The 72,089-nt window shown below is 45.9% G+C and overlaps 2 protein-coding genes, 1 long non-coding RNA gene and 2 pseudogenes across 3 annotated transcripts; 3 read left to right on the top strand and 2 right to left on the bottom strand.

Annotated features, from left to right (window-relative positions):
- Window positions 1-19,759: 19,759 nt before the first annotated feature.
- Window positions 19,760-22,011, bottom strand: LOC123121628 (uncharacterized). Its single transcript, XR_006459805.1, has 3 exons — window positions 21,686-22,011; window positions 20,450-20,694; window positions 19,760-20,023 (listed from the first exon to the last, which is right to left on the bottom strand). It is a non-coding gene; the product is annotated as an uncharacterized lncRNA (long non-coding RNA).
- A 3,142-nt stretch (window positions 22,012-25,153) lies between these two features.
- On the bottom strand, window positions 25,154-37,667 carry LOC123121627 (transcription factor IIIB 60 kDa subunit-like; annotated as a pseudogene).
- A 939-nt stretch (window positions 37,668-38,606) lies between these two features.
- LOC123121625 (probable E3 ubiquitin-protein ligase ARI10) lies at window positions 38,607-42,388 on the top strand (annotated as a pseudogene).
- Window positions 42,389-46,546: 4,158 nt separating this feature from the next.
- On the top strand, window positions 46,547-48,764 carry LOC123124859 (E3 ubiquitin-protein ligase RNF19B). Its single transcript, XM_044545407.1, has 2 exons — window positions 46,547-47,695; window positions 47,799-48,764. Exons 1-2 carry the CDS (start codon window positions 46,617-46,619, stop codon window positions 47,875-47,877), a joined length of 1,158 nt encoding a protein of 385 aa, XP_044401342.1. The 5' UTR covers window positions 46,547-46,616; the 3' UTR covers window positions 47,878-48,764.
- Window positions 48,765-65,661: 16,897 nt separating this feature from the next.
- On the top strand, window positions 65,662-67,249 carry LOC123124857 (E3 ubiquitin-protein ligase RNF144A-like). Its single transcript, XM_044545405.1, has 2 exons — window positions 65,662-66,742; window positions 66,853-67,249. The coding sequence occupies exons 1-2, from the start codon at window positions 65,703-65,705 to the stop codon at window positions 66,935-66,937; spliced, it is 1,125 nt and encodes a 374-aa protein (XP_044401340.1). The 5' UTR covers window positions 65,662-65,702; the 3' UTR covers window positions 66,938-67,249.
- Window positions 67,250-72,089: the final 4,840 nt, after the last annotated feature.

The following is a 72,089-nucleotide window of genomic DNA, read 5'->3' as shown; positions in this document are numbered from 1 at the left end:
AGAATATTAAATCGCATACCTCAAAGCCTGTTAGCAGGCTGGTAAAAGCTTCGTTCAGCCCGCTTTTTGCAGACTGAACCTTCTCAACCACTGTACCCATTAGGGTACGGTGCTCTCCCACGACGGAAGCACGTTGAAGTGCTTCCCTCAATGTATCCGGCGCCTCCGGATTGATGGAGGTCGTCGCCGGAGTCGGAGCTCCCCCTCCTTCAAAGGGGGCTGCCCACTCGATTTCGCAACCACATGGGTCTCCGGAGTCGTATTCGGCTGAGGGTCGGACTGGTCCGGGCCCCCGTCATCAGTTTCCATGGGGGTTGTGCCCCCCCCCCATGTTTTCGGCAGCCGAGGCATTACCCTCTGGCGCCGTTTCTGCGGCCTTCCGCACCTCTCCCTGGCCCGGAGAGGTCCTCTAGGACAACACCTCGGTGTCGTACGCAGCATGAGGCAGAGAGGCTCGCGGAGGCGTTTCACTCTCCATCATCTCCGGCGCCAAAGAATTCCCCGAAGACGATGATTGTTGGGGGAGATCACGGGCCGGACTGAAACACATAGATAATATGTCATCCTACAATTTATAAAAAACCGGATATAGGTATCTTTGAATACTTACGACTCGACCTGGGGTGCCACTCAGGGACGGCTTCGGCGTCCGATTCCGAATCGTCCGAAGGGGAGATCTTCCCCTTCTTGGACGTCTCCGCCTCTAGGTCCACGGAAGCCCCCCTTTTCTTCTTTCCCCCCTAAGGGGAGAATTGCTCTCCTCCTCTTCCTCTTCATCTTCATCTCTCGTGGGAGGAGAGAGCTTCGGTATCTTTGGACCCTATGTCCGAAGTACCTTTACAGCGAAGGCCACTTCTGGCCTTCTTGCCCTTCTTCTTGGCCTTCTTCTCCGGCGCCTGGTACGGCGCCGGAACCAGCATCTTCGTCAGAAGAGGAATAGCTGGGTCTTCGGGCAGTGGAGCCGGACACTTGATCCGCTTCGCCTTCTTCGTCCAGCCCTGAAGGATGAGGGGAAGGCTTAGCATACTCCTTGGATCTACAAGTTGAGGATATGTTTGGAAATCTGAAAAACTTACTGGAGTAGCCGGATGAGCGCATCGAGGCCGAGGTCTTCGGTCGTTTTCGGCCACGACTTCTGGGCCTTGAAAAGCAGCTTCCAATATCTTCGTGCGTTGTGCCAAAGAACCGCTGCAAGGTCCGGGGATTGGCCGGATCAAACTCCCACATATGGAGAGTCTGGCGTTGGCAGGGGAGAATCCGGCGAAAAAGCATCACCTGGATCACGTTGGCAAGACTGGTGTTCTTCTCCATCATGCTCTTAACGCGCTTCTGCAGCGTCATCACCTCGTCGGACGACGCCCAATCCAGGCCCTTGTTAATCCATGATGCAAGCCGCATTGGAGGACCGGATTTGAACTCGGGAGTGGCGGCCCATGTGGCATCACGGGGTTTCGTGATGTAGAACCACTCCTGTTGCCATCCCTTCACGGTTTCTACGAAGGTCCCCTTAGGCCAGGTGACATTGGGGAGCTTGCTCACCATGGCGCCGCCACACTCCGCGTGTTGACCCTCGACCGCTTTCGGCTTCACGTTGAAGACCTTGAGCCATAAGCCGAAGTGGGGGAATGCGGAGGAATGCCTCACACACGACGATGAACACGGAGATGTTGAGGAAGGAATTTGGGGCTAGATCGTGGAAATCTAGCTCGTAATAGAACATGACCCCGTGAACGAAGGGGTGGAGGGGAAACCCTAGTCCGCGAAGGAAGTGGGGGATGAACACTACCCTCTCATTAGGCTCTGGGGTGGGAATGATCTGCTTTTTGGCAGGGAGCCGGTGGGCGATTTCTGCGGCTAAGTACCCCACTTCCCGGAGTTCCTTGATGTTCCCCTCCGTGACGAAGGAGGCCATCCACTTGCCCTGCACTCCAGATCCGGACATGGCTGGAGTGTTTGCTAGGACGGAAAGGATTGAAACTTGTGCGCTGGAGCTTGAGGGTGGATGGGCTGAGGAGGAAGAAGGCGTGGGGTAAACAGATGGATCCTTATCTTCTTATAAAGGCAGTGAATATCGAGCGTCCCCCCATGAGCCTTAAAACTCGCCTATTCCCAAGGGGTCATGCAAACGGCACGGTTGGATTACTCAAACCCGTATTGATGAGAATCCCGCAATAAGAGGACACGATCTCTGCTTTGACAAGACGTGTCAATGAAGACTGCGCCTCGAAACGTGAAGCGGGAGGCTGAAAAACGGTTCGAAATAATAATAATAAGGCCAGGACATAACGTCTCGCCGGAAAAGCTGTCAATAGATGTGACTTGTTTTGTTTAACTATTTTGCCCTTGTGGTTCAGGGTTATAACTAGGAATAATTAGATTTATGCCCCTAGTTGTGTCCCACTCGTCTGTTTTACCCCTAATTTCCAAAAGTCACCGGTTCTGTCCAAGTCACTTTGCTCCTCTTATGCTTTTGCCCTTTGACCGTTTGACCTTCAGTTTGAAAACTTCATAACTAATTCATACTAAATCAGAAAAATGCAAATAAGATACCAAAATGTTCAGAAAAACATCACCTATATGCCAGTGTCATTTGCATTCATGAAAAAAGTGTTGGAAAATGCACATCCGAGTTTTAGCTCTTTTGATACCACCATGAATAGTAAAATCTAAAAAAATCAAAAAAATTCAAAAAAATAGGAGGGCAAAGAACAACAAATTTTCTAAGTGCTTGCCAAGTTTCATCAGGGAATGGCATTCATGGAAGTCGTGGCAAAAAAATAATCTATTTTGGAGTGCTGGTTGTTTTTTTTTGCCGCGGCACCCACGAATGTTCTTCCCTGATGAAACTTGGTAGGCACTTAGAACATTTGTCTTTCTTTGCCCTCCTATTTTTTTTATTTTTTTTGAAATTTTTTAGATTTTACTATTCATGGTGGTATCAAAAGAGCTAAAACTCGGATGTACATTTTCCAACACTTTTTTCATGAATGCAAATGACACTGGCATATAGGTGATGTTTTTCCGAACATTTTGGTATCTTATTTGCATTTTTCTGATTTAGTATGAATTAGTTATGAATTTTTCAAACTGACGGTCAAACGGTCAAAGGGCAAAAGCATAAGAAGAGCAAAGTGACTTGGACAGAACTGGTGACTTTTGGGAATTAGGGGTAAAACAGACGAGTGGGACACAACTAGGGGCATAAATCTAATTATCCCTTATAACTATTATACAGAGCCGGATATAGTTCTTTTGATCAACTACTTTGAAGTATTCAGAGGAGGAATCTGCCTTGCAATGCCGAAGACAATCTGCACGCCGGACACATTGTCATTGAAGCCTGGTTCAGGGGCTACTGAGGGAGTCCTGGATTAGGGGGGCCCCAGGCGTCCAGGATGTGTGCTATGGGCCGGACTGATGGGCTGCGAAGATACAAGATAGAAGGCCTTCTCCCGTGTCCGGATGGGACTCTCCTTTGCATGGATGGCAAGCTTGGCGTTCGGATGTGAAGATTCCTTTCTCTGTAAACTGAATCTGTACAACCTTAGGCCCCTCCGGTGTCTATATAAACAGAAGGGTTTAGTCCGTAGAGGCAATCACAATCATACAGGCTAGACATCTAGGGTTTAGCCATTACGATCTCGGGGTAGATCAACTCTTGTAACCCCTATACTCATCAAAGTCAGTCAAGCAGGAAGTAGGGTATTACCTCCATTAAGAGGGCCCAAACCTGGGTAAACATCGTGTCCCCTGCCTCCTGTTACCCTTGATCCTCAGACGCACAGTTCGGGACCCCCTACCCGAGATCGGCCGGTTTTGACACCGACAACCATCTTTGATTACCGAGCTAGTCTAGTAGAGGCTTACTAGGGACACTGTGTTTTGTCTATGTATCCACACATGTATCAAGTTTCCGGTTAATACAATTCTAGCATGAATAATAGACATTTATCATGATATAAGGAAATATAAATAACAGCTTTATTATTGCCTCTAGGGAATATTTCCTTCAGTGCATCCGTTGCATGGCAATCCCTACTCACTTGCACCAATATCAATTGATGGGCATCTCCATAGCCTATTAATTTACCTAGTTGGTGTGAGAATTTATTTCTCCTTTTTTGTCTACTACCACCTTCTATTCCATCCATAGTGCTATAGCCATGGCTCATGCTCATGTATTGCGTGAAGGCTGAAAAAGCTTTAGAACATCAAAAGTATGAAACAATTGCTTGGCTTGTCATTAGGCTTGTGCATGATAAATACTTTGTGTGATGAGGATAGAGCATGACAAGACTATATGATTTTGTAGGGATAACTTTCTTTAGCCATGACATATTGAATAGCCATGATTGCTTTATTAGTATGCTTGAAGAATTATTGTTTTTATGTCAATATTAAACTTTTGTTTTGAATCTTATGGATCTGAATATTCATACCACAATAAGAAAGATTACTAGATAAACATGTTAGGCAGCATTCCACATCGAAAATTTTATTTTTATCATTTACCTACTCGAGGACGAGCAGTAATTAAGCTTGGGGATGCTTGATACATCTCCAATGTATCTATAATTTTTTTATTATTCCATGCTATTATATTATCCATCTTGGATGTTTTATATGCATTAATATGCTACTTTATATCATTTTTGGGACTAACCTATTAACCTAGTGCCCAGTGCCAGTTGCTGTTTTGTCCTGTTTTTGTCTTTTATAGAAAATCAATACCAAATGGAGTTAAAACGGAACGAAACTATTTTGAGGATTTTTCTTGAACCAGAAGACAACCACGAAGCTTTGGAGGAGGCCAGGAGCACCACAAGTGGGCCACAAGCTCACAGGGTGCGCCCTGCAAGCTTGTGGGCCCCTCATAGCCCCCCTAACCCTAATCCTAGCTCTATAAATACCCAAATATTCCTCGTACACCAGGGGCACACCAAAAATACTTTTCCGCCACCGCAAGATTCTGTTCTCCTGGGATCCCATCTTGGGGCCTTTTCTGGCACTCTGCCGGAGCGGGATTCGATCACGGAGGGCCTCTACACCAACCTTGCTGCCCTTCCGATGATGCATGAATAGTTTACCACAGACCTAAGGGTCCATGGCTAGTATCTAGATGGCTTCTTCTCTCTCTTTGATCTTCAATACAATGTTTTCCTCGATGTTCTTGGAGATCTACTCGATGTAATCTTCTATTGTGGTGTGTTTGTTGAGATATGATGAATTGTGGGTTTATGATCAGATTATCTATGAATATTATTTGAGTCTTCTCTGAACTCTCTTATGCATGATTAAGATAGCTTTGTATTTCTCTCTGATCTATTGATTTGGTGTGGCCAACTAGATTGATCTATCTTGCAATGCGAGAGGTGCTTTGTTTTGGGTTCAGTCTTACGGTCTCCTCACCCAGTGAGAGTAGGGGTAGCGAGGCACATATTTTATTATTGCCATTAAGGATAAAAAGATGGGGTTTGTACCATATTGTTTGGATCTATCCTGATAACCCACAAGTATAGGGGATCGCAACAGTTTTTTAGGGTAGAGTATTCAACCCAAATTTATTGATTCGACACAAGGGGAGCCAAAGAATATTTACAAGTATTAGCAGCTAAGTTGTCAATTCAACCACACCTGGAGATTAATTATCTGCAGCAAAGTTATCAGTAGCAAAGTAATATGATAGTTTTGATAGTAGTAGCAACAGCAATAGTAACAGTAATAGTGATAGCAATGATTTTGTAGCAAGTGTAACAGTAACAGCAACGGTGGTAACTTAGCAAGAACAATAAAGGAGAAATTTGTAGGCATTGGATCGGTGAATTCATTGGATGATATTCATCATATAATAGTCATAACCTAGGGCGATACGGCACTAGCTCCAGTTCATAAATATAATGTAGGCATGTATTCCGTAAATAGTCATACGTGCTTATGGAAAGAACTTGCATGACATCTTTTGCCCTACCCTCCCGTGGCAGTGGGGTCCAATTGGAAACTAAGGGATATTAAGACCTCCTTTTAATAGAGAACCGGAACAAAGTATTAACAGTTAGTGAATACATGAACTCCTCAAACTACGGTCATCACCGGAAAGTATCCCGACTACTATCACTCCGGGGTTTACGGATCATAACACGTAATAGGTGAATATAACTTGCAAGATCGGATCTAGAACATGGATATAATAGTGATAACATAAACGGTTTAGATCTGAAATCATGGCACCCGGGCCCAAAGTGACAAGCATTAAGCATGGCAAAGTCATATCAACATCAATCTCAGAACACAACGGATACTAGGGATCAAGCCCTAACAAAACTAACTCGATTACATGATGAATCTCATCCAACTCCTCACCGACCAGCGAGCCTACGAAGGAATTACTCACTCCTGGTGGGGAGCGTCGTGGAATTGGCAATGGAGAAGGGTTGGTGATGACGAAGATCGAAGATCCCCCTCTCCGAAGGCCCAAACGGACTCCAGATCTAGCCTCCGGATGAAGAACAGGAGGTGGCGGTGGCTCCATCTCGTGAAACGCGATAATTCTTTCTCCCTCATTTTTTCTGGAAAAATAGGTATTTATGGAGTTGGATTCAGGGACTGCGGGGCCACCAGGTGGGGACAACCCACCTGGGCGCGCCAGGAGGGGGCGCGCCCTGGTGGGTTGTGCCCACCCAGGTGTCCCCTCTGGTGGTTCTTGGCTCCAGAAATTCTATTTTATTGTATAAAAAATCATCGCAAAGTTTCGTTCCAATCCGAGAACTTTTATTTCTGCACAAAAACAACACTATGGTAGTTCTGCTGAAAACAGCGTCAGTCCGGGTTAGTTTCATTCAAATCATGCAAATTAGAGTCCAAAACAAGAGGAAAAGCATTAGGAAAAGTAGATACGACGGAGACGTATCATATCCCTCTACATCATGTCATCTTGCTTAAGGCGTTACTCCATTCTTGTTAACTTAATACACTAGATGCATGATGGATAACAGTCGATGTGTGGAGTAATAGCAGTAGATGTAGAATCATTTCGGTCTACTTGTCACGGACGTGATGCCTATATTCATGATCATTGCCTTAGATATCATCATAACTATGCGCTTTTCTATCAATTGCTCAACAGTAATTTGTTCACCCACCGTATGCTTTCTTCAGGAGAGAAGCCTCTAGTGAAACCTATATATGGCCCCCGAGTCTATTTCCTATCATATTATTTTTAGATCTATAAAACCAAAAATCCAAAAATACCTTGCTACAATTTATTTACTTTTACCTTTTTACTTATCTTTTATACCTATCTCTATTAGATCTCACTCTTGCTAGTGACCGTGAAGGGATTGACAACCCCTTTTTTGCGTTGTGTGCAAGTGTTTGTTAGTTTATGTAGGTGCATCTATTGGGGACTTGCTTGTGCCTCCTACTGGATTGATACCTTGGTTCTTAACTGAGGGAAATACTTATCTCTACTTTGCTGCATCACGCCCTTTCCTCTTCAAGGGAAAATCAACGCAAGCTCAAGAAGTAGCAGATACCCGTGAACTTGTTGTTTAAGCTAAACTACAACTTGGAGAACTAGAAGATAAAAGCTTGATCTAACATAGGTCATTCCAAAGGGATATCTTTGTGTGTGTGTGTGTTGAATAAAGATGATCCTTTCAATGATTGACCTTCATGATCAATTGTTGGATCTATTGTCTTACCCAAGCTTTAATTTGAGTGTGGGTTGTTGTCAAATCAAAATAAGAACAAAGGATTTTTCCTAATGTTGTCCTGCTCGTGGTTGTTTTCTCGAGCATACGCCACTACATCCTTTGGTTTGACCAATGCTATCACCTTGTTCACATAGTTGTGGAATTCCATCTTCACAGAACTCTCAATGAATTGTTGGTGGGCCCATCGGTAACATCTTTATTTTGTCCATGATTCATGATGAACACTAAAGCTAGTGGTGGAAACTTTTATAAGCATTATCTTCGTGTCCGCTTCATGAAGTATATGTTTATGATGAAAGAAGTGACTTCCTTTAAGTTCACGTGCATTTGATATAAGTTGCCGCCGTGAATTTGAGAAAAAGTTTGTTTTTGTTTCCTCTGGGATCATCCCAAGTCAGTCATGCATGTGCAGAGTATTCTATGGTTTGGTAGATTGATCACCTCCATTCCATATGCATTTCCTAGCACACGAAGCCATTGATTGATTTGTTCAAGAAAAATGAGCATGTTCTAAAGTGTTAAGCCTTTATAATTGCGCAAACACTTTGATATCTTCAATCATGGTTCCCGATCAGACTCGGTTGTGTCCTGTTGTAATAATTTTCTGTGGCCACGTTTGTCTTGGACAGTGTGTTCAATCTGGCTCATGCTTTGGAGCTTGCTTCTGTAGTTCATTTCCTGATAATCTTGCAACATCATCTCATCGATTTGTCTTGCAAACTTTATTTTTAGGCATGTTGAGTCTGATGTACCCTGCCACCAACCAGGTCTGAATCTTCGGCAGATATGATGGTTGGAACATTTCTCAAAAATTATAATATTGGTCTCACTATAACCCGGTAAAGGTGATGTCGTGGCTAACACACCTAGCCAAAAGACTTATTATTGTAGTATATTGATTCAGCAATTGGGCCACTTCCCCATGAGGTTTTCGTATGACTTGTTGTAGAAGTTGTTCCTTACGGATCATTTGTGTTTCCGAAGTCCGACCTTTACTTGATGACCATTTCGATGCTAGTCTAAAGCATGATTGTGGTATCTAGAACATTAAGGAGAACATTAGAAGCAGAGTGCTTAATGTCTCTCGGTCGATCATCCAAATTTTGTTTCCTTGGCATAACGAAGGTAATATCTGAGAAGGTGTTATCTTCCTTTGCATCTGGGTCTTCCATTATTATTCGTCATGGTAGTATGAAGTTGTACCAAGATCTTTGGCATAGATGTTGGCAAAACCTAATGAATAGGGAATGCTCAAGTTCTTGAAAGCACGCTCATACACTAGGCTACCTTCGGTATCAATTGGAATGTGCCTTCCTTTCCCAGGTTGTTCTATAACCATAGTTTCTTTTCCAATCTGAGTATGCCAACCTTTTGAATTCCTTCAAAGTTCGTTTGTAAATTTGCCTCGGTGTGGTACAAAGAGTTTCAATGATCCAGGTATCAAAAGTAATTATTTTCCTGACTAGGAAATATTTCTACGAGTCACCTCTCCTAAGGTGCCTTGTTATGGTATCAAGGACAACTTATTTCCTCGCTACATTGAAACCCATTCACCATCTTCTTAAGCATGGAATTATTGCCTACCAATTGAACCTTTATCGTCTGCTTCTTTTCATCACTCCTGGTGTGTGTTTTATGTCTCATCTCAAGAGATGTTCTTACGTCTCATTCCATATAAGTTGATCGTGAGTTTCTCGATCTTCGTGAAGATCGATTTCTGTAGAGTTTTCCTTTCTTTTCGTTGCCGTGTTGGATGAAGTTCTCAAAGCAAAGATGTCAAGGGCAAGATGATGCAATGAATTGCCATCTTCAAGAAGTGCAATTGGATCAAGAAGATTGTGTGAGATCTGTGTTCCCTCTTCCCTCTTACCTTACGTCTTAAATCTCGGGGCAAAATTCTTGTTTAGTGGGGGTGATTTATCACAACCCTAGAATATTTGCTTGTAAATAGTTGCATTTAGAGGTATCATGCACCATGCTTAAATTTCAATTAAACTTGAAATGGGAATGATCAAACCCTAGCAGATAATTAATTTAACTAGGTTCAAATTCAAATCTTTTCAATGAGCCCAAAATGCCATTCAAAAATGTTCACAATTTATGAAACAAGGTGAAAACCTCTATAAAAAATGGTGCACATTTTTCAAGGATGTATTTGGGCTTTGAATTAAGTCACGAAGTTATTTGAATTGGGTTATAAATTACTATAAACTATTTATAACTCCAATAATTCTGAAATATTTTGTGGGGCTTTAGAATAATCCATTTAGTCCACACAATAATTTTCAGAAACAACATGGCAGAGGCTAATGCAGCCTATACCGAACGCGTCATCAGTTAGTCGTACACACGGAGGGCAGAAGAGACCCCTACAGTCTAGAGACACGTAGCGGGGCAGTGACAGCGCCTGGGGCCGTTCCCGTTGGTTGGTTTCCATCCGCCTGGAAAAGAAACGGAACAGAACCTAGGTAGAGTAGTGGCTGCGCGGCTTGGGGTCCCGCGAGTAACGTACGTGCCGCGCGCGCGCCGTCCGGCCGGTGTTGGTGAGTGGCGACGGTGGCCGGTGTGGGCGCAGAGAGGGAAAAGAACTACTTTTTCCGGCTTCGCGGCCTACGGGTTGTTGGACGCCGATACAGGCCAGTCGTCTCCCTGTAACCACATTGAAACAATAGCTTCATATCATACCCTTTTTCCTCGCAACCTCACTGTGATGCGACGGAAAGGTAGGAAATGGCAGCGTAAGCGTTAGGGAAACAATAAAACACAAGGCATTTTGCTCGCAAGTCGCAACAACCACGTCAACAAGATAGAGTACTACTTACTATATAGAGTATGAAACACATGCATGCACGAGGGAAGGCGAAAAATCTCAGTATCGTTTTCGGCCGATGAAGCTCAGCGGTCACCACGTTGTGGTACTTCCTCTCGAAGATTCGGCGACGGCAAGTGGGCATGGCACCGTGTCCACAGCAGCTCGGAACCGATCCTCTTTGCTCTCTGCACTCGACCGTAGGCACGCGGGAGGCAAAAGAGCATCAGGCAGCTTCGGGGCCCGCCGCCGCGCGAGGCCGTTCCCGTTGGCTCCCGCCGGGAAAAAGGAAGTGGAACGCCTCGTCCGGTCGGCGTTGGCCGCGCAACGGTGGCCCGACCCCAAAAGGGCCCCTGCGCCGCCCCGCTCCGGCGCCGGGTGCGCGGGGGTTGTTGGACGTCGCGTCGCCGTGTGCGTGCGTGTGGGGCGGTGGGCGCGTGCGGGCGACCGCACCCCATTCCGTCGCGGACGAGTGCGCGCCCGGTCCCATTCGGTCCGCTCCATCCACCTGTCCCGTCCCGGCCCGGCCACTCGATCGTCTTCCTCCCGTGCGCCCGTCACAAGGAGCACGTCTTTGGTGTAAGCCAGTAAAGACCGGCCACCGGCGACCGGCGCTTCCTACCTAGTATGCGTCCAAAGTAAGTATAGAAGGTAGCGCGACGAATGTGGCTCGAGACGGTAGGTAGATGGCACATCATTGATCAGGCCGGGCTTGTTGGATCGCGGTCTACCGAGTAGCGGCTGAAAAGTGGTCTAGCTCATTCATGCCCGCTGTGCACGCAATGACGCAAGTCAATCGAGGTTTGTTGTTGCCCCGCTCATAGCCAAACCAACAAGATTTCGGAACCACACTATAGACCGGACTGCCGAGCCTAGGGAATCCACCGGGTTACCTTTTTTTGCGGATATAAAAGGCCTTCCATTAATTACGGAACAAGATGTTTACAATCATCTAAAAGAAGCTAAAATTTTGTTTAAAAAAAGTAAAAAATAACAGGTGATGCGTCAAGGATCCATATGAATCTGTTGACACCCCTAGCAGCTACATGCGCAAGCATGTGAGCAACTCTGTTGGCTCCTCGAGGAGTATGCTGGAACTTGACATCTTTTAATTGAGTATCCTGGAACTTGACATCTTTTAATCTCTCAGATATATTCCACACATCTTTGTAGTGGAGAAAATAGAGACCGATCATCCCTTCTTTCTTACGGATTTCGATGTCACATAGATTACTAGACTCGATGGCCGCTCGCTCAGCGTACAGCTTGATCCCTTTAACAATTGCATAGCTCTCGACCTTTTCTGGATCGTGGCTTCTACCTTCAGGATTTGCAGTTGTCATGAGGACTTCTCCTTTAGAGCATGGTTAATAATATAACTAGCAGCCGGCTATATGGGGCTATCACGTCACTTATAGCCAACCTACTAGCCCACCCATACAAAAGTTTTTTTTGAAAAACAAACATCAACTTTATTAATTAGAGATAATGGTTACACCGTCTATAAGAAAAGATACAATATTTTTCATAGGCTCCTCAAACCAATCCCTAGTCATGGAACATTATGCCATTCTAGCAAGCTCATGGGCAACTTTATTCGCTTCTCTATTACAATGCTCAAAACTAGTAAGAGAAAAATCACAAGCCATAAGAAAGCAATAGTTAGTCATACTTGTATGTTATATCATTAATTTATGACCCACATCTTTCTCTCACAAAGATCGTTGGGTCTCGTTCTACAGCCCGCTCTCTTCTCTCTCCACTTTTCTCTTTTCTAACTAGACACAAATCTGACGTGTCATCTCTTATAGCCCACCTACGTCAACTCGCTCTTACAGTTTTCGACCACAAACCCGATCGTCGAATTTTTTGTGACTGTTTCGAAGCTTGGTCGACATTTAGCTTGGCCACCCCTATGGTGGAGGGCACCAGTTTGTCTGTACATTGGGTAGTTTTTACATCAGTTTGAGGTGCATATTTCAAGGCAAAAAGCTCTTTTCCCTTCCCATTATCCACTACTTTCTCTGGAATATTCTAAAGGAATACGTAAAGGTTGATCAGATAATTCACACAAGCATCAATACTTTCCTTCCTGTCACCGTTATTCGCACAAAGCCAGAAGTACTATGTGTGCTTGCATATCCGGTTCCACGTGGTTCATGAGCTGAAACAACTCCATCGGGGTTACTTTCTTGTCGTTAGTTAGATGAGATGGCAATTGGTCGTACGATTAACCAACAAATTGTGTGTCTGGTTTTTATATGACAAATCTCCATTAATTACGATTTAATCCTGAATACTATAACCTGACATTTTGCTTGTTACCAACTCTATAATTTTGTAGTATTTCACCTTTTCATATGACATGTTTCCCTTGTAAAAGAAAAATTAATCATACTGCCACTACTGATATGGTTCGCTTGTGAGTAAATAGATGTACTCTTCAAATTACAATTGTTTTCAAGTACTTCCTCCGTTCCCAAATATAAGTCTTTTTAGACATTCCAACAGATGACTACATACGGAGCAAAATGAGTGAATCTATACTCTAAAATAGGTCTACATACATCCGTATGTTGTAGTCCATTTGAAATGTCTAAAAGGATTTATATTTAGGAACGGAGAGTGTTAAACTGCACTCATGTACATTTGTGTAACGTTCTGTTATAACTAAGTCCACTCCTAGTTTGTAGGATCCACTAACGCTCATGGCCTGCGTGCCTTGTTTCTAGGAGCGTTAGCTCTCTCCCTGCGGGGATATATGTTGTAACTTGTAACCTTGTTGAGCAGTGAATACAATTGAGCTCTCCAACTTGGTATCAGACACCAGGCGCACCATGGCCACGAACTCCTCCTCCGGCGCCGCCACGAGCTTCGCCACCTCCCTTGGCTCTCTTTCTTCCTCCTCGACGGCGCCTGCTGCAGCCACCTCAACGGCCTCCTCACCCCCGTTCGTCTTCGGCACTACTCCTTCCCTTCTCCACGGCTCCTCCCCCGCCGCCTCGGGCTCTCAGTTCGCCCCTCTCTTCACCTCCGACGTCATTCCTCCCACCCCGCCGGCACCTGCCCCGCGCCTTCCTATCTTCCAAGATCACATCACCAACCACATAAAATTCCTCCTTAACCCGGCCGATCACAACTATCATAAATGGAAGACCTTCTTCCTCATGGTTCTCGTCCGCTATGGCATCTCCTTCCTCATCGACCACCCACCGCCACCCAACGCTTCCGCCACCTACCTTGAGCTCGATGCTCACGTCGTTCTGTGGATCTACGCCACCCTCTCGGACACCATGTGTGATCACGTCGTCGGCGCCACCACCACCTTCGCCCTCTGGCATAAGATCCGTGACTACTTTCTCGCCAATCGCGCCGCCCGCTTCATGATTCTCAATCGCCAGAACCGCAACCTCAAACAGGGCGATCTTTCGGTCTCCGAATATGCTCGCCGCATGAAGCTCCTCACTGATGGCCTCGCTGACATCGATTGCGCCGTCTCTAAGGTGGATCTCACCACCCAGTTTCTCCACAGCCTCGACAAGCGGCTCGACACGATCCGAGTGGTGCTTGGCGATCAGGATCTCCCCTTCGACACCGTCCTCTCCCGCGTCGTCCTGGCTGAGGAGTCCCAGGAGCAGCGCGCCGCTGAGGAGAGCGCCTCCGCCTTCGCCTTGCATGGCGGTGGTGCCTCTGGTGCCGGCCCCAGCAGCGGGGGCCGTACCTCGACCGATTGTGTGGATCGCCCTCCTGCCGGCGCGCACGGCGCCACCCCCGCACCTTGGTCGTGGGCGTGGTGATCGCGATGGTGGCGATCGCTGTGATCGCGGTGACCGCGGTGGCCGTGGACGCGGCCGCGGCCGCGATCGTGGGCGTGGCGACCACAACGGCCGTGGTCACCTTCCCCGCATCCGGCTTCGCCCTTCACTGGCTACTTCGCGCCCTACGGGATGGCCCTTCCCTCCCGCGCTCTGGATGGATCCCACCGAATGCCGCCGGCGTTCTCGGTTCGCGCCCCGGGTCGCATGCGCAGGCTTACCCGCTCCTGCCTGCCCCGGCGCCTGCTCCGTTCTATCCGCCTGCTCCTTCCTCATGGGAACACGCGGCTATGCTCAATGCCGCCTACAGCAACGATGGTTTTCCGGCCGCCCCCGCCCCCGAGTGGTACTTTGACAGTGGTGCTTCCTCCCATGTGACCGGCAATCCAGGTAACCTCTCCAAGTCTAGTTATTCTTTAAAGCATGTTCCATCTAGCATACTTGTCGACAATGGCCACCACTTACCCGTCACCGCCACTGGTTCTGTTACACTTCAACCTCATGATTTTTGCCTCACCGACGTTCTTGTCTCTCCCAATGTTGTCACAAGTTTAATTTCTGTTCGTCGTTTTACTAAAGACAATTCTTGCTCCGTTGAATTTTACCCTTGCGGTTTTCTTGTGAAGGATCTTCGCACTCGGAGGGTTCTCATGATCTCCGTTAACAACAGTGATCTCTATCCTTTCCACGGCAACACCTCTACTCCACCGTCGGCGTTCACCGTCTCCACGTCGGACTTGTGGCATCGTCGACTTGGGCACCCCGGAGCTCACTCCTTGTCTACATTAGCAAACGACTTCCTTAGCTCTTGTAATAAAAGTGCCCACACTCCATGTAATGCTTGTCAACTAGGACGCCAAGCACGTCTCCCTTTTTCTTCTTCCTTTAGTAAAACTTTTGCACCTTTTGATTTAATACATTGTGATTTGTGGACCTCTCCCGTTGTAAGTTTCTCCGGTTTTCAATATTACCTCGTGGTGCTTGATGACTTCACACACTACTCTTGGACGTTTCCCCTACGCAACAAATCGGACACCTCTTCTACCTTACAACGCTTCTTCACATTCATCCACACACAATACAATGTCATCATCAAAGAGATGCAATGTGACAACGGCGGGGAGTTCCTCAATTCCTCCCTCCGCTCTTTCTTCTCTAACAACGGCATAGCATATCGGTTCTCTTGCCCACACACCTCTCCCCAAAATGGAAAGGCCGAACGTCTCATTCGCACTACTAATGGCGTCGTTCGTTCCCTTCTTTTTCAAGCCAATCTTACCCCCCCCCTCCCCCATTTTGGGTTGAGGCCCTTCACACAGCCACCTATCTACTAAATCGACGCCCCTCTCGTGCCATAAACGACCACACCCCCTACTACCTCCTTCATGGTACACATCCCACTTATGATCACCTTCGTGTCTTTGGATGCTTATGCTTCCCCAACACATCCGCCACCATGTCTCATAAACTCTCCCCTCGCTCGACCCGGTGCATCTTCTTAGGCTATCCGCTCGAACATAAGGGGTACAGGTGCTATGATTTATCCACGCGCCGTGTGATTGTCTCTAGGCATGTTGTTTTTGACGAAACTTCATTTCCCTACGAACCGGCCACACCACCGGCTACCCAACCCCTCTCCGCACCTGATCCGCTGGCCGCGCCCCAATCCCCACCAGATTTCTCGGATCTGCCGCCCCTGACCACCTCGTACTGGCCACCCCAACCACCCACCCCAGCGCCACGCGCTTCTCCCGCATGCAACCAATCACCAGTCGGCCCCACTCCCACTACCAGCCAGCAGCGCCCCAGCCCGCACGGATCCCACGGCCCGACCGCATCTTCCTCGCCTGCCGCACCCGCCTCCCCACCACTCAGTCCACCCGAATCCACCTCGCCTTCCGTGCCTGTCGCCTCTGCCCCACTTGCCGCAGATTCCTCCTGCCGCGTCGCCAGCCCCACCGCATCCTCCTCGGGATCCGAGGCATGCACGCCCACTCCCCCTCCGCCACGTCTGCCCCGCCATGCACAACCGGCTGAACCCCCACGTAACTCGCACCAAATGACCACTAGGGCCAAACGCGGGTATTGCATGCCCCGGCGACTTTTTCTCGCTGATTCTACTTCCACATCCCTCTCTCCTATCCCTCCCACGTACAAGTCTGCCCTAAAAGACCCAAATTGGCGGCAAGCAATGCAAGATGAATATCATGCTTTAATCCATAACTCCACTTGGTCTTTGGTACCTAAGCCTGCAGGTGTAAACATTGTTACGGGGAAGTGGATTTTTCGCCACAAGTTCAACACGGATGGCTCCTTGGCTCGTTATAAAGCTCGGTGCGTTGTCCGGGGATTCACTCAACAAGAGGGTGTGGACTACGACGAGACATTCAGTCCGGTCGTCAAACCGGCCACAATTCGTGTTGTGCTCATCCTTGCCACCTCTCACTCGTGGCCCATTCATCAACTGGATGTCAAAAATGCATTTCTTCATGGTGATCTCAAGGAAACTGTGTATTTCTCCCAACCGGTCGGCTTTGTTGATGCATCCCACCCGGATCATGTGTGCCTTCTCAACAAGTCACTCTATGGTTTGAAACAAGCCCCTCGGACGTGGTTCCTTCGGTTCAAGTCCTTTTTGCTATCTATTGGGTTTTGTGCCTCCAAGAGTGATTCCTCTTTGTTCATCCGCCATCTTGGATCCAGCATTGCCTACCTTCTGGTGTATGTCGATGATATCATCCTTACGGCCAACACTCCTGCCACCCTACACTCCATCATGGCTTCCCTCAAACAGGAGTTCTCCATGTCGGACCTTGGTGAGTTGCATCATTTTCTTGGCATAAATGTTACTCCCAACTCCTCCGGCTTGTTTCTATGTCAACAACAGTACACACTAGAGATTCTAGACCGCGACAACATGCTCCATTGCAAACCCGTGTCCACCCCTGTTGACACCTCGGCCAAGCTCTCTCTTCATGATGGTCACATTCTTTCCAACCCTACATACTACCGTAGCTTGGCTGGCGCGCTTCAATACCTCACCCTCACCCGCCCGGACATCTCCTATGCCGTCCAGCAAGTTTGCCTCTTCATGCATGAGCCGCGTGACACTCATATGCAGCTGGTCAAACGGATACTACGGTATCTCCAAGGCATCTCCCACTACGGCATTCAGCTCTACAAATCACCATCTCATGACCTCACTGCCTATACTGATGCTGATTGGGCCGGGTGCCCGGACACCCGCAAGTCCACTTCGGGGTTTTGTGTCTTCCTTGGCAACAACATTATTTCTTGGTCATCCAAACGGCAACCTACCGTGTCACGCTCAAGTGCTGAAGCTGAATACAGTGGCGTCGCAAATTGTGTTGCTGAATCTTGCTGGCTTCGACAGCTCTTGCATGACCTCAAGTGTCCGCCGGCAAGAGCAACTGTGGTGTATTGTGACAATGTTAGTGCCACCTATCTCGCCTCCAACCCAGTACAACACCAACGGACAAAGCATATTGAGATTGATCTCCATTTCGTCCGGGATCGTGTGGCTCTTGGCGAGGCTCGTGTGCTTCATGTTCCTTCGAGCTCACAATTTGCTGACTTGTTCATCAAAGGACTTCCATCTCAAGTGTTCTATGAGTTTCGCGCCAGCCTGAACGTCCTACCACACAGAGTTCCGACTGAGGGGGGTGTTAAACTGCACTCATGTACATTTGTGTAACGTTCTGTTGTAACTAAGTCCACTCCTAGTTTGTAGGATCCACTAACGCTCATGGCCTGCGTGCCTTGTTTCTAGGAGCGTTAGCTCTCTCCCTGCGGGGATATATGCTGTAACTTGTAACCTTGTTGAGCAGTGAATACAATTGAGCTCTCCAACTGAGGGAGTACTAAGCATCTTGATTTCATGGTACCACAGAGATCTTTGCTTTCAGTCTAGCTTGCTTCCAAAATCATACAGTTGGACCTCGCATACAAAATTCAAAAATCCATGAAGTCACGGAGGGGCGTCGGGAACGGACGCCTCTCAGAGTTTGAAGTTGACCGGGTTTCGCAGGTAGGAAGAATGCCAAATCACGATCACATCGGGCTCAAGAAACTGAATGCAGCCAAGGAAAATGTCATGATCTCCGTGGATAGGAAAACATCTAGACCTGGATCCTGATTGCTATTCGGACCAATGATGATGTCCCCATAGTTCAGTGCAACAATTGCTAAATGCAACGTCGTAGAGACTGTTAACACATTATTTTAAGCCCAATTGCATATTCTTTTAACTCAGCCGCGTGTGCTTCGTTTACAATGTGAGTTTCCCAGGACACCCTACTACTCAAACCAATTGCCAAACCAAAAGAGCTACACAAACCAAGATCAATGTGTACTTCTCTGAGTACTCGCTCAAAGACAAGCATTACAGGTTACTGAAATTTACTCAAATGATCACAGTTATAAAATCACATCCACATGTCCACGGAAACGTACATTGCTACTACGCTGTAGCATTTGAAATTCCAAATTCTCAAGCTCGAATCATGTCAGCAAAGCAGCCGAAGCAAACTTCCCAGGTACAGATAGATAGATAGATAGATAGATAGCCAAGTACCATAGAAGAAGAATCTGCAGCTGAGAGACTGGAGCCAAGCTATTGGAATCTCTCATAACCCACTACGAAACTAAGACGACTCTTCCAACATAAACCAACCATCACTTCTAAGATGAGAAGGCACACGGTACCTTTTTAACAGTGAACATAATTCTGACCAGCCTACTAGTTGTGCTACCTAGGCGTTGGTCGATGAAATCAGACACCAGTAAACTCTAGGAAGTAACCACAACGCTGGAGACTCACTGACTGAATTTACATCTTCAATGTTGAAGCAAGAGATTATATTATTGTTTGGAGCAAGTACCCAAACAGAGATATTTGATCTTTCTTCCCGAATCTGAACTGGAAACTCAACAGGGTGACACAAGAACAACCAACTCTGTGTTGTAATTTTAACATGTCAACATTATAAACCAACTAGCTACAAGTAGTGTATGAGTTGATCGCAATCACCTAACCATTTTATTCAACCAAAGCCCTAACGAAAAGTGGAAGAAGGAAAAAAGATAAGCTTGTACACCTTACAAGATTTTACTGAATCAGGTGCCTATTATCCAAAGCACTAGACTAGACCGATTCCAACTTTTGAAATAGCCTAGCACAGCCCGTAGCAAAAAGTGTCTCATTGAAGACAACATTAACATCCATGTTTCAGAGTTTTGCCAATGGTTCTTTCCACACCAACAAATACCATATATAGGATAATTAGGTCTTAGGGTAAGTTTGGTTTGAGCCATGGGTTGACCCACCAAATATTTGGCTAGCCAAATTTTGTTCAAGGTTTTGTGTGCCCATGAGCAGGGTAATATTAGCAGAAAAAATGAACTAGAGTGGTAACAAGCCATTGCCATGCCAAAAAGTTGACAACCATCCAAATCATGACCAAAGTTTTGGTCACAGCCAAAAAAATCGGTAAGGTACATGTTGGCTACGAATCAAACATACCCTAAGTTCTAATTATCCTCTTTCACATGACCATCCACATATGTTGCATTTGCGTCATCACCTTATTCATCATAAGTATTCCATGCAGTTTCTTGTAAGACTACCCCAGCAACAGAACCATTGTGTTTCACATTCCCTTTTTTACCTGCACCAGAAAAATAGCACCATGTTTCAGTCCTGATTGCACTTGAAACTCTACCAACTGGTTCAGAGAGTGTGTTTAGAAGTTACAAGATGACATGATTTATTTCTCTGTATGTAGGATCTATCTGCATGTATACTATGTTTATCAGCTTTATTCATACTGATTTCTTCCCAAAGCAGCTCTTTCGTTTGTCTCGAAGACCTCGGAGTGATGACTAACACTGAAAACAACGGTGTCATGCTCTAAATCAAGTTTCAGATGAGTCCATGTTTGCCTTTTAACTTGAGGAAAGTTTCATTTGTTTAAAATAGTGTATCAGATAGACCTGTCAATCTGGGTAGGAAGAATGTACTTAATAAATACATGGGTAAAGATTAGTGAAAAGGAATTATTCTGATTTAGGAGCCAAGAAGTGGAAGATCATACGTCAGGATGGCCGTCGGAGGTAGTGGTGGGGCTGACAGAACATGAGGATCGGAAGGCATCAATGTGAGCCTGGCACTTGACACGATCACCCTTGTTCTCCTGCAGGCACTTGCGCAGCGCCTCCACGTCGCACGCTGCAGCCGCCTTCTTCTCGCCTTCCCCTCTGACACCGCCACCGATTGTTCTGTCCATCGCAGCCAGAGCCGCCACTACTCAGCCTTGAAGCACGGGTCAAAAGGACCAGTCTGTACCCATCATGTGATAATCAAAAGGTAAACACAATTATGTAAATGTGGAATGTACTTTTGGCATACTTAAGATTCAAGTTGCTCCTCTTGAAACAAAGAAGTTGTCTTATTTATTTTTCTAAGAGAGATTTCAGATCTCTTCAGTAACTAACGTGCATCTGCCCTTAAACTATGGTACCTAATGGAGCAAACAATCAGGAATGCATATGCACTAATATCTGACCTATGATCAAGAATCTGACAAATAAGCACAGAAAATAGATGGTTGCCACACCATACATATGCCATTTTATCTGCTAATCCACTAGTTTGTACTACTCTTTATGTTGAAATCTCATTTACTCCCAGCTTCTAAAAGTCCATTGTGTCTTAAGTCTTAACAGCAGTAAAGACCGAAGACAATTAAAATTCGAAGAAAATCTTGATGTTAAGTTCTACCTCATCTCATGCAGGAAGATGTTAAAGATTAGACGAGCCTGGCAGTAGATTTTAACATTTACACACTTACAAAAGATGTAAGCACAAAGGGAGTTATGTTAGGCTTTCTAGAAACTACGAGTAGCTTAATATGCATTGGTATGACGTACACTACTGTTAACAATTATTTGTAACTGTACGTGTGTATCCAATTGAGAATATGTTTAATTCTGTGTTTTATTGGTCCCTAAGCACCAGCACTACCACTCTCCAACTATTCAGCGTTCTAGTATTATTTATCTTTAGCATGGTGAGGTACACAAGTGATCTTCGTTGGATAAAGAAATTTCAGCTCGGAGATGTTTACTGTCTAGATGCCTGCTTACAACTACGAAATGTGTGCAAGTAAAAAAAAATCATGGCAGCGCTAAGCCCCGCCGCCCCTCACCGTCCTGGTGAGGCATAGGTCCCCCCTCTAACCCAAAGCCTCTCAAGTCTAAACTGGTGGGATCCCTAGTCGCTTGGCGATGTGGGACTAAAAGATCTCGTAGTACAAGGCTCGTCGTGTTACCTGAGTGGACACCCAGCTCCGCCGCGCGCAGGTCACCTCACGGCGCCGAAAGGACGGCGAGTCCGCCTTCAACGCGCCCGCGCCTTCCTCTTCCTCCTCCTCCTTGATCTCCGGTCGCCGCGGATGCTCTGACTCCTGCGCCTCCCCCGCGCCCGCAAACGCCGACCTCGAACAAGTTCACGGAGAGAGAGAGAGATTTCGCTCGGCGTGGGGAAGAAGGAGGTAGACTGAGGTAGGCGGCTGCGGAGGAGGATTCCGGCCGGCGTGGGAGGAGGAGGCGATGCGATTTGAGGGTTTCTTTCCACTCCTCGGCGGTGCTCAAGATTTTGTTTCACGGCAGGTACACTCGCAAATGTACACAGCTTGGGCTGGTTGGGTTCGGCTCGGAGGAGAATTGCGGCCCACTACTACTTCTACCGGACGCAAATGTACGCTCGCTTCACCTCCAAAAAAAAAAATGTACGCTCGCTTGGGCTGGGCTCCTGGAAACCGGTCTAAATATAAAGAAAGAAAGCAAAAAGATGGGAGGTAGAACAGCTTGAGAGTTTAATTTTGCTTATTAAAGTATAGCATGCTTTCCTCCTGAAAGCCTCTCTTGTTGGGCATTGCAGTAGTACTTTATTTTCTTGAAAAGATGGTTCTGTTTGCATACATCTACATGTAGTTTGTTGCAGTGTGCTGCTAGAGATTAGAGAGTTAATGAATTTTACTGCACATTTATAGGTCCTGGCTAAATACTCGTGTGTTGCAACGGGGCAACTTTATTCTAGTGCTTCAATGTAGATTTTTTTTTATTGGGTTAAGTTTGAGATATGCTATGGGGGAAGAGTCCATAGGCAAACGTAAGAAAATATATGATTTGATTGAGATTGTTGTGTACAACTACATGAGTTCATTTTTATTGTCGGCTTGCAGTGGATTTCTTGCTATCAGCGATTTATTTTGATTTTTGTTGATTTTTGTTTTGCAAAGGATTTTTTTCCCATAAACGAGGATGTGGGGGCGGCTTGGAAAAATAATAATGGAGATTATCATGTGGTTTTGAAAAAAACTGAATGGCAGAAGGCATGTATCGATGGAAGGGAAAGTGAAACCAACAAACTCTCCAATATTTATTTGTATGATTTTTTCGTAATGGTTTTGACTTCTGACTTTCTGTTGCATAAGTTAATCAACTCTTTCTTGTGACAATATCATGGCAAATTTTATTTTTTTGCGGGGATGTGGCAGTTATTTCATGATGCGGTACTTTTCTGCCAGCAGCAACAGGTGGATTTTGTCAGGTGGCAGGGTTTTGTTTCAAGTCACACAATTTTGAGCCTTGCTATACAGACGATAAGTTCATGGCCGACGTCTGCACGATCGTATGTGGAGGGCCAACAGCCAGCCTGCATCTTCGTTTTCCTTTTTTAGCTGATGCTAGTGTTGTTGGCGACCAAGTATCGTTTGCAGATCATGCCTGAGGTGTCGTCTGTGAAGCAATTTCGCACAATTTTGTTTGTCGATTCTAAAGATTTAGTTGTGCCCCATATGCGCCATGAAGAGTGAGGACAACTTTTGCGAATGCACATGTGTGTTTCCTTCTAATGCTCCCTTCTTTATTGTTGGCGTGTTGATCATGCATTATGCGTTGCAGATGAATAAACTGGTTCAGAAGAGGAACGACATGAGATAGAGATATGATTATGATGGAACTGAATGAAAACAATCCAGAGAAACCATCTCACCCCAGCGTTGCATCTCTCCTCTCTTTCCTCTCTCCCAGTGCCATCGTCGGAGGACGCAGCCAGGATAAGCCCACGCGGCAAACGGCAGCGGCGACTGGGCCTCTTCTCGCTCGATGGTGGGCGCTCGTGATGGGGGGAGGCTAGGTCCTCCCTGTTGCGCGACCCAGAGTCTGCGGCCCTATCGCGACTCGACGAGCTTCGGCCAATAGCTCTCTCCGGCATCCAGGGCGGGTGCCCCCCCCCACCCCCCCTAGAGGTTGCTCATCCACGCGTTCTGCTTTGGGCGGGCGCCCCCGTGCAATCTACATCGACGGGCATCTGGAAGCATCTCCGGCAATAATGCAGTGGCGGCTCGACAAATTCTGCCCTCCCGCGACCTTACATACGTTGTGCAATCCACTAATAGCTGTTTGTCAGACATACGTCATGGCTAATTCTTGCACAAGTTTATCTCTTGGAGCTACACAAAAAGTTGGATGTTTACAGTTTGATCAGCTTAAATCGTGGAATGGGATCATTAACATGGGAGAAAACTACATGTACTAATGGTATGGGGCAGACCACAGTTAACCCTATTTGGTGTAAAATTTGGAAGCTAGCATGCCGGCAAAGGTTAATTTTTTTATTTGGTGTACGTGCACGCTTGTGGCCCTGAAAATACAAACCACTTATTTCATTGTGACAAATGCAACAAAGGTTTGGAGAAGGTTAGGATGGACGATATTATTAAAAGAGCATGTGAAGTCGATCGTACTGGTGAGGCGGTTCTGGAGTTCTTGCTTTTGTGAGATCAGGAGTTGTCTGTTATGGGTATTTAGAATCCTCATGAAATGATCGCCATTACTACTTGGTATTTGTGACGGGAGAGGGGTAAACTGGTTCATGAGGAGATTGTTCAAGGTGCTTTTCAGATGACTACGAAGATTCGTGCTCTCCCTGCAAACTAATACTATTGCTTCCTCTCCAAAGCTACAATGAAAATATTCAAAAAAAAGGCTACAATGAAAAGGAAGGGTTGGATCCGCCCAGCCACTGGTTTTGTAAAACTTAATGTTGATGCATCTTTTTATCAAGACTTAGGAACACGACGGGAGCGGTCCTGAGGAACAATAGCGAAAAAAAATCATTGCTATGTGGAATTGCAAAATTGAAAGATGAGAGACTACCAAATTAGGTTTATCCCCAAAGGGCGGGTTTCAATCAATTTATTAACTATGACAATTTGGATGTCATTGACACCACGAGGAATGGTCAATCTACAAGAGCGGCAGTGACAATTTTCAACAATTGCTATATTGTTTGTAATTTTCCTATCTCTATAGGTTTAAACATTGTAATATACTCCCTCCGTTCCTAAATATAAGTCTTTTTAGACATTCAAATGGACTACAACATACGGATGTATGTAGACATATTTTAGAGTATAGATTCACTCATTTTGCTCCGTATGTAGTTAGTTGTTGGAATCTCTAAAAAGACTTATATTTGGAAACGGAGGGAGTATGAGCTAGTTGCTCTTGAGCTCGCTAGATTGGCTATTCAACTTTTGATTGGTTTGAGGAGCCTTTGAATGAAATTGCAATCCTGCTCATAAATGATGTATGTAACTGTTATTTAAGATGATGTTTTAAAAAAATACTCCCTCCAGTCTTTTTACTCTGCATATAAGAATTGTCTAGTCAAACTTCATAATGTTTGACCATATTTATATGAAAAAATATCAACATCTACCATGCTAAAGTTATATAATATCAAAATTTAAGTCATGACGCATCTACTGATAGTGATTTCACATTATGAATGTTGGTATTTTTTTTTTCTACAAAGTTGATCAAACTTTGCGAGTCTTGACTTCAGACAAATCTTATAAGCGAACTAAAAAGGACCGGAGGGAGTACAAAGAAAATGGTCCTTGAGAAAGGTATCGGTCTCTTCAGCCTTACTGTTGATTACTCATTTTCTAGAACTTTGCACCGGAAACTTTTCTAAGAGAGCAGTCTTACTGTGGTCCACAAATCTGGATTCGGTGTCAGTTTACGCGTATACTATAACTTAGTCTTAGCTTGGTATAGATAGAATATAAGATTTTCAGTTCGCCTTGGTAGTCGGAACAGATCTTGGTCAGGTTGCCACTCTGCAGAAAACTGCTACTACTAGTAATCAGCGTCATGATAATCATCATAGCCTCCGCCACCACCCTCGTCAACGTAGCCTTCGTAGTTGTAATCAGCATCGTGACCATAGTCATAACTAGCATCAAATGTTTCACCATAACCGATATCCTGTTCATATTCCTCGTCAAAGTGTATGTCATCTTTGCCATTTGCTTTGCCAACTTCGTCTTCAGTCTGCATGCAGAATCTCAGTAAGCATTTGAATGACAGCAAATATAACAAGTAAACAAGATATTTATTTTGATGTTGGAGCATTTACAAAAGAAAATTGCATGAATTTTAGGATACAGAAATCTATCAAGCTCCAGTGAACATAAAAGGCGAAAACATACCGTGTACAATCCACTAACAGCTTCAACATTGATTTTTGACCCGAGTCCCTGCAAAAGGAGCAGTGTTATATGTTAAATGTTAGTCAGTCTGCACGGAAAGTTCAACATGTAACGATAAATAGTCACACGGCACGTATTTTGGATGTCCATGGCTGTACAAAAGGTAAGTACCTTCTGTCTCAACATGTTGTAGGTTGCTTCTGCTGGTGTGTCAGCAGGTGTGGAGTTCTTGTCTTCATTACGTTTTCGTTTCTACATTTAAAAAACCATCCCTGTCAAATCATGAACTCTACCAAAAATAGTAAAGATGTGTACACATGACGCTTGAGCGACACTAGAAACATTCCATACCTTCTGTCGTCCCTCTCCAACAGGTACACCTCTAGCTGCCAATTCAGCTGCTAAAGCTTCCTTTGCAGCTTGTTCCTGTAAAAGAGTCAGTAGATATTTACACCCTGTTGTCAGGAGAAGAAACTGCCTCATGATGATAACTACCTCTAGGTATTCTTTGTTCATTTCCTCCCAGATAATCTTTTTGTTCTGTGTTTCTTCTTCATTGTGAAGATACCCGTCAACCTGCAATTTTACCAAACATAATTACAGGAAATCAGAATGAATGGTCATATCTCAGGCTCTAACAATGGCTGCAATAAATTAGTGTGTTGAAACATCTCATGGATAAAAAATACCTCCACATCATCAATATCAGAAAGATTTTCAGAATCAGAATCAGCTTTACCATTCTCACCTAAGGGTGCAATATAACACCAGCAAGTTGATTAGTCATCAGCTTGGCAATACAAACCAAAAAGGGGAAAGGACAACGAAATTATTGTTGCAGAGTACTACTCCATCCGTTCATAAATAAGTGAACTAAAACCACGTCACTTATTTATGAACGGAGGGAATATCATATTAAAGGAACCTATAAACCTTCCACTTCAGCATCGTCAGGAGCAACAAAATCATTTGCAGTTTGACTGGAACTAATTGTCGAAGATTTGCCCCCAAAGTTCTGTTCAAAGAAGTCAAACAGAGTGACCGGACGAACAAACACACATCAAGCACATTGAGTGAACTATAAGATAAACAACTAATGCAGATGTAGTAAAGAGAGATCATATACATGATGTTAGCGCAATACAACAAATTTCAAAGTTGAGCAATAAAAATAGATTATGCCTGTTCAAATGTTCCATTAGAAGATTGCACCAACAAGACCACTAGTCTGGTACAGTCTACAATTGGATTTAATGGGTATGTTTTTTCCCATCCTGCAACATCCTTTGAGCACAACAAAAGATGGATTACAAAAATATAAATAAAGAGAAGCAGCTTCAACACTAGATAATTTGAGATACTCGTCAGCAAACAGTTCTGTGAGATCGCAAGAAAACTCTGAGATTACTTAGAAATCTCACTCTCAAGCTCCAAACTACAGTTCAGTAATATAATCTAGATGTAAAGATGAAACTTGAATGTTCTTGTAACAAAAAAGAAAACAGGTCATCGAAGTAATTAATAGACATCAAAAGTTATAAAACTGGATTTGTCAGGGGTTTGTGCAGTCAATTGATGAAAAAGAATCTTCAAATTGCTTTGTGTGAATGATGAAAGTAATTTAAAAACAGTGAACAATAAGAGTGAAATTTCTTAGTTGAGAATTACAGTTGAAAAAGACAGATTCTCAGATTAATAGTGTACGAAACATGGGCTTAAGTATGTTCAGAAACTTCTACCTTTCAAGGGGTCATGATGTTATCCTCAACATCAGAACTATTTAACTCACACAATGTTTCCTCGACCACGGCAGTTTCCTTGGATCTTTTAGCAGCATCCTGTCTGTGTTTTTCAGCTTGCTGGAAAGCTGGAGGGTCAGCACCACCCTCCAGCCCACCTGAAAGTTCAGTGAACTGACAAATCAAGTCATATCAGTAGTGAATGAAGCATAAAAACCAAGGCATTACGAACATAGTAAATGTGAGTTACATTGTCATAGCATTCCTCACAAAGTCCATGAGAAAAATGCTCAGCACCCTTATCCTTGTGCTCGCAAAGGACTTCTCCATACTTGGCTGAACATTTTGGAACCGTCTCTTCATAAGCCTTGGCCAAAAAATCTTCAATCTATCATAGGGACATGAAGATACAAAATATAACTAAGTGATGCTATACTATAAATGAAGTTCTTACAAAAAAGGTTGTAGATAAATGTATGAGCTATAAATAAGTTGATGACTTGGAATGTTCCTAATCCTAATGTACAATTGTATTTGCACAGTCTATCGTAAACATTATGGCCTTGGAGCATCAGTGTCATCAATTCACCCATGATCAGCAAAACAATAACTACTAGGTTTGTGCCAGAGAAGTGCCTTGTGTGAGGAAAAAGAAAGAGATTCATCAGCTATGGAATCTGACAAGTTTTGGTATCGAACAGAGGGGGATGTTCACAAAGCAGCACATTTATGTTGACATGATATCATCTGCATAGTGGTCCAAGACAGATAATTATATGTTTGTAGTAGATATCACAGAAGCACATACTCCCTCCGTTCGGAATTACTTGTCTCGGAAATGGATGTATCTAGAACTAAAATACGTCTAGATACATCCATTTCTGCGACAAGTAATTCCGAACGGAGGGAGTAGATATGAAGGGGATGCCATAATGCTCTAGGAGATAAATAGAAATATCACCTAAAACTGGCTATCTGAAAAGATAAAAGGAAGTAAACCCTAAAACTGGCTATCTGAAAAGATAAAAGGAAGTACACATTAAGTGTAGTTGACAGAGTTGCATTACTCAGTGCTGCTTTAGTATCATACACACGTACGATTCAATGATAATTGGATGATAGTTACTTGAGTTCAAATTTGGGTACGTTTGAGAATGGGCGGCTCAAGTGCACTTACCTAAACAGAAACAACCAAACAATATTGCACCGCTGGCCATTCTAGTGTGCTAAAATATTAAAATAATAATGCTCACTAATCTTTAGTCACCTGAAATTTTCGTGTCTTCCAGTCATCAACTAAAATAACACAATACCATGCTTAAACCACAGAGCTAACACTACTAGAAAAATGACCTTCCCTGATCGCACAACACTAGACTTAAACCACAGAGCTAACACTACCAGAAAAATGTCCTTCCCCGATCACACAATACTAGGCTTAAACCACAGAGCTAACACTACTAGAAAAATGTCCATCCCTGATTAGTTATACTTATCACTGACGGGAAATCTGTCACCCGTCAGCGATGAGATGCAACGCTGGCGGGCATGCAGCGTCGGTACTGACTTCCCACCACGGCTTTATGAAATCTGCACTGATGCAGAAAGTGCCCTTCAGTAGTGTGAGGACCCGGAACCCTGGTCGACAATGTCTTCACTGACGGTTACGACTCGCCTGCTTGTCATTGGCTCTCCTATCATCATTCACAATCAAGCTTGTCTGCCCATCAATAATACACATTGTCAGCTGCACACGGAGGACAATTTTTCCCTGATAGTCGCTAAGGCCAACTCCAACGCGCGACCGCATTTGATCCGCCCATGTCCGTTTGGGTCGAAACGGACACAAATCGAGGCCCGACGCGGCAACCCAAACGGACAAGCGTCCGTCGCGCGGGCGCTCTCTTTGTCCTCCCACTGGCCGGCCCGTCGGTGAAACATACGCCCTTCCCCTCCTCCCCTATACCTCTCCCGCCCCCATAGCCACCGCCACCCATTTTCCGGCCGCTCCATCGCTGGCCAGGCCTGCCACACACTGCCCCACCGCATTCACACAACCTCCCCCCGCTCCCGCCCGCCGCTTTTCGGAGGAGTTCTTGCCGGTGTTTGTGGCCTTTCTCGCCGCCGTCGGTACTAGAGAAACCACGGCCGCTGCCGGTTCTCACAATGACATCAACGTGCTTCAGCGTTCTCCAGTGTTCGCAAGGCTTGCAGAAGGCCACTGCCCAAAGATCAACTTTGAGATCAACGGCCACTGGTACAACAAGGGATACTACCTAGTTGATGTTATTTATCCTCAGTGGTCAACTGTATTGAAGACAACATCCAATCCGGAAGGAGAGAAGAAACAGAGATTTGCCCAAGCACAAGAGAGTGCTAGGATGGATGTGGAGTGTGCTTTTGGTGTGCTGCAATCTCGATGGGCTGTCATTCAACACCCTTCACTGACATGGAGCACCGAGAAGCTGAAAATGTTGTGCCTGAGCATCAAGAACCGGCAACTTTTGAACAGTTCACCCAATTTCATCATGCGTGATTAGCAAACTCACATTCAACTCCAAAATGATTTGGTTGAGCACATGTGGACTCACATTGGCAACCAGTAGATGTATAGGTTCATTTTCTTTCGATGTATTCCTGACAATTTAAATTTGGTTGTAAAATTTGTGATTTTTACTCAGTTGCGAAACTACTTATTATTACAATACTATGTGATTTATTTGGTTGTAATAATCTAATGCAATGTTTCTTTTTAGTTAAAAAAATGTCTGCATTTAACTGCCGGCCGGCCGGGTGGACCAAATGCATCGGCCGTGTTGGGCGCATTGGCAACGCAAACACAAAAGAGGTCGGACGTCGCCCCTTTGCCCGAACCAAACAGATAGAATCTGAACAAAACGGACGTCCATTTGGAGTCGTGCGTTGGAGTTGGCCTAAGGTTCCACCCGTCAGTGGAAAGGCCCAGGCCCAAAAGGCAGGCAGACCTCACCCTTCACCTCTAAAAGAACGCACCGGGAAAACCAAGTCCCTCACCCCCCTCCCATAGGCAGAGCCGGCATGCCCTTCCCCTCCCATGGAGCACATTCCCTTCCACCACCGCATCCCCTCTCCTCCTTCCACCAACACTGCGTCCTCGGCTGGCTGCACATGATCTGGCAGCACGGCAACCATCGCCATCCTCTTCTTTCCCGGCTGCGCGGGGCTGCGGAGCGCGAGCTAGGTGAGCAGCTCCTGCCCGTCAGTGTGGGTGTCGTAGGACTTTGCCACCTCCTGGAGGCAGTGCGGATGGCAGAGCGAGAGTGTGTCATGAGCAAGCAAGTGCCCCACCCTTGAGAGCGCGTCAGCAACGCCATTCTCGGTGCCCCGCTTGTACCTGAACGTGAACTTGATGCCGACGAGTTTGGACATGGCCTTGCGCTGGAGCTCCATGTTGAGTTGTTGATCGCCAAGTGCACAGGCTCTTGTGGTCGGTGCGATCACGAACGGCCCCGCTGCAGGTACGCGTGTCACTTGTCGACGCCCATCATCACGGCCAGAAACCCCTCATATGTCGAGAGCCTTGCTCAGGTATGCCACTGGGTGACCGTCCTGGACGAGCACCATGCCCACACCCGTGTCACAGGCGTCGGTCTCGATGGTGAATGGGCAGGAGAAGTCAGTAGCACGAGCACCGGCATGAAATTTTTAACGCTGGCAACAAAAATCAGCCAGTAAACACACCACTGACAAGCAGGCTTGTTAGGCCCATCACAGGAGAATTCACCACTGACGAGCAAACTCAGAGTGCTAGTCAATGGGACTCACCCTCCAGCCTCCAGTGACAGGAGGAGCGCCCAGATGGACACACCACTGAAGTTTGGTCACTGATGAGCGTAGTGCGGTGCCAATCTGTAGTGTAAGAGGTACCTAAGTTTCTGTTCTACTTGTTTCTGTACTTTTAGGGATTAGCCTATGTTTACTTTATTGTAGCCTAGATTAGACTATTTCTTGTATTAGTACTTTGTAAACAGTGAGTTTATATAGGATGTAAAGGAGTGATGACTCAGGAGAATGGTTATATTTTCATCAGATGGCTTAGGAAAGTGATTGAGATTCAGCAAAATGCGAGTCATTTGATAACAGACAGCCTACATTTGGCTATTTCATGAGGAGAACATACATACCGTTAAGCTACCAGAATCTGTACTTTCAAACTCTATCAAGCGCTTAAATAGAGTTGCCTCACAGACATGCACAACAGCAGCCTGAAAAAAGATAAAACACAATTAGTTTCATTTCATATTCAAGCCTACATTACGCATATCTGGTGCTTCCTAGCTTACGATGCTACCAATGCTACCAGCATACAACAGCACCACCAAAACATAGCAAGAAATGCTCATACATTTTGACAACATTAACAAAAGATGCGCCTACCAAGTAACACGTCAAAATCCAAATTCAAAGCGCACTTGAGAAACAAAAAAGACAATGTGCACTGTGGATAGTGATGATTTCGAATTATGCTATGAATAGTACTGTATCTACTATTCACAGCAGAATTTCTCCTTTTTATTTCCAGATGTGTGAATTGAATGCTGATCAGAAATTTTGTTCTTTGGAAGGCATGTTTCTTCAATGCTGTAAATATGTTTCAGAAATGTCCATGCAAATTGTGGTGCCATGTTCACTGGTTGCACGGGAAGCAGCAAAAGGATAAGACGCAATATATGCTGTCATTAGTGCTGCATGTCAGTAAAAATACTACTCCTTCCGTTCTTAATTATAAGATGTCCTAACTTTTTTCTGAATCCGATTTATATAGACGTGTTTTAGTGTGTTTGTTCACTCATTTCAGTGTGTATATAGTCCATATTGAAATATCCAAAACGTCTTATAATTCGGAAGAGAAGTAATTGATATTAACTAGGAGTACAAAGGAATGACATTCTGGATACAGTTCTTGAATAAGTAGATCCATCTGGAGCATCTGGGCTTACAATATCTGCCTTGGTGTAATCATATCCATGAGAAAGTGCGGCAATGTATAATGCTGCACCACATAAACCACTTGGCTTCCTCCCAGTCTGCAACACAGAACAGCTATTACAACCTAACAAAAGAACCAAAATAAGAAACTAGAATGACGAAAATACTAGCCTGCATCCAGTCTCGCTTCATGCTAGCTACAATGCATAAAGCTGTGTCCGAGACAGCATTGTTCCTTTTTCCCAGTAAACCTACAGATTACCAATAATAAAGCAAAAGTACAAATAATTAATATCACATTGATTCCCTTTGCTAACCAATACAGTTGTCCTTCTAGCCTTCCTTATGAAGGCTATATGCTTGGCACAACTCGAAATCACTGACCAGCAAAGAAAATCTTGATCATCACGAAGAGCAAAAATAGCTCCCACGAGTTATGTACTCCCTCCGTAAAGAAATATAAGAGCATTTAGATCACCACTCTAGTGATCTAAACGCTCTTATATTTCTTTACAGAGGGAGTACCAATTATTTTTAACATGCTAGCCTATCATCCACCGTAGAGTTTGAAATTGATAACATATTATTATAAGCAGTTGATATACTTCTCGGAAGAATGCACGTTCATTTATACGTTCAGTGCAAAAGAAGCAAACATCTAGACTTAATAACCTTGCTTCCTTAAGTTATTCTCCAACAGTGTTAATTTTTTCCCTGCTTACGCAATCAAGAAACGGAAACATGTCTGAAATCTCATACAATAAAAGGTAAGGGTCAATTTTCCTGGCATTGGCATGCCCCACAAGAAACTACCTTGTCACAAACAGGAGACAGGTGAAGAATTGTGAATGCTTTAATAATCCTTAATGTATACGTATGTAACTAGAAGTTTTCTGTATCTTGTATATAAGAACACACATGTATGTCAGCTTACGTTCGGTAAAACGATGGATGAAAAGGCTAGGATCTACAAGCTTTTGAACAATTGGGTGTTCTCCGAGTAGCAAAACTTGGCAAAGCTGCAGAAAAACCGCACCTAGGACATAACTGAAACATAAAACAAGATGAGCCCTTTCAGTGAGGACTGCAAGATAAAGGGCATACGAGTGGGAGTACTTACACACTTATATGCAAATAGTCCGAGAAATCAATAAGAAGATAAGGTTTTTCACCTCGCCTGACAAAACAAGTAGTTAAATATGGACAGTAGTATTACCATATAGCTTAACGATACATCGATACCAAAACAATAATCATTGTACAGGGAGCAAACACCATCACAAGCATGAAAAAGGACAACAGATTTCAGGTAAGAAAAGAAAAAATGACAGTTTAAGGACATCAATGCATACTGAAACATACGCATGTAGTGCCTTCTATTGGGCATGACCTAAGTCTACGCTGCTAATTTCCATCACAAAAAAAGGATATTCTGATTAGAATCATATAAAGCATATACTACCAAAGTGCATTTCCTGAAGAATTGTTGGTACTATTTTTATGTCGAAGGATAGACACTACCTTTTTATATTTTGACAGTCAAAGTTAAAAATATTTAACCAGTATGGATGGGATTTATCTTGAAATTACAGTATGCTACGTAGACAACTAGAAAAATTACAACATCGCAATAGTAGCTGATCCTAGACTCCAGAAGGAAAAAATAGTGTGTTGTACATAGCAGACTTTTGCATGCATATTTCTAGAGAAGCTTAGTGTTATAGTTTACACACTTTAAGTTTTGCCATCTTGGTTTTATTTCTTGCTCTTTGATGAATTTCTCAAGTCCAAGTCACAATATGACACACTACTACATTATGAAAGCTACTATAATGGCACACTTCTGCAGGTTTTCACTTGGAAGTTAAGGGCAACCTTGGTTTGAAAGCCAATATTTAGCAATAGCAAGTTGTTTCTAGGTTGGCAAAGCAATTTGGAAGAAAAAAAAATCGGCCTTTTACCCATACAGTGGCAAGCCAAATTTTGGCATCAAACCAAGCAGCCCCTAAATGAGCCCCAGTTGTGGTCAGATCATGACAAACACAATATAGAAGACTCAAAAGGCCCACCCACAGTGCAAAGGGAGAAGCTCATGTTTGAACAAGAAATAAGCCCAATGGATAGGAAGGCTTTCCATAAAGCAAGGGACTAATTAGGTGATAGCTTACCGGCAAGCAATGTAAAGACAAGCAGCTGCAACATGACTTGTCTGGCGTCCTTTAGTGAAGCTATTGTCAAGAGCTAGCTACATTTATATAAGAATAAATATCATCATTGGAAAATATCCTACCATTTTTAGAAACGTTTGTGTGATAACAAAGATGCATACTTTATAAAAGTTATGAGCAGTGCAAATGATATCATCTCCACCACTCACATGCAGGCCATGGACAATCTGCCAAATCTCATCTCTCCCTGGTGAAATAAAGCATAACATAATTCACAAAGGGAGATGCATAATAAGATAAAGGAATGCGGTGATAGAGATACCTTTCGCTTCGGTTCTTTCACGGGATATTGAACATCCATCCTCAATTGCTTTAATAATTGATCCACGTAGCCGGCTCTAAGCACATTCAATCAAAACAAATCAACCAACAGCTACACCTCCAAATCAAGAAACCAAATATAAATAAAGCACGGTACCAAGACCAACCTGTCCCGAGGAGTCCTTAACAAAAGAAGGCCCATCATCATAAATGTTCGGATCAAGAACCTTCCCGCATATTCCACAACATCTGACAATCAACATGGCAAAGAACATAAGAACAAGGTGAAAAAGTGTTTTAAGCTGTGTTCACATAAATCTATTGAGAAAAACTAATACCCCCTCCGTCTAGAATCGCAATCATAAATATGTATTTCTTAATATGAGTTCAATGGTATCAATTTTATGTCACATGGTTGGTCAAGGCTTTCTTTTATAACAAATCAAAACATGCCTTACATTTTGGAACGGAGGGCGTAGATAAATACGTCCACATTATAATAGCGATACCCACTGGTTTTGGCATTTTGCATGCAATTAGATGAATAGTGCAAGTGCAGGAAATGAAGGTCTCACATGATCCCGTTGTCTGGGTCCTTTACATACGGGCAGTCATCCTGACAGTGACCACAGAACACCATTGCTGAAGAGAAGTTGAGTGCCGAGGATGATCCAACTCAGATCAGCCTGCGGAAGTTCATTGTATGATCCTGTTCAGTTCCAAACATGCATGAATACTCTGCAAAGTGGATGCAAAAATGCAAGCAGGGATAGCACACTCTGATTCTCAATATTTTCGTCCAATTCCAGTCTAAATAACATATTTTACCGTTTAAACATTTACAACTAGCAAGTGAGGGTTGCCTACTTCTCTGTGATTTGTGCTTATCTCTGGTCGCCAAACAGGGGAGTCGTGGGCTCTATTACGAGGATATGATCTCCTTGGGAATTGTAAAATGGAAAATAAGGTGGCAGATGCATTTAATAGGAGAAAGGCCGGAACATCTGTCCAGCTGGTCCAAGGTGTGCAAACCGCTTTGTGGTAGCACACAACCCTTCTTTTCCAGTCCAATTATAAATATCAAAATGTGCAAGTGAAAATAATCTGGATTTTGAGCACTCAACTTTTCATTCAAGAAGAGCACTTTAAAAAAAGTTTCAACTCATGACATTAAACTTTCAACTCGAAAGAGGCAAAACAAAACAGGTACTCACTCTCAGAGTGAAATTAAAGGCTGTGCCAAGTTATGGTTTTCGGTTAAGAACATGACAACTTGCTCGTCAGTACCATATCATTTATAGTGTCCCGGAGGCGAAGCAAAGATGGCTCTCTCAAATTTTGTCACAAAAGGGCAAGTTGTATCATTCTTTTAAACTTCATCATTTAAATTAAATGGCCAATGCTCTTACTACCCCACTCCACAACTGGGGCCTAGGTGATAGGTACCTGTACCCTCATTTTCTTATTCTAGACCGGATCACCAGACATACAAAGCATCCAATGCAGCAGACCAAAACAGCATAATGTTTTTCCTTTCTATTCATCCTATGCGCATCTACGAACGTATATAGGTGACAAATACAGGGTACAGACTGAGATTTGCATCTTGAAGAATTATTCCAGAAACTGTGAGGTCACTGAAAAACAGTCCTACCTTCAGATTCCTTTTTTTTTCCCTTTTTCTTTTGAGGGTTCAGATCCCTAATCATGCTATACAATCAACAAGGGCTGCAAATTTGACACCCCAAAATAAACTCAAATAGGGTGCCCAAACCAATTTCATCCCAGCTCAAGATGACCAATCAGCATGCCCAAGCAAAGGTAGACATTCTACGCAAAGTCCGTCCCTAAACGACCGCGACCGATCCCACACAGCTCAAACTTCTATGGTTTAGGGTTCACGACGTGTGGATTTTTCGGGTTCCGTACCTTCCGTCCGCCTGGGAAACAGGGCCTGGGCTGCAGGAGGGGCCGAGGAAGCACAGACGAACCAGACAGAGGGAGCGAGGCGAGCGGGCACGGAATGCGCTAGGAGTACCTCTCCCTCGCGCGGGCGGCGGCGCGATCGATCGGGGCGGCGGCGGCGGCGGGGGGGTGTCGAGTCCGGGTTCGAGCCGTCGTCCTTTTGATTGATCAGGATCAGGGCCCAAATCTCCGGGTACCGCTTGGGGTTACGGAGATCTAGGGACGGACCGTTGCCACGTTTAATACGAGACGGGAAGATCCCAAAGGGTTACGGAGAGCTGGGCCTCCTGTTGCGCGACCGAACCGCCACGCTCCGTCCATGCTCCGCCGCCTCTCGCGCTGCTTCGGGGGCACGTCCCGCCCGCGTCGGCGCGTCGCAGCTCTGCAGCAACACCACCAGCTCGTCGCGCACAAGGAGCCGCCGCCGCCGCCGGCTCCTCCGTTGCGCGGATCGCCGGCTGCGAGCCCGGGGAGCTCGGGCATGGCCGCGGCGGTGGGGGTTGAGCCGGCCGGATCCAGCGGCAAGGACGCGTGTGCTCTGGGCTCCGCTGAAGATGGGTCAGTTATTTTGACCCTATGACTTCGGTGCCCATCAAAGATGATTGCAACATTACTTGCTTGCATCAACATTCAAATCATTATTCAACTGAAAAGTAACACCAAACCATTTATTGTCCGCGTTATTAGAGGCACAATTTATAACAGATTACTAGTACTCCCTCCATCTAGGTGTGTAAGTCATCTTGCGAAAACCAAATAATCCCAAAATACTTTGGCGCGGTACATTAACTCTCATCTCGTTTCTTGTTTCGTGACATATCAACCAATAAGAGATGTGTGCCATGCATGCTTTAAATGACTTGAGACTACCAAACACGACATGCAGTGGTTAGTTCATTGCATGTAATGTTATTAATTAACAAAAACACATTAAGTTCTCTCGTTTTCCCCTCGACCCTGGTCGCGATGCGCAACCTAAGATGACTTACACACCTAGACGGAGGGAGTACATTATACGGCTGTGCACCTATCTACACAGTTTAAAATATTCTGAAATTTTACTTGGGCAGCTTCATATTCGTAATTAGAGCTGCGGACAATTAATTTAAATCGAAGAGAGTACTATTCCTTTCCCTTTTTATACTGTTCATCCGGATCCATATGCGCCCGGGAGCAGAAACTCCACATCCGAAGAAATGATTAATTTCTTCACCCAAATCAAAGAAGATCTTTCGCTATATACTACAATACTAAGATCATCCTATCAAACATCGGTACATCCTCAGATTTGGAAAATATTACAGAGATTTTGGAAGATTTTACATTTATGATTTCCTACCAAGCTTGTTCGGAGACGAGTGCAGAGAGGACAGCAGGCTCTCGGCCGGTTGCTTGCCGAGTGCTGCTGACGAAGGACACTTGAAACGACACGAGTCAGACGCGTCTTTGACTAGGCCGGTCAAGCACGGGGTCGCGGCTCACCCAAGACCCAACACAAGGAGACGGCTCGACTTCCGACGAGGCGAGCGAGCGAGCGAACCAACGCGTTTGCGCACGCACAATAGCCTCTCGCGGCGAGTCGTCCGCTTCAAGCCGCCTCGTCACAATCGCCACGCTTCTTCCTCGATACGATACCCACCGCGCGCCCGACGCCTCTCCTCCCCTTCCATCCTCCCGCCGCCGGCCCTAGCTGCTGCCTGCATTCTCCGATCGATCGCGGCCGACGCGCCCCTTAGGGACCTTAGCTGGCCGGCTAGCTCGTCTTCCCGCCGTCGCGGCCACTTGGCAGGAGTACGCACCGGCGCTTTCCGGTTCCCACGCCTGAAGAGCAAGGTCGGTCGCCGGCCGGCCACAGGTAGCATCCATCCCTACCCTCTGCACTCTTCGATTTGTCTGCGGTTCTGCTCCCAAGATTGTCGAAATGCGGTCGGCGCTGGCCATTGTGCCACGTTTAGGGCGTGCTCTTCGTCGCGGTCGGTGCGCGCGCGCCACATGTCCGGCGATATGCTTGCAAGGGGTCAGTCTGCATAGCATGCCCGGTTGTGTTGCAGGAACCAGTATGGCTTGCGTAGAGTAGTAGCGTAGATCCTGTTCATTTGAACAAGGGGTATTTCCGTGGACTTTGCCCGTAATTTCATAACAAATGCCAGCGTGTAGCCAAATTTCACACGGTCTAGCAACGAGAAATGTGAGGATATATGGTTTAACCAAATTGGGGTGGGGATCTCTAAAATCTTGTGCCATGTGGTCAAGTCTTTCCAAATGTACTATCATAGTGCCTCTGAGTTGCTACGGAGCAGCGAAACGGAGCAGCAAAACTGATTGCAGTTGTATTCGACTAGTGGTATACAGCAATCAACACACTTGTTAAGACATGACATCGTAAAAGGTAGTATACCATAACCATGTACTTGTTCAACCAATGGCACACGACATGCCCGGATTTTGAATTTGAAAGTTAGGACAATGGGGGTTGGGGATTAGCAGCGTCTGGGAGAAAATCGGTTGGCAGATTGACTGGCTAGTTCGGGTTGACTGGAGTACGTACTGCCGTGTACTTGTATAATATTTCCCCATTCAAAACGTGAGACTCGCGTTGCTTGCTAGTTGACCGAGTTGTGTATAGCGGTAGTTTCGTGGTCTGAGACTCCACAAATGCTTTACTTCTGATTGTTTTGCTTGTGATTCTTTTTTTTTTTGGTAACCGGAGAGCGTCTGGTGGGTCCTAGATGAGTGATCAACATTGGGATAGAGTGGGGCAGTGAACTCACCACCACCATCACTAACCCAAATTTGTAAGACAGTAGAATTTTATAAACGAAGAGCATCTGGTGGGTCCTCGATGAAGGAGCGAAATGGGGATAGAGTGAGGCAGTGAAATCGCTGCCGCCACCACCAACCCAAATTTATAAGATAGTAGATAATACGCCTTATTCATTGTTTATCAAGTGTGGAGGCATAGTCAACGTAGGAATCATCATGTGCACACCAAATGTCCGATGATATGCTTGCAAGGGGTTAGTCTGCATGCCCGTTTGTGTTACAAGAACCAAATCTAACATTGCTTAGAGCGAGCATATTTGAATGAGGGCATCTTTTTGGAGTTTGGGTAATCTAATCACTTCCATTTTCTAAAACATGGCATGGTTAACCCAAAGTTATAGATATCATCACATTTAACAATACCTAATCAGCAACCGAAAATTGAAACAGCAATATGGTTCAACTAGATTGAAATCGAGATGTCAGCTATAAAATCTTGTGCAATGTAATGTAGTAAGCTTTTTATATATGTTTATCATTCGTAATGAATGCCCGACCCATGGAGTTTAGTCTTTTGTTGAATGTTCTGTCTCACGTACTGTATTTCATATTCATTTGATTAAGAAAATCATGATAGATGGCTGATGATTTGAGTTACTTGATTGCTATTGCTGCTTCTCAATCTGCTTAACAACGATGTTGGATGTGTTTTTCGTTTGTACACCAAGTCACTACGAATCTGCATTTTCTCCTGCAGGATGGATGATGATTTTGCTGCAGCCGAAGCTGAGCAGCTTGAAGAGGTCCTCCGACTCTCGGCTCAGTCCGCAACAATGGCATGTGCGGTTTGCAGACTGATGACAGTATCACTGGAAGCGTCATGGAAACCTGAGAATTGTGATCATGTCATCTGTATTGACTGCTTCGCCAAATACACAACAGAGACAGTGGCCACAGAGATGCCAAAGTGCCCGGTTGCTTCTTGCAAATATCATGTCGATCCAGAGATACATGAATTTATGGAAGTAGACGATGATGGCAGCCTGATCGCAATCAAAGAGATTGACGATGGCAAAGGGAAGGAGCATCCCTATAATGGGCTGGAAGAATTCGGGCAAGGTTCTGGCAGCGGCACGATGATGTGTGCGGTTTGCAGGCTGATGATCGTATCGCTGGAAGCATCGTGGAAGCCTGAAAACTGCGATCATATCATCTGCATCACCTGCTTCGCCAGATACACAACCGAGACTATGGCCACCGAGATGCCCAAGTGTCCGATTACTTCTTGTGATTCTCTGTTGAAGCCAGACACACCACAAGTGATCAATATGGACGATGATGGTGATGCTGGCAGCTCGTCATCGACCAGAGTGATAGACAAAGGCAAGCAACCGTGCAACGACGTGCTGCAAGAGCTCGGCCAATGTTCCAGCGGCACAACAATGGCCAACGACTTCTACTGCACCATCTGCATGGAGGAAGTGCCTGCCATAGAATGCTTCCCGGTGGACGGGTGCACGCACGCGTTCTGCGTCAGCTGCGTGAGGCAGTACATTGCGGCGAAGGTGGAAGAGAACGTGCTGCCCATCAGGTGCCCCGACCTGGGCTGCGAGGACGGCACGCTGCAACCGGAGGCCTGCCGGGACGTGATCCCGACGCCGCTGTTCCAGCGGTGGGGCGCCGCGCTCTGCGACATGGCGCTCGAGGGGATCAAGTTCTACTGCCCCTTCAACGACTGCTCGACGACCACCAGGACGGGGACGCGGTGATAAGGGACGTGGAGTGCCCCCACTGCTCCCGCATGTTCTGCGCGCAGTGCAAGGTGCCGTGGCACGACGGCGTCGACTGCGCCGAGTTCCAGCGGCTCGGCAAGGACGAGCGCGGGCGGGAGGACCTGCTGCTGAGGAAGGTCGCGCAGGAGAGCAAGTGGCGGAGGTGCGCCAAGTGCAAGATGTACGTCGAGAGGGTGGAAGGCTGTGTGTACATTGTCTGCAGGTGCGCGCTGTGTTAGCTTTCACTAGCTGGATCTGCTGTACGCCAACGATTATTTGCATGTCCATGACGAGATGTTCTTGTTTCCTTGGATTTGCAGGTGCGGCCACCACTTCTGCTACCTCTGCGGCTCTGCGATGGCGAAGGGCAACCATCGTTGCAGCAAGTGCAAGCGTACGTGGTGATCGGTGAATGGTCTGCAGATGCCCGACGCTACTTCAGGGAAGCAAGTTCATCATGTCAGTACTATCGGGTTAAAAAACTGGACAATGCTCTACTAGGGTATTACTACTGATTTAGTTAGCATTCATTAGCTCGTGCAGCTCTGATGCCATTACTAATTTTAGTCGACATCGGAAGTGGCAACTATATGAGCTCCATTAGTAAACACCACTAGAGTGTTGTTCTGGGGATTATTCCTGATGAATGAGCTGGCCAGTTTCTCAGTAAGAAAGTAGGCTCTATAGCTTAGAGGCCTACTGGATGTCATGCAAACACTGTGCATGTGGGTGATGGAAACTTTTTACTATTATTAATCTCTGCTACTTAACTTATTAACCCGTTTACATGCTACTTAACTTCTTTTTTTGCGAGAACACACTATTTGACTAAGCACTATTAATTTGAATCTTACCATTTTTGTCTGGGTCACAAATGGTTATACTATTGGATGAAGCTTTACAATGTGTATTACATAGCGCTACTAACAACCTTGAGTTATTTCACATTATTTAGAAATTCAAGAAAAATATAAAAGGAGGAGAGAATATGGGTTACATCGGCAACTAGTTGTACAAAATCATTTTTCCTATCTGAGACAGGTTTTTAAGTCCCGTGTGTGTATCTCTCGTCTCATATAGCTACTGTTTAAAATTCTCTAAAAATGATTACTCTACCATTTAAATGATACCCCCTCTCTGATCGGAAAACAAACCTTAGTTCAAAGCTGGGACATCTTTTTTCCAAACCTTAGTTCAAAGCCGGGACATTTTTTTTTCTGATCCGAGGGAGTAAAAGATACCGGTCCTGTTCTCTCTTGCTGCATGTGAGGTTTGCAAATTAAGACCTATCAACAGTGCGGTTCAGTCCACTAGAAGCGAGGGGTGTGCCTTGTACATGGAGCAATTCCGTAAACTCTTCGGAGTTGATTGAATGTACCAAGACTTTTTTTTTGCGGGTAGAATGTGCAAGACTATGTTCTCACAATGTAATTGTTTTTGGAGAGCACTAGACATGCCTTGCTAGCCGCTCGATTGCTACCCGCAAAACCATTAGATATCGCAACTTTAGTAGGAAAAATGATGAAAAAAACTATCGGGTCGCAACATTTGTTGTCTCTAGTCATAACATCCTTGGTGAACAATCATAGCACCCGCCATTGGCGGTCGCAACACGCCATTGACGCTTCCACCGGCTTGTAGCACTGTATGACCCGGCCGCAATATTGGTTGGCGAACTTGTAGTATCATCGGGTGGATGGCTAGCCCGCATCGACCTAGAGCCCGCCCACGGTAGTCTATAGCCCCTCTCAAAGCAAGGGGGAGAGTGTGATGGTGAACATTGTAGCATCTTGGGCTCTCGATGCCCGGCCCTTTTGTGTCACACAACCACACGATGAAAGGATCATGAGTGGCTGAAGAAGGACACATTGTACTTTGATTATAAAAAAGTTTAGACTTCGCGGAATGTAAACTGTGTACCTAAACAATGGTGAAGGGGCCTGCGCAAGAACCAGGTCCAGATTTCGGGACTCGCAGCCGCGGTGGTCCTACTTTGTAGCAAGGAACGCCCATGCTTCGTGCATCCCTGCGATGACAGTGTTGGTCTCTACTCATAGCAGCAACAACCCCACGCACATGGTGAGACACGAGTTAGGGGAGAGTGGACGGCGGTGTGATGAAACTACAAAGGTGGACGTTGGGGGGAGGGGGAGAGGAGAGAATGACAGGTGGTGTGACGCAACCTCAAGAACGAGACGAGGAGAGGCCGCATGAGGTTGCGATGAGCAAGGGGGCTTAGACAGCGCTCGGATCGGTCACCCATTAGAATCATTTACCATTATTTTTTCTCTTATAAAAAACAGAATTGGTGATGATGGTGTGCCTGCCATCCTACAATATAGGCCGTCTGATTTATATCTGACGGATAGGAAGGAAACTACGGCAATTTTGCAAAAAGATACCCATACCCCTCTTCATATTTGCAAATAAGGCTTTTCTTCGTTCATCATTTTCTCTCACAAGATAAGCTACTCATACAAATGTATTTTGATGTTACATGTAACGCACAAATATCTTGCTAGTTTTTTCTATAAAAAGGAGCATCGTTACAAGAAGAACTTTTTTTTAGATTGTTACGAGAAGATAAACTGAGAGTGTTTTGCTCGTTACCTTTACGAGCCGATGAGCGAGCCACAGCGACGTTTGAGTTTTTTGCTAGCCCTAAGGCCAACTCTACCACGCGTCCTCATCTTGTCCAGGTGCGTCCGTTTGAGATAAAACGGACGAATAGCGTGGCCCAACGCGCGGCCCCAAACGAACAAATGTTCGGATTTCGTCCGTTTTTGACCTATCCCCGGTCCAAACTTGCGCCGAGTTTGGGGTCAAACGGACATCACGCGGACGGGCTCGCTGCACGCCCTTGTCCTCCTGTGGCCCGCCTGTCGGGGACACTAGCAGTCCCTTCGCTTCCAACGCCTCCACCCCCTCTCCCCGCCGCTGGCGCCGCCGCTATTCTCCGGCCGCCTCCTCACCGCGCAGCCCCTGGCTGTCCATATCAAACCACATACCGACATGGCCGCCACCACGCCCGCGCTTTCGCCGTAGTTTTAGCCGTCGATCGGAGGAGGTTTGGTCGTCGCCGTCGTTGCCGGTGGCAGAGGGGATACGACCGCCGGCGACATACCACGGCGGCCGCGGCAGCTTCCGACGAGAGCTTCAGAGTGGCCAGTAGCCGGCCGGCAACCACCCCTGCTGCGTTGAGGTGATCATCGCGGCCTCTTTGCCACCACGACCGCAAGGTGTTCGACACTTTGCCCACAAAGGCATGGACAATGGAGATGAGTTTTTCTTCCACCACTTCATTTGTTCATCGGACGATTCGTCGTCGGATGATGAAGATCTTGTGGTGGCTGCACTAGTCGTTCACGACCACATTCAACGGCAGCTTCCTCGGTACAGTGGGTCAGTCCCTGGCCGTGCTCCCAACCTGAACCGCAACAGAGAGAGGCCACGCCCTGCTCTATGCCGATTACTTTTCCAACACCCTGCTCTTCAAGCCGGATAAATTCCGTCGCCGTTTTCGAATGGCAAGGCATGTGTTCAATCGTATCCGAGAGGGAGTGGTTGCTCATGACCCATACTTCGAGTGCAAGACGGATGCCCTTGGCAAGCTTGGATTCTCCTCTTACCAGAAATGCACCACGGCCATCCGCATGCTTGCATACGGAATTCCAGGCAATCTGGTGGATGAGTATGTGCGTATGAGTGAGACAACATGTCTGATGTCAATGTACAAGTTCTGCCAGGCTGTGATCGAGGTGTTTGGCCCTGAGTACTTGAGGCAGCCAACTGCCGCTGATACAGAGAGATTGTTGGTGACCAACGCAGCTAGAGGCTTTTCAGGCATGCTTGGCAGCATAGATTGTATGCACTGGGAGTGGAAGAACTGTCCATTTGCTTGGCAGGGCCAATACAAGGGGCATGTCAAGGCGTGCACTGTCATATTAGAAGCGGTGGCTTCGCAGGATCTTTGGATATGGCATTCTTTCTTCGGCATGACAGGTTCTCACAATGATATCAACGTGCTGCAGCGTTCTCCAGTCTTCGCAAGGCTTGCAGAAGGCCACTCCCCACCTGTCAACTTTGAGATCAACGGCCACCAGTACAACAAGGGATACTATCTAGCTGATGGTATATGTCCTCAGTGGTCAACTTTTGTGAAGACAATCTCGAAACCCCAAGGTGAGAAGAGAAAGAGATTTGCCCAAATGCAAGAGAGTGCTAGAAAGGATGTGGAACGTGCTTTTGGTGTGCTCCAATCCCGGTGGGGTATCGTTCGAAACCATGCACTGTCATGGAATGAAATGAAGCTTTGGGAGGTGATGACTGCTTGTGTGATCATGCACAACATGATCGTCGAGGACGAGAGTGATGAGAGTATCTTTGACCAAGGATTTGATTATCAAGGTGAAAATGTTGAGCCCCTGCACCAAAAACCGGCCACATTTGAACAGTTTGTCCAATTCCACCGTGAGCTGCGTGATTGGCACACTTATTTGGATCTTTAAAATGACTTGGTTGAGTACGTGTGGGATTACATTGGCAACCAATAGATGTATCATTTTATGTTCAGTCAAGACAATTTCGATTTGGTTGTAAAACTATTTTATTAAAGACAATTTCAATTGGGTTGTAAAACTATTTTCATTTTCAGACAAATATTTGGACGTGCAAACTAGTTTTGATATGAAAATATGGACATTTTTAGCCCTGGCGGGCAGGATGGGGCAAACGGATGCGACAGCGCGCTGGGCGCACGGCCACCACATCCCAGGACAGGCCCGGACACGACCCCATCGTCCTACCCAAAGAGAAAAAATCCGACCAAACCGGACGTCCGTTTGAAGTCGCGCGGTGGAGTTGGCCTAATTTTGATTCACCACATCCAACAAAATCCAGCCCCCACCTCTCTCTCTCTCTCTCGCACCAGTAGATCGCACCCGTCCACGCGTCCCGCAATCTCCTCCAATTTGAAACTGCCCCAGCCCACAACCAACGACGGATGGGAAGCAGAGCAGCGCCGCCGCCGGCGGGACACCACCCGTCGCCGGCCATGGCGTCCTCCGCCTCCGCCACCGCCGCCGCCGCCGCGAAGGCCGACGCTCCCTTCTGCCCCATCGACATCTCGTCCGACGAGGACGACGACGTGACAGTCCTTGGCTCCTCCAACAGCCGCGAGGAGATGCAGATCCAGCAGGCCATCCTCCTCTCCCTCGACCCCTCTCGCGACCAGGCCACCGTCCCCTCCTCCTCCGGAACCGCCGTCGCCGGGGCCTCCGAATGGTCCATTCCAGGCCGCAAGGGGAGGCGCAAACTAGGATCGGAGCTGCCCCTGTTTCCTGTCGATTCCAGCAGATCTCCGTCGAAACCAGAGACGCGTCAAGTCATCGACTTGGACGACGACAGCCCCCCTCAAGTGATCGATCTGTACGACGATGATGGCTGCAGCTTGATCTTCCTCAAAGACATCGCCAGCGGCAAGAGGAAGCTGTTCGAGAAAGGCGAATGCTCCAACAGCGCCAAGGGCTTCGACTGCACGATCTGCATGGAGACGGTTCCCGGCGTCGAGCGCTTCCGCATCCCCGGGTGCCGGCACGCGTTCTGCGCCGGCTGCGTGAGGCAGTACATCGCCGCGAGGGTGGAGGAGAACCTGCTGGCCATCGGCTGCCCCGACCCGGGCTGCAAGGACGGCGTGCTGCACCCGGAGGAGTGCCGGCGCGTGATCCCGGCGCCGCTGTTCCACAGGTGGGGCGCCGCGCTCTGCGACATGGCGCTCGGCGAGCTCAAGTTCTACTGCCCCTTCAAGGACTGCTCGGCGCTGCTGGTGGACGACGACCCCGGGGACGGCGACGCGGCGGCGAAGGTGGAGTGCCCCCATTGCAAGCGGGTGTTCTGCGCGAAGTGCAAGGTGCCGTGGCACGAGGGGGTGGAGTGCGCCGAGTTTCAGCGGCTCGGGGACGACGAGCGCGGGCGGGAGGACCTGCTGCTGAGGAAGGTGGCGCAGCAGAGCAAGTGGCAGCGGTGCCCCAAGTGCAAGATCTACGTCGAGAGGGTGGACGGCTGCACCTTCATCGCCTGCAGGTAGCTGCAGCTTCACTGAATCTCGCTCCTGCACACCAACAGTCAATTTTTTTATGTGCGCCGAGTGCAAACTATTTATTTCATTGTTTCCTCTGATTTGCAGGTGCGGGCACTGCTTCTGCTACCTGTGCGGCTCTACGATGGCGAGGAGCAACCATTATTGCGCAAAGTGCAAGCGGTGATCGGTGAATCATCTTAAAATGCACAAAGCTACTTTAGGGAAGGAAGTAATTATGCAGATATTGACTATATCTGTATAATGGTTTGGCGGTACTATTAATATTGACTTTAGTTGGCATCATTTGGCTCGTGCAACTCTAATGCCACCTTGGCCATCACTATGATAATTTGACTTTACAGGAGCTTGGTTCTTTGGGTCTTGTGGCCATGTGTTTTTTGAACAATCACCGGGGAAGGAGGAGGAGGATGGATCCTCGCCTGAATATATTACTGAAAGTATCAACAAGTTGACAAGTGATATACATAGATGTGCTAGCGGGCAAGGAGAGGTATTGCCGCCAAGAAATAGCGACGACCTCTAATCAGGTTCCTTGTAGCTAAAAGTCTAGACATCAAGTTGGAAACGATGTTTCTAATAGTTGCAACATAAGAGTTAGACTCATTGTGGAAGACCAAGCCATTCCTTGAATCCTAAATTTTCCAAAGACCGGGGTGCACAACCGAAGGCGTGATGTTGAAGCCGAGGTGCCCGAGGTGTCCATGTCCCAAATCTGAGCAATGGATAGGGTGTACGTAAGGCCCAAGCCAAGCCATACTTGGGGCGGCCTTCGGTGGTGGATGAATTGTGTAGCGCATCTTTGGAAGCAACATCGTACCTTGGGCAAAAACTGTTCTCCGTGATGTTCTCGTGGGAGAGATTGTCTTTAGAGCTTAGCCGGTATTTGAAGAGGAGTCCATAAAGATTTTGAGCTTTGTTGGCACTTTGGAATTCCAAAAGAGTAGCATTGAAGTCTTTGTCGTCTTTTGAGGTGAGCAAGTTGTATGCTTTCATTGACAAAAATGAAGTCTGATGAGTGAGGAATCTTTCATCATTGGATCCATTTGTTTTGAAATCCCGCAACAATGACAAAACAACACCCAATTCTATCAAGACAACACCAATAAGGTGGTTCCTTATAACAGACCATCAAACATGATTCTTGGGACTAGGATTGTGGTGTTGGTATAATGAGAATAGGTCAGGGAAGGCATTGGATAAAGGTTGGTCCAGGATCCAACTGTTAGCCTAGAAGAAGGTGGATAGGCCATTGTTGGTGAGGACAAAGGATAGTTGTTGAAGGCTTGAAGTTGGTTGTTGATTGTTTAAAAAAAAGGATGGGTTGTTTTGTTTGTTGGCAATGGCGGTAGAGTATCGCAAGTGGAACAAATGGACCCATGGAGATCTGGAATATGTAAAAGTTTGAAGGGAAATTTCATAAGTGAGCAATTATTTTGAAGCAACAGGTTTTGTAATGGCTCGAAAACAAATTATTTTGGTTTGCAAATATTTTGCCGAGCAACGAGACACTGAGCCCCTATGCAAGTTTCCTTGGTGGCCCAGTCTAATCGTGTTAGACATGAAGTGGCAAGGGATTCAAGGACAAAGTTAGTCTAGCTCCTCGAGACAGTAGGCAGGCTGCCCAGCCAGAGAGGTAACTATGGAAGTTAAGGACGATGGACTGGAAGGCGGATGGATGCAAATGATGGAGGGAGTCTAACAGAAGGAGACATCACAACCAATGGAAGAGGCAACATCGATAACAACCTGGGGCTGATGTGAGGTGACACATAAGTTATTTTGTGGAAGTTTATGGCAAGGCTTGTTGAAGGGCAAAGTCATGAAGAATAATTTTAAGTTGAATGCCAGTGTAAGTTGGAGGATAGTGGGAGGGACATTAGGGTAGATAGGCTGACACGGAAGGCCATTGTTGTGGGCATGGATGACCATGCGTTGGAGCAAGGCAACAACTATGTTGAAAACATATTGGAAAAAGGGGGATACTCTTATAGTTGATCCAATTTCAGGGGACACCATTGAGCAGGACATCAGTTTCACTTGAATGAAAGATTAGGTGGACCGAAGAGAACAAGGTCTATGGGAAACTCATGTGCGATAGAATTGTTAAGGAGGCCCCCAGTGATATGAGTTGAAAGCTTTGTTGAAGTCAAGTTTATCAAACATAATATGTGCTTTCCTAGAGTGATAACAACTCAAAAGGTTAGCATCGTCAATGAAGTTTTCAGTGATATCCCATCGCTTTATCAACTTGTTTGGTTCCTCCTTGTGGACGAAAAGAGGGATAAAGCATTTAAGTCAGCTGGTAAGCAGTTTGGCTAAGGCTTTAGGGGGTAGGTGGCAAAGGTGTCAGCTGACATGGTTGCATCTTTGTTTGGAAGGAGGACAGTCAATGGAAAAAATGGGGTGAATGGCATGTTTAATACAGTGCGAGTATATTTTCTTAGAAACCGATGCCAAAGCCATACAACCTAGGGCTAGTAATGGGGTTTATTCGAAAGAAGGCGTCATAATTTATTGGTCGAACGGATCACAAGGACAATAGTTGAGAAATAGGGTCAGGGTACATAGACTGAAGGGAGAAGTTCCAGCTATTTTTTTGTAGTTCCAGATTTGAGAATAATAGATTTGTGGTCGTGGTTAAAAGATTCCAACCCCTAATCTTCAATGACTTTGATTTTTTTAGTAAAGAAATGCTGAGAGAGAGGAGAGATGGAAATATTTTTTGTCGCCATCAATAGCCATTTACCCTCTATTACCAAGAGAGGGCTTTTTGCCTACCAACTCACTGTATTGCAAGAATAACAACAAAGTGTAGTTTTTGTTCATGGAGTGTCTTTTTAAAGGTTTGGAGATTGCTGACCAAGTATGATCTATGGTTTGCTCATTGCGTAGTTAGACGGCTGATTTCCTCTATAAAAGGCTAAAAAACTATTTACAATTCTAGTGGGTTGGTTATAGAGACTTGGGCACCAGATCTTGAGTGCAACCCAAGTCTGTCGTAGGGCATTGGCCAGTTAGGATTCATTATTGGGCTAGCATTGAGAAATGACCTAGTTGTTTGCAATTATCATTTTGCAGCTCCGGTGTGGATCATAGTAATTTCTTATGAGGAAAGGAGATGAATTTCCTAGGAAGAAACCATTAAGGCTGTGGCTTTTAAGCCAAGTAGATGAGTTGATGAGATGACGCATATGGATTATGGAAACTTCATGGTACTTTATCTCAACTTAACTAGAGGATGTCCCATAGTTGTTGCGAAGATCATTACATACTATTTGAGTTCATACTGAGTATGGTGTGTGGACTCTGTTGGGAATTTTTCGAAGAGAAATTAAATTGGAGGTTTTTAGTGATCATCCTTGTCAAAGAAAAACAATATAGAATATGTGATCTCCATCTAAGATAAAAGAGGTTTGAACATTTCTATGATCCTACATTTGACCAAACGATAACCAGAGATATATAAAAACTCTTATTTTAAGAGATGGGTGCGACAACTGAGGCTGGCAATGGGGATTACCCAGGCGGGTATTGGACTCCCATCCCCGTCCCTGCGACAGCCTTCCCATGATCATCCCCATACCCGTCCGCGGAGATAAAAATGTTCCCATACCCGTCTGGTTTTTGATCGGCGTGGGGAAACCCATACACATATTATTCAATACCAACATTCGATTGCATTTCAGTAGAAAAATAGCATTTCAGCACAGTGAATAAGATGTTGTGGCTAGTTGCTACTTTTGAGCTTGTGTTGCTTTTTCCCTTGAAGAGGAAAGGGTGATGCAACAAAGTAGAGACAAATATTTTCCTCAATTAAGAACCAAGGTATCAATTCAATAGGAGGAACACACAAGTCTCCAATGATAGCACCTGCACAAACAAACAAATACTTGCACCCAACGTGATAAAGGGGTTGTTAATCCCTTCACGGTTACTTACAAAGATGAGATCTGATAGAGATAGGTATAAAAGATAAATAAAAGTGCAAAATAAAGTAAAGGTAAATAAATTGCAGCAAGGTATTTTTGGGTTTTGTAGATCTGAAAATAATATGATAAGAATAGACCCGGGGGCCATAATTTTCAGTAGAGGCTTCTCTCTTGAAAGAAAGCATACGGTGGGTAAACAAATTACTGTTGAGCAATTGATAGAAAAGAGAATAATTATGACGATATCTAAGGCAATGATCATGAATATAGGCATCACGTCTGTGACAAGTAGACTGATTCCTGCCTGCATCTACTACTATTACTCCACACATCGATCGCTATCCAGCATGCATCTAGTGTATTAAGCTAACAAGAACGGAAACACCTTAGCAAGATGACATGATGTAGATGGATAGATCCAATCAATATGAATAAACCCCACCATTTTATCCTTAATGGCAAAAATACAAATACGTGCCTCGCTATCCCTTCTGTCATTGGGCGAGGAGACCGCAAGATTGAACCCATTACAAAGCACCTCTCCCATTGCGAGAAAAGATCAATCTAGTTGGCCAAACCAAATCAATAGATCGGAGAGAAATACAAAGCTATCTTAATCATGCATAAAAGTGTTCAGAGAAGACTCAAATAATTTTCATAAATAATCTGATCATAACCCACAATTCATCGGATCTCAACAAACGCACTGCAAAAGAAGATTACATCGAATAGATCTCCAAGAACATCGAGGAGAACATTGTATTCAAGATCAAAGAGAGAGAAGAAGCCATCTAGCTACTAGCTATGGACCCGTAAGTCTATGATAAACTACTCACATATCATTGGAAGGGCAACAAAGTAATGTATAGACCCTCCATGATCGAATCCCCCTCCGGCAGAGTATCGGAACAGGTCTCCAAATGGGATCTCAAGAGGACAGAAACTTGCGGCGGCGGAAAAGTATTTTTGGTGTGACCTCTGGTATACGGGGAATATTTGGGTATTTATGGAGCTGAGATTAGGGTTAGAAGGGCCTCAGGGGGACCACAACCTCATAGGTCTCATCTTGTCCAAGAAAAATCGTCAAAAAGTTTCGTTCCGTTTGGTATTGATTTTTCTGTAAAAGACAAAAACAAGGAAAAAATAGCAGCTCACACTTAGGCACTAGGTTAATAGGTTAGTCCCAAAAAGATATAAAATAGCATAATAATGTATATAAAACATCTGTTGTAGGGTGGAACCCTAGATGGAGATCTTTCACGAATTGGAGGGGAAATCCCCAAGAACAAGAAGAACACAAAGGGGCAAAACAAGAGGAATACTCAAATTGACTTGATCCAATCACACATGTGCTAGATCCAATCACACAAAGAGAGATACAAAGGTCCAAATCCAACACAAGAAGATACAAGAGGTAACTACTTCATCCCAATCCTATGAGGAAAGAGGTCTTGATGATCCTATGATGAGGATCCTTCTCCAAGAGGAGGCCTTGATATCCACAAGAGGATCTTCTCCCTTAGGAGGTCATGATATCCAAGAGGAGGAAGATGAGCAATGCTCTCTCAATATCTTACATATACTTTGCTATCCTCTCTAATGATCTAGGGGAAGAGTTTATATAGGCTAGGGACATAATTGGGGAAAAATGGGGGTACAAGGGTCTTTTGCCCATAGTGCACACAGGCACAACCAGAGGGGTCCGGGCACCCGGGGTAAAGGGGTCCGGGCACCCGGAGGGGATACGGTAGGAGATATCCGGGCACCCGGGGTGCAGAGGACCGGGCACCCGGTCCGGTCAGGGAGGTCGTGACCAAGTGGCTATAGGGGCCGGGCACCCGAGGGTTGATGGCCCGGGCACCCGGTGGGGCTGTGGCCATGCCCAGGAGGAGGCCGGCCACCCGGGGTGGCGGGGGCAGCGCCCAGGCAAGGGGCCGGGCACCCGAGGCGGCCGAGGCCAGCGCCATGCAAGGGCCGGGCACCCGGGGCCTTCCTGGCCGGGCACCCGGGGCGGCTAGGGGCTCGCCCAGCCGGTTGTAGGAGGTGGTCGGGCACCCGGGGTAGTCCGGGACCTCCTTTGCTTCACGTCTCGAGCGTCCTTCTTCCGTCTCCTCCTCCATAGGTGCTTGCTCCTCCGTCCTCACCTCTTCACTGTCTTCTTCATGGTACCTAAGAGTGCATAGAGTTTCCATTTGAGGTAGAATCCGACTCCCGTGTGAATCCGAATGAAACTCGAAGAGGAAAGGGTTAACCTCGGTTTCGACGGCACATGCGTGTGCTCTTGTCATTGGTTCTCTTCGTGCTTGTGGTGGTGACGGGACGTCCATGGGGATGGTCGAGGGATGCTCCGCATCATCCCCCCCCTTGGGAGAGATTCGTCCACGGATCGTGATCTTCATCACCATGGGAAAGAGAGGGCGTCACCGTGTAGAAGTGGACGACCGCCAAGCACATATCATGTTGAAGCTCGAAATGGGCACTCTCCAATGTCGCACCGTCTTGTGATTCCTTCAAAAGGAGAAAGGACAACAAACACTTGGAAAAACAAATGTGGTTAGCGATAGTGCAAAACCAAGCATTCAAGAGGTGATTCACCGAACAAGTGTCGTCATCAAGCATAGCATATGGTGTGACAAGGGATTGTGACATGTCATGTAAGTGCATAAATTGAGCAAAATCAAGGACATCACGAAAACAAGCATGTAAATATGAGGTATCGATGTAAATATGTGTGTCAAGAGAATAAGCATCTACCTCAAGCTCATAGCAATCATGCAGAAGGCGTTCGACAAATGGTCGATGTTAAGCATAAGAATCATTCACAACACCAAATAATATGAGATGTCTAAACACATGTGTCAAGTGCCAGACAATCCAAGCATAACGTGTATAGGGTGTAGTGAAAATCGTGTGGCACTCAACACAATAGAAAGAGTAATTGTTCATCATGTGTGAGGCAATCAAATCATTCAAGCTAGTAGTGCAAAGATACAACATGCTATAGGTAATCATGTCAATCATGTCATGTGAGAAAATAGTAGGCATAGGCAATGCACATGGCATATCGCAAGCATGAACACAAAGCAAGATCAATGTATCATCATAGGAATGGATCATAAATGAAACATGGCAAGAACAAGCAATATCTCCACCAAGCTTGCAAATACACATACAAGTAGAATCAATCATCGTGTGTAATGCAAAGTATGGGTCACAAATGCATGGTAAAGGCATATGAATAAGCATGTCATGCAAAGTGAACATGGAAAGATGGGCATATAATATGTAATGGAGAATAACCCATAGCCATGTGAGGGCCATGTAGAAGAAATGTGCGAAGTCATTGTGCGGAGGGAATGGTTGGTGACACATCTCACGGGTTCCCAAGGCATCAGTGCTCTCTAGAGCTCGTTTTGTCAACTCATGGTCTTGCGAGGTTGACGAGTAAGTATGGGTACCTACACAAAATAGACACAAGCCAAAGAAAATGTGTACGTGGTAAATTTACACATCATCCATCATGATGTGTATGTGCATGTGTGAGTTAGCACAAGATAAGCAATGCTCAAAGAAATTTGTTGCATGGTATAAGAACATGTCATTCATCATGAATGAATAGTTGTTATGTATAACACGATGGGAATGCAAATTGAGCATACAATTATATGGCACATCAATAGCATTGTCATTCATGGGGAGCATACGGTGCACACATTCATGAGAATCATGCAATGAATATGATGGCACAAAATCTCCTAAAATGTATGAGGAAACTATGTGGGTCTCCTCTTGGGCAATATCGAAAGCATAATATAGAGAAGTGGAACAACATCCAAAACAATGTATGTCTGAAGCTAGGTAATCATGGCATGGCATATGATGGATATGATGCAAAGGAAGCATGTCAATATCATGACAAGAAAAACAAATGCCAATAACCATGATCTCGTCATCTATGCCATAAGTGCAAATGGGATTTATTTGAATGGGGCATGCATAGTTACTATGTTGAGATTGGAATGATGCAATATGGGAGATCTCACTCATAGCATATGACAAGTTTAAAGGGTTGTCGAACATGATGTGACCAAAAGAATTTTCACATGATATCCTATGGAGCATAACATCACAACTAGGTAACTCGACATGCTCATCATCATATTCATCATAAATTGGTAAGTCATGATATGAGGAGGTCGCACCAGCATGAAGCATGGTAATAGGTGTGTCAACATCATGCAAGCAATCATTGGTAAGATAGTCCACTAGTGGGACAAGAGAAGCATCATCACCTATGTTACCTTTGGAGCATCGCTCATGTGTTGTAGGTGAGGTGTCGAAGACCAAGTTGTGGTCATCTTCATCGTGATGGAACCATGTGGGGGGTGCATTATCGTCCACCATGTCCATCGTCATCTCCATTGGAGGTATGGACTCGACGAGGATAGGCATGTCGTCATGTAGGAGACCTGGCACCAAAGAAGAAAACACGCTCAGAGTAGAGGTTAAGTCGTTAGAAATCATAGTGGCCTCACGTGCCGTCTCAACTACCTCACTCACTAAGTGTTGTGGCTCACCCACTCCTGGTAAGATGCTCTCACTCATATGGTTGGTGGAGTCACTCAAATGGCTCTCAACTTCACATAGGATGTGTTGCATAATCTCGTGTGTGGGGCTAGTGGTTATCACACTCATCCTCTCATAGGAAATGCTCTCAATGTCACATATGGCGGAGTCACTCATATCACTCATGATGGGGTGGCTCTCCTCCCATGGGAATTGGGGCATCTCGTCATATGTGGGTGTCGAAGAGATGTAGGTGCAATTGTCTCCATGCTCAACTCCTATCACCGCCTTGGTTGAAGGGATAGTCCCATGCTCAACCTCCTCATCCATAACGCCTCCGAAGATGAATGCCGTAGGAAGTGGAAAATCATCATGCTCCTCCGGGACTAAAGATAATGTCTCATGTGCGGTGTCGTAGCTTGACTCGGAGTAAGAGTCCCATTGAGGTGCCGTCTTCATGTTGTTGAAGAGGTTCATGTTCGCCGCCATGGTTGAAGGGGATGGCCCTTGCTCGACCGTCTCGTCATTGTCTTGTATGAGGCCCATATGATGTGGAACCTCGTAGCTCATCTCCATGACCGAAGGGAATTTCCCATGTTCGACCGTCTTCCTTGAGGGGCTTCCGAAGATGGAAGTGTCACCCTCGCTTGTACGTGTTCGCCTTGGACTTGATGAGCTCGATGTAGGCGTACTCATGGGAAGTAGGCGAAGATGCCGTACGTCCAAAGGCGAAGATGCCTTGATAACACTTGGCGAAGATGCCGAAGTGCTGGTGGTAGCCGTAGCTTGCTCGTGGTGGTGCTCGTCTCTCGGTCTTCTTTTGTGCTCATGAAGGTTTTCTTGACGGTACTGTGTGGTACTTGCATCTTGTGGCCGCTCCGAAGGTGTGCGACTTGAGCGTCTCCGCCGTGAAGATGACGAAGGGGAAGAAGACTTGTATTTGGCCACCATGTCTCGTACTTGATCCATTTGTTCATCCAACTTGGTGTCGATGTAGTCCATTTTCCTTGCTTCGCTTTGGTGAATGTCGACGGTGAGTTGCTCAATGCCGTGCATTGCTCGTTGTAGTCCGAAGAGTGGGTTTTTGGTGATGTAGTTGTTCGCACCGTCATTGTCGTGGAAGACCGGAGATGAATCTCTTCGCCTATCCATCACAAGACTCGAGCAAATGTGAGTGGAAGAAAGGAAAGAACTAGACCAAATGTACCTTTCCAATGTTGAAGATGGATCAATGAGCACTCAATAATGTAACAAGGAAATAGCACAATTGGTACCGGATCTTGTCAATTCTCACACCTACACAAGTAAGGCTTATGGTGGAGCTTGGTGAGGATAGTGACAAAAAAATTGATGCAAAATGTTAGTAAGAGTCAATAATGTTGGAAAATATTCACAAACTCGCAAGTGAAACAAGTAGACCAATAGCAATGGGTGGCACACGAAAACACACACACACACACACGGATAGATAAGTGGGGTCGTGCAACCAAGGAATGAGCACAAAATGTGGAATCCACGGAAAACGCTCGTGTTGCACAACTCTAGAGAGATGCTAACACGATTGCTCAATATGCGGATACATCACTTGTGCACAACCTATAAGATGCAAAATGTATCAACTTTCTATCCCAAGTAAGCTATATATGTATGATGTTCCGGTGTTTCGCACACGATGATCCAGGATGATCAATATGGTAGTATGGTATGCAATGTGGCTATGCTATGGCTCTTGCTTACAAGCTTCTTTGCTCTCTTTTTGCTTAAAAGCTTATTCTCTTTTTTTGTATGGCCACTTATGTGAAATGCACAAACCAAGATAGCAATTGTGTATATGCAGGAACAATCTTGTGACACAAGGGATGATATGATGATACCAATATGATATGGTATGTATGCCATGGAAGGTACGGATCACTAATGTGCACAAGTAACGTTGCCGACAATAATCAAAGGCTAGTCTCGATAGGCAAGTGACGCAAAATGGGCTAAGGGGTTAACAATGTAATTGCAAGAGTGTACAATGATGGGATACCACGATACCAAGATGATATAGAAGTTACCGTTCTTGCTTACGGTTAGGGTGTCAAATTGGTGAAGGTGGTCGATGTTGAATCCTTGTTGAAGTTGAAAGGCGGTGTTGTCGATGTCGAACCGTTCCTAGTTAACCGAAACACCCTAGGAAACGGAAAAACCGGAAACTCAAAATCTCAAAGGAAAATGTCGAATGGTGGTAGCGGAATGCGTTGGTGGTTCCAGAGTTAGCAATGCGGAAGTGGTGGTGGTTGTTGATGACGAAGCAACCGTCCCTAAGTAGCCAAAACACCTTAGGAGACTCAAGTCGCCACTCAAGCAACCACAAATGCTACAAGGAGCAAAATGGGTTAGGTTGCGGAAAGCTATGGTGGTTTTGCGGATGATATGGTGGATGGCCTAGGCAAAGATGCCAAAATTTTGATGGAGTCAAATGATGTTGGAACCTATCTAGATGGATGGGGGATGTCAATAGCTACTCAACGAGCTAAAGAACGTCAAAATCGGACTTCGAGAGTGAAAGTTATGGCCAAAACGGTTTTTGTTGGTGAGTGGTAACCCACAAGTATAGGGGATCAATTGTAGCCTCTTTCGATAAGTAAGAGTGTCGAACCCAACGAGGAGCTAAAGGTAGAACAAATATTCCCTCAAGTTCTATCGACCACCGATACAACTCTACGCACGCTTAATGTTCGCTTTACCTAGAACAAGTATGAAACTAGAAGTACTTTATAGGTGTTTTTGGATAGGTTTGCAAGAATATAAATGGCGCATAAATAAAAAGTAGGGGCTGTTTAGATAAAGACACAATAAAATTAGTATAGCGAGTGTGGAAAAATGGTGGTAGGAGTTGTGAAATTGTCCCTAAGCAATTGACTACTTTACTAGACCGATAGCAAGTTTTATGTGGGAGAGGCCACATCTAGCATGTCATCCCTGACTTGGAATTCCATGCACTTATGATTGGAACTATTAGCAAGCATCCGCAACTACTAACGTTCATTAAGGTAAAACCCAACCATAGCATTAAGATATATTGGTCCCCCTTCAATCCCGTATGCATCAATTTCTATGCTAGGTTGAAGCTTCTGTCACTCTTGCCCTCCAATACATAGTCCTATCAACATACAACTAACCCTATGGTGTGATCCACGCACACGCTCATATGATGGGCACCAAAGGACAGCAACATAACCACAAGCAAATTAAATCAATCATAGCAATTCATCAACCACCGATAGGACAACGAAAATCTACTCAGACATCATAGGATGGCAACACATCATTGGATAATAATATGAAGCATAAAGCACCATGTTCAAGTAGAGGGTACAGCGGGTTGCGGGAGAGTGGACCGCTGTAGATAGAGGGGGGAAGGTGATGGAGATGTTGGTGAAGATGGCGGAGGTGTTGGTGAAGATCGCGGTGATGATGATGGCCCCCGGTGGCACTCCGGCGCCACCGGAAGCGAGGGGGAGAGAGCCCCCTCCTTCTTCTTCTTCCTTGACCTTCTCCCTAGGTGGGAGAAGGGTTTCCCCTCTGGTCCATGGTCTCCATGGCGTGGGAGGGGAGAGAGCCCCTCCGAGATTGGATCTGTCTCTCTGGCTCTCTCTGTTTCTGCGTTCCTGTCTTCTGCCCTTTCACCGTTTCATATATATATGGAGATCCGCAACTCCGATTGGATTGAAACCTTCGCCCAGATTTTTCTCCAAAAATTAGCTTTCTTGCGGCCAAAGAAGAGCAGCAACCGCCTTACGGGTGGCCCACGAGGGGGGTAGGTGCGCCCCCCTGCCTCGTGACCACCTCGGGCACCGTCTCGCGTTGATTCTTCTTCCCATATTCTCCAAATATTCCAAAAATATTCGCCGTCCGTTTTTATCCCATTTGGATTCCGTTTGATATGGGTTTTCTACGAAACATAAAACATGCAACAAACAGGAACTGGCACTGGGCACTGGATCAATATGTTAGTCCCATAGTATAAAAAGTTGCCAAAAAGTATATAAAAGTTGTATAATATTGGCATGGAACAATCAAAAATTACAGATACGACGGAGACGTATCAGTGAGCTGAAACTGGGAGGTGCGGGTGCCCGGGGGTCGGAGGTGCGGGCACCCGGGGTGGTCCGCGGGGTTGGACGGAAAAGGTGGCCCGGGGGTAAGGGGTGCGGGCACCCGGGGTGGTCAGCGGGGTTGGGCGGAACTTGCCCGGGGGGTCCGGGTGCCCGGGGGTCACCGATTTGGGCGGAAATTTATGGAAAAATGGAAGAAATTGGTGGATTTCGTGGAGGGAAAGGTGGAGATGGATGGGCGGAAGGCTAGATCCACTTGAAACCAAGCAAATCCATGGATCAAATCCAACAAAACCTCATCAAACCAACAAAACACACACAAAAATTGGGGCTATTTTTGGTGGGGAATTTTCGAAATTGGGGAAGAACACAACAAAATTAGGCTAGAGAACAAGAAGGGGGGCTCCAATTTTGTGAGAAACCATGGCTCGTGATACCAAGATGCTGTAGGGTGGAACCCTAGATGGAGATGTTTCACGAATTGGAGGGGAAATCCCCAAGAACAAGAAGAACACAAAGGGGCAAAACAAGAGGAACACTCAAATTGACTTGATCCAATCACACATGTGCTAGATCCAATCACACAAAGAGAGATACAAAGGTGCAAATCCAACACAAGAAGATACAATAGGTAACTAGTTCATCCCAATCCTATGAGGAAACAGGTCTTGATGATCCTATGATGGGGATCCTTCTCCAAGAGGAGGCCTTGATATCCACAAGAGGATCTTCTCCCTTAGGAGGTCATGATATCCAAGAGGAGGAAGATGAGAAAAGCTCTCTCAATATCTCACATATACTTTGCTATCCTCTCTAATGAGCTAGGGGAAGAGTTTATATAGGCTAGGGACGAAATTGGGGAAAATAGGGGTACAAGGGTCTTTTGCCCATAGTGCACGCAGGCACAACCAGAGGGGTCCGGGCACCCGGAGGGGATACGGTAGGAGATGTCCGGGCACCCGGGGTGCGGAGGACCGGGCACCCGGTCCGGTCAGGGAGGCCGCGGCCAAGTGGCTATAGGGGCCGGGCACCCAGGGGTTGATGGCCCGAGCACTCGGTGCGGGCTGGGGCCGAGCCCAGGAGGAGGCCAGGCACCCCGGGGGTGATGGCCCGGGCACCCAGGGTGGCGGGGGCAGCGCCCAGGCAGGGGGTCGAGCACCTGGGGCGGCCGAGGCCAGCGCCAGGCAAGGGTCGGGCACCCGGGGCGGCCAGGGGCTCGCCCAGCCGGCTGTAGGAGGTGGCTGGGCACCTGGGCTGCTGGTGGCCGGGCACCCGAGGTAGTCCGGGACCTCCTTTGCTTCGCGTCTCGAGCGTCCTTCTTCCGTCTCCTCCTCCATAGGTGCTTTCTCCTCCGTCCTCGCCTCTTCACGGTCTTCTTCTTGGTACCTAAGAGTGCATAGAGTTTCCATTTGAGGTAGAATCCGACTCTCGTGTGAATCCGAATGAAATTCGAAGAGGAAAGGGTTAACCTCGGTTTCGACGGCACGTGTGTGTGCTCTTGTCAGTGGTTCTCTTCGTGCTTGTGGTGGTGATGGGACGTCCATGGGGATGGTCGAGGGATGCTCCGCATCACTATCCAAGATGGATAATATAATAGCATGGAACAATAAAAATTTATGGATACATTAGAGACGTATCACTAGTTACGGTTTTCTTAGGGTTTTTTTGGCCAGAGGGATGGGATGGGTGGAAATTTGGGTGGGTACGTAAGGGAGGAAATTACATGTGGCCTGCTAATTTTAAAGCCCACATGTCAGGCCTTCACAGGTAAGATGGGTAATGGGCACGAGTGATGCTATCTCATCCTCATCCCCATCTTGCACGTTGGGTAAGGTATTTGGCCCACCATCTTTCCCCGTGGACATTAAAGCTGGCACATCCCTGTCCCCTAATAGAGTAATTACCTATGAAGACACAGATAATGGTTAATCATTGCCAGTTTGAGCAACAATAATGAGAAACTATGCGTTAAGCATGTGGGTGATGCTTTTTGATGTGGCCTATGGAGATGACAACAATGAGAAATTATGCGTTAAGCATGGGCGTTAAGCATGCACGACTTGTGGCAAGGTTGCATGGATAAAAAAAAGGTACTACCTCCTTCCTATTTTATTAGGCCTACTGTATCCCTAGATTAACAATTTGAACAACGTAGTACAGTTTATATATCACAAAAATATATCATCAGAAACTTAAAATGGTATATTTTCTAGTGGTATAAATTTTGGATATATTACTATATTATACTCCCTTCGTCCAGAAATACTTATCGGAGAAATAGATGTATCTAAACGTATTTTAATTCTACATACATTCATTTTTATCCATTTTTTCAACAAGTATTTCTAGACGGAGGGAGTATTAGTTAAATTGTTAATCTAGGGATAAACGCATGCCTAATAAACTGGAAAGGAGATAGTTGGTAGATTGCAACTATTTTGGAATAGATGATTTTGTGTAAGTGGTAGATGTGTTTTCTCTGCATTGAATCAAATGTGCATGCCTTAGTTATCGACATAGCATTGAAATTAGGAAATATATCATTAGATCCAACCATCCATTTCAAGTTAGGAACTCTTATTCTACATCCAGTTAACTTGCATGTTATATCATCATGGACACCACATACTAAATTCAAGCTTCAAGGCACAAGTTGAAAGAAATTGTTTGACGTTCTGACCCAAGCGAAAAAGGCTACTTTTCTGGAGAATGAGTACTCTCAAATATTTTTGCACCTAGCTACATCATACACGTTTGGATCTCACCCTTAAATGGTGATGATATTCTTATAACTTGCGTATATTTCACAAAAATTCGCTTTGGCACATGGGAGCGCGTGCTCCTGCCACCGGAAATATTTTAAAATGAGAAAAAATTCCAAACAAAAATCTGACGCATACATCTCGACACTATATGTGTGCACATCAAGTTTTGGAGAGGACCGACATTTTTTGTGGCTCGTGTAAAACACAAAAGATGTCTTGTGAAAAGCACTTTTTAACATCAGATTTTGTCTTTTTCACACGCGAAATGTAACTTGTCGGTTTTTCGCAATATCGAGATGTATGCACCAAATTTTTGTTTACAATTTTTGACCTTTTAAAATACGTTAAAACACATTTTGAAAACCAGGAGCGCGCGCTCCCGTGTGCCAAAACGCCACTATGGTATATTTCACTTGTTCCTAACCTCTCAAGAGACAAATATCATCGACACTTTTTTTTTGTAGGGGAAGGCCTCATGGCTAGCTTTATTAGATTTAAACAACGCTTACATTGTCCGCTAATAGTTCAGAAATAAAAGTCGGAGGTGCGTGGAACCACAAATTCAATGGATCAACACGGTCATTTTGCGCCAGCACATGAGCTACTTTATTACAATCACGATGACAATGCTCTATCCATGACCTTCCCGAAGTTAATTAACAGTAACCGACACTCTTCAAGAGTTGGAGTTGCCACAATTAAGTGTCCAGAATTGTTTTGGAGAGCCTCTACCAAAGATCAGTCTATCAGACTGTACCAAAATATAATTACTTTCCACAGTATTAGAGAGCTTTAGGCCTTCAGCCAGGGCTGTAGCCTCAACAGAGAGAATCTTAGTAGACTTCTTATGAAGATTAGTATACGTGAAGTTGGGATTATGTTACATTTTCCTCACCTCAGTTTATATCCAGATTTCATATGAGAGGTATGGTTCACTTCATGAAACATTTCCTAAGCAGATGGACTTGACTAAATTTGTGTGAAATGCATGTAAAATCATTCTGAAATCCATAGCTAAACTGCATTGCAACACGGCCCAATGATGAAAGGCGCACTCTTCGGTAATGCCTCCCAGGAGGGGACGGACGCCCATGAGCGCCCGCATCATTGTCAACAATCCACATCGAATCCAATTTTTTTGCCGAGAGAGTAATGCCTTACCAGAGTTACCACCTTCACAGTCTCTTGGAAGGGAGCCTAACCACTGCAAACCTGCGAAACCGAGCCACGTCACCGCTCGTATTCATCAATAGGAATCATGTCGACGGGAGTAGAAGGATAAAACAACCACACCACACCATACCGTGGAGGAAAGCAAGCACACAACAAAGTAAAGAACATACCTGGCCGCCGCCTGGTCCACGTGGGTAATGTCTGCCAGAGGCTACCAACGAAATCGAGAGCGAGGAGGTGTTGGAGGGTGAGCTCGCCGCCCGTGTCAGCTTTATATTATTTTTGGGTAAGAGAAGATGCAATTTGAATATATGGTACTCTATTTTGCATGATTTGATTTGTAAGATTCTACCGTGCATGGCAAAAGTTGTAGTTGGCTATGCTCAATTTGTAATGAACTCGATGTAGTTTAAAAAAATGATAGGGTCTGTCTAAGACACATCTAGATATGACATAGTTATGTCACATCTAACCTAATCTCCACTATGTTTGTGGTCTATTTTTTTTTCTCTCAGCTATTTTTTTGTTCCTTGTTGCTATGTTATTTGTGGGAGTTTAGATGTGACATCCTTAGAAAATATCTAGATATGATTAGACAAACTGAAAATGATAACGTGATTGCTTAAATGAGAGGGGAATCGGCTAACATCTGTGTGGTTTCCCATCTGTAACTAGTAATGTGAACGTGCAATTGCTAATATTAGGAAATATATTAATTGCACACAGATATTATGTAGGATATTCTTTGCATGTTAATTATGTGATTATCACTGACTTTGATATTTAGTATAATATTAATTACATACTAAACATGTTGACGCTCGCCATTTGATTAATCTAGGTAGTTGGATTGACTTAGTTTTATGACCGAGATTAGTTGGATTTATTCATTTGGGCCTTTTTATATTTGTATATGTATATATCTATATATATAGCAAACTGAGTCTAACTCAGGTGGTTGGGTTCTTTGTGGTGGAACCAGTCCATCGGTGTTTCGATACTTGACGCTGGTGCTCGTATTTTTCTGGATTATTACTTTAGTCTTTTCAGCGATGTTCATTCGGTAGGGGATACGTTCCCGTCGACTATAGGGGAACATGTGGTGACTTCGTCAATCTTCAGATGTTGTATCGGATCAATCTCTCGAAAGTGTAAGGATAGGGTGTGCGTGCGTTCACATGGGTGGGTGTATGCGCATATGTATTTGTGCCTGCGTCCTTGTAGTGTGTTAAAAAAAGATATAGATAAAATACTAAAAATCTCACAACTATCAAAAGATAGCAGTACTTTTTCGTTCCAAAAAGTAAAGGATAATAACAAGTTAATTCATCGCTAGGAGACCGCAAAATTAGGATTTTCTGACGATTCTGTTCCCTCAAAAAAGAAAGTGACCGCACCCGTCCGTCCACATTCTCCGCCTAGCTAACGGCCGCAGTCCACGACCCTAGACGGATGGGAAGCAAGGCAGCGCCGCCGCCGCTGGCTGAACAGCACTCGTCGCCTGTCATGGCGGCCTCCGCCACCACCGACGGTCCATCCTTCCCCATCTACATCTCATCCGACGAGGAGGAGGACGTGGCAGTCCTTGGCTCCTCCAGCAGCCCCGACGAGATCCAGATCCAGCAGGCCATCCTCCTCTCCATCGGCCTCTCGCGCGACCCGACAGGCATGCCCTCCTCCTCGGCCTCCCTCTCCGGAACCGACGTCGACATGACAGACCGCAAAGGCAAGCGTAAACTACGATCGGAGTCGCCGCATCAAGTCATAGATATTGATGATAATGATAGGCATGAAGTCATAGATGTAGATGACGATGACAGCCTGATCTTCATCAAAGAGACAGGCAGCGGGAAGTGGAGAAAACCACGTAACGGCGGCCTGCTCGAGGTCGGCGAAGGTTCCCACAGCGCCACGATCATGAAAGAGTTCTACTGCACAATCTGCATGGAGACGCTCCCCGGCGTCGAGCGCTTCCCCGTCGCCGGGTGCGCGCACGCCTTCTGCGCGGGCTGCGTGAGGCAGTACATCGCGGCGAGGGTCGAGGACAACCTGCTGTCCATGGGCTGCCCCGACCCGGGCTGCAAGGACGGCGTGCTGCACCCGGAGGAATGCCGCGACATCGTCCCGCCTCAGCTGTTCCAGCGGTGGGGCGCCGCGCTCTGCGAGCTGGCGCTCGGGGACCACAAGTTTTACTGCCCCTTCAAGGACTGCTCGGCGCTGCTGATCGACGACGACCCCGGCCCCGGCGACGGCGGCGCGGCCGCGCTCACGAACGTGGAATGCCCACACTGCAACCGGATGTTCTGCGTGCAGTGCAAGGTGCCGTGGCACGAGGGCGTGGACTGCGCCGAGTTCCAGCGGCTCGGGAAGGACGAGCGCGGGCGGGAGGACCTGCTGCTGAGGAAGGTCGCGCAGAAGAGGAAGTGGCAGAGGTGCCCCCGGTGCAAGATGTACGTCGAAAGGGTGGCCGGCTGCCAGCACATGAGGTGCAGGTATATAAACTACCAACTAACTCTGCCTGAATCTGCAGCGAACAAGAAAATTACGTTCATGTGCACGCACGGGGTACAAACTAGGCCAGTTTCTTGTTTGTGATCTGCAGGTGCGGGCACTCCTTCTGCTACCTTTGCGGCGGCTCCACGATGAGTGGTGGACATCGTTGCTACGGCAGGCGTACTGCTTACTGATCTGCATACTGATCTGCATGGTGAATGATCTGAAGATCGATGCTCAAGTCGAACGGGTACTTGAGGGGAAGGAAATTACTACTACCAGTGCTGATGTAGTGAGCAATGCCCCTGCATCTCTGATGCCATTTTGAGAAGTAGTTATAGCACGTCTATCGTGTCATGATTGAGACTAGCTTGGGCTTGTGATTTTCTGTAAATTTGTTATGGTTACTTGTGCGAAGGAGCTACTAGAAGGCAGCTGATGTGGTCCTATATCGTGGGAAACACTCTTGGATTTGGATCAATGAAATTCCACGCAACCTTGTGGCAGATGTCTTTCTCTCAATTTAATTTTGTGTGTGTGGATCTATGACCTCCCAATATGCAGTATGTTGTGTGGAGTTCAAAATCATGTGATAAATTTTTAATTAATTTAGCTAATCCCCTAGTGCCACCCAATGGCTCAACCGCGTATCATAAACCCAATGGACTAGGTGCAAAACGTGAATACCTTTCTTGAATTCCAAATTGCAAAGCTAGTTTCCTTTTAAGCAAGTGTTCATATCGCAGTAGGTTTGAGCAGTTGTATTCTTTGAAAGGAGAGCTTTCAAAAGTGCAACAAGTCATTGCAATACATACTGTGCACTCTTTCTGTGTTCGGGCCTATTTGGTGTTGTGACGTGCCCGTGCTGGCATGCTACACGGTGCCGTGCCGTGCCGCCCATTTGCCAAAATCCCTGGTCCAACATGGCGCGGTATCTTGTTAAGTAAATAGGCAATTTGTCGATTAAATTAATCCACGAGTAAATCACTAGCATGGCATTGACACAAATAAACGCATACTCACATTCAGTCAAACTAGCACATACTACACTAATTGCAGAAAGATCTACGTATAATGCTAGCATGGCTAAAACAGAAAACAGTAGGAGCGGAATAAACGAGTTATACCCTCCAGTAGGCCATGCAGAGGCCGCGGCTTTGGTGGCAGCAGCGGCGTCCTCGGCGGCCTTCTTGTCAGCTTCAGCTTTCTCGGCGGCGGCACGTTCGGCGGCGGTGGACATGGTGATGATGAAGGCGACGCGGACGTAGAGGAAGTAGACGATCGGAAGTGAGCAGTCGCGTAATCGCTGCCCAAAAACCTATTCGCCCCTCACCCCGTACAGGAACCAGAAGGGCGTGGTTTCGGAGACCTGCTCTCCCGTCGACCGTGTACGCGGCGGACGGGATGGAGTCACCGGCGGCAGCAGCAGCAAGGGAACGACGGTGGGCGTGCGCGTGGAGCAGATGTGATCTGTTCGTGGCGGCTAGGGTTAGGAGACACCGCACACTTATATAGGCGCAGCCGCGTGGAGAGACGTGGGCTCGACCCACGTCCGAGTCCGTGACAGCCCACGATCCGACGTCTCAGATCGTGGCCCAGCTGTCAGAGAACTCTCCGTTAGTGACTGGCAAAAATAAGCGCGTAGGTGTAAGCTCGGCTCGGCTCAATCCCGCAACCCGTGGCGCGTCGTGACGAGGCGTGGCGTGGCGAGGCGGGCGGCGGAGGAGGAGTGCGCGAGGGCCTCTTCTCTTCTCAAGCTCCAATAGCATGTAGAAGAGAAACCCTTATAAGGAGGTCCAACTCCTCTTCCACTTCCGGGGTGGGACTAAACTTCCCACTACACCTAGTGCCATATAACCCACATGGGCCCTTAGAGATTTTTCAGAAATTGCTACATGGGCCTAGAGCCCATCTCAAATTTCAGCAATCCCCCACCAGATCTCGAGGGCCCATTGTGTCCTCTGTTCCAATTACTGTTTCGATATACCAGTGTTTCAGTGAAGACCTGTTAAGGTTGAGCTTCACCTAGAGCAAGTAGCTACACTCCTTCACAACTGAACAATGGACTATGCCTTGAATTGTCAGTTTGGCGTAAAGAAGTTTCACCACATGTCTCACTAGTACTGGGCTGCCGAAGGCTGACCCCTCGGGTGGAGCATATAAGTCACACTCCTGGCCTATTCATGAGCTTACTAGAGATCACCCCAATCTCATAGACTGTGACCAGCAGTCGGACTCATATAGGTGTGTTCCTCCAAAGATCACTCTGTAGGATAGCATCTTGCTTATATAAGCTTCGGAACACATTAAGACAGTAGTCATCCTACCATACAGTATCGAGAGTATTGCATCTCCAACGGAGTGGGTTAGTATAGTTACTCTCCTCAGTTCACCACTGGCTTGTTTTCCCAGGTCCTAATTCACGGGATCTCCGATCACATAGGTTGGGTTACTACCATGGCAACTCATGTGGGTCTCATACCCATCTCCCTCGATGCATTATCTATCACAACACGTGATAGCCCTTTCGTAAAGGGATCTGCCAGATTCTTAGCCGTATGGACATAGTCCAACGCTATCACTCCGGAGTTTCTTAATTTTCTGACAGCTTTTAATCTCATTCTTATGTGTTTGGTGGACTTCATGTTGTCCTTTGAACTCTTCACCTTGGTGATGACAGTCTGATTGTCACAGTTCATAAGGATAGCCGGAACCGGTTTATCAACCAATGGCAAGTCCATCAAAAGATCTCGAAGCCATCTCGCTTCAACACCAGATGTGTCTAATGCCGTTAATTCTGCTTCCATTGTCGATCTCGTTAAGATCGTTTGCTTGCAAGACTTCCAGGAAACAGCGCCACCTCCAAGAGTAAACATATACCCAGTTGTGGCCTTCATCTCATCAGCATCAGAGATCCAATTTGCATCACTATACCCTTCAAGTACCGACGGGTCTCCGGTATAGTGAAGTCCATAGTTCATAGTACCTTTCAGATAGCGCATAACTCGTTCAACAGCATGCCAATGTACATCACCCGGTTTGGAAACAAACCGGCTCAGTTTGCTCACAGCAAACGCGATGTCGGGCCTCGTTGCGCTCGCTAGGTACATCAGTGAACCAATGATTTGAGAGTATCTCAACTGATCTATAGCCGTGCCTTTGGACTTTCGAATCAACACGCTAGGATCATATGGTGTTTGAGATGGTGTGCAATCCGAATATCCAAAACGACTCAACACCTTCTCAACATAGTGGGATTGCAGAAGTGTAATCCCACCCTCATTATCTCTCAGTAGCTTGATGTTCAAGATAACATCAGCCACACCAAGGTCTTTCATCTCAAAGTTCTGAGACAAAAACGACTTGACCTCCTCAATGACTTTGAGGTTGGTTCCGAATATCAGTATGTCATCAACATACAAGCACAGTATAACTCCTTCGCCCCCACCATGGCGATAGTATACACATTTGTCAGCCTCATTAACAACGAAACCAACAGATGTCAGAGTTGTATTAAACTTATCATGCCATTGCTTAGGTGCTTGCTTCAGGCCATATAAAGATTTCAGCAACCTACACACCTTTCTTTCCTGACCATCTATCACAAAGCCATCTGGCTGTTGCATGTAGATTTCCTCTTTTAGCTCTCCATTCAGAAAAGCCGTCTTAACATCCATCTGGTGGACGAGAAGACCATGCGAGGCTGCCAACGAGAGTAATACTCGAATGGTGGTCAGTCTAGCTACAGGTGAATAAGTGTCGAAGTAATCTTCCTCTTCTTTCTGGTCATAGCCCTTGGCCACAAGCCTAGCCTTGTACTTTTCAATCGTACCATCGGGCCTAAGCTTCTTCTTGAACACCCACTTACATCCTAATGGTTTGCAACCATAGGGACGTTCAGTGATCTCCCATGTCCCGTTAGCCATGATGGAATCCATCTCATTACGGACCGCATCCTTCCAGTAGTCAGCTTCTGAAGAGGCATACGCTTCTGAAATAGAAGTGGGAGTATCATCCACGAGGTACACGAAGAAATCATCACCAAAGGTCTTTGCAGTCCTTTGTCTCTTGCCCCTACCAAGGGTTTCCTCGTCATCCTCCTCAGGATTTTCATCATGTGTTTGTTCATAATATTCCATAGGGATGGCAGGTTCAGGAGTCTCCTCAGATTCCTGTCTAGAAGTGCTTTGCATATCTCTCATAGGAAAAGTATCCTCGAAGAATGTAGCATCCTTAGACTCCATAATTGTACCGACCTTCTGGTCAGGTACCTCAGATTTCACTACTAGAAATCTATAGCCAACGCTGTTCTTAGCGTAGCCCAAATTAACGCAGTCCACAGTCTTGGGTCCAAGCTTACGCTTTTTGGGGATCGGCACATTGACTTTCGCCAGACAGCCCCAAGTGCGCAAGTACGAGAGTGTTGTCCTCCTCTTTGCCCATTTCTCATAGGGAGTGATCTCATTATCCTTTGTCGGAACTTTATTCAGGACATGACATGCCGTCAATATAGCCTCCCCCCACCATGCCTTGGATAAACCCGATGTATCTAACATGGCGTTAACCAAATCAGTTAGAGTACGGTTTTTCCGCTCGGCAACCCCGTTTGACTGGGGTGAATAGGGAGGCGTCCTCTCATGAATAATGCCGTGTTCCGCACAGAAGGAATCAAACTCACTCGAGAAGTACTCTCCACCACGATCTGACCGGACTCGTTTAATTTTCTTTTCAAGTTGATTCTCAACTTCTGCCTTATAGATTTTAAAGTAGTGTAGAGCCTCATCTTTAGTATTTAACAGGTACACATAGCAATATCTAGTGGAATCATCTATCAATGTCATGAAGTATTTCTTTCCACCTTTAGTCAACACACCATTCATCTCACAAAGATCAGAATGTATGAGTTCTAATGGTGCCAAGTGTCTCTCCTCCGCGGCCTTGTGAGGCTTGCGAGGTTGCTTAGCTTGCACACATGAAAGGCACTTAGAGCCTTTGGCTAAAGTAAAACTCGGGATTAAATCCAACTTGGCTAGCCGCGTCATAACACCGAAACTAATGTGACAAAGACGTGAATGCCAAACTTCAGATTCATTAACATTCGAATGAACATGGTTCACGACTTTATTACAAAAATCTGCGAGGGAAAGGCGGAACATCCCTCCGCTCTCATAACCTTTTCCAACAAAGAGTCCATATTTCGTAACAACTAATTTATTAGACTCGAAAACCAACTTAAACCCTTCTCTACATAGAAGGGAGCCACTAACGAGGTTCTTCTTGATGGCGGGGACATGCTGCACGTTCTTCAGCTGCACGATCCTTCCCGAAGTAAACTTCAGATCGACC

Source organism: Triticum aestivum, chromosome 5D (genome assembly GCF_018294505.1).
Source record: "Triticum aestivum cultivar Chinese Spring chromosome 5D, IWGSC CS RefSeq v2.1, whole genome shotgun sequence".
NCBI classification, from domain to species: domain Eukaryota; kingdom Viridiplantae; phylum Streptophyta; class Magnoliopsida; order Poales; family Poaceae; genus Triticum; species Triticum aestivum.
This window is presented reverse-complemented; position numbering and strand designations above follow the sequence as displayed.

Bases quoted from the DNA above. Each gene is read 5' to 3' on its own strand.
- LOC123124859 (XM_044545407.1), top strand. From the start codon at position 46,617: ATGGGAAGCAGAGCAGCGCCGCCGCCGGCGGGACACCACCCGTCGCCG. The intron at 47,696-47,798 runs GTAGCTGCAGCT...TCTGATTTGCAG, and splicing joins TGCACCTTCATCGCCTGCAG to GTGCGGGCACTGCTTCTGCT.
- LOC123124857 (XM_044545405.1), top strand. From the start codon at position 65,703: ATGGGAAGCAAGGCAGCGCCGCCGCCGCTGGCTGAACAGCACTCGTCG. The intron at 66,743-66,852 runs GTATATAAACTA...TGTGATCTGCAG, and splicing joins TGCCAGCACATGAGGTGCAG to GTGCGGGCACTCCTTCTGCT.